Raw genomic sequence first — 70,165 nt, forward strand, 5'->3', positions numbered from 1 at the left:
TACATTTGATTGTGCTGGGTTTTACTGTTGGTGACCTGGTGCAGAGACAAGGGAGGGAAGGGATGGAGTTGGAGACATCCATCTTTCACACACTTTCCACAGAATAACCATGCTTGGCATTGCCCTGCCCATGCTGGCTCTGAGCCTGTGGGAGCAGATGTGAAACAGAAATATGTCTATCCTCATGAATATTAGTAGATCTTCCTGGTCAAGGAATAAGAGTAGAAAAAGGGCAGGAGATGTCTGGTTTTGATTATAAGCTCTACAATGGTTCAGTGACAGAAAAGAACTGGTCCTGGACAAAGCAACTGCAATGATACTACAGTCTCAGAATCACAGAATGGTTTGGGTTGGAAAGGACCTTAAGATCATCTAGTTCCGATCACCTGCCTTGAGAAGGGACACCTCACACTAGACCATGTTGCCCAAGGCTCTGTCCAACCTGGCCTTGAACACTGCCAGGGATGGAGCATTCACCACTTCTTTGGGCGACCTGTTCCAGTACCTCACCACCCTCACAGTAAAGAACTTCTTCCTTAGATCTAACCTGAACTTCCCCTGTTTCAGTTTGAACCCATTACCCTTTGGGTTTATCAATCTCTTGCTTGCTTGGAGCTGTTAGAGAAGCACTTGCAATGAGAAATCCCCATATTCCTAGCAAAGACACATATTATTAAAGGAAAAGTCTGAACCAAAAGTGCTAAATCCTGGATAAAGCAAGAAATGGTTATGGCCACTCTAGTCCATTCTGTCCTAAGGACAAGAGGCTGCTTCAGCCTCTTGTTAATAAGAAAAGGTCCTGTCTTTTAGCTTTCAGATGAATGAGGTTGTGTTCAAACGAAAGGCTCAGTTAGCCATCAGCAGCTTGCTATTTCCTGGGTGGCTTGTGCACACCTGCAGGAACTTGCAGCTGCAGGTTACTTTCAATGCAGGATCATAAATGACTCTGTTTCTCATAAAATAAAATCTAAGTACCTCTTTGTCACCAGTGCTAAAATCATGTGGGCATCAGTTTATTCTCTTCTGTTCAAAGCAATCCTCAACAAACCAATTTAAGTCCATGTTTGGGCACTGAATCAGAGAAGAACCATAAAATACATTTGAAAGGTTTTGAACATACACTTTAAAATCTATAGGAGAGACAAGCATTTTATTTTAGGTTTTATTCTCCATTTCCCACATATTTCACTGGTACCACTTCTGGTACTATCCATGTACTCTGCTAGTGTATTATTGTGTCTTGTCATAAAGAAATGCCAGACCAAAATGTGGGGGAAAACACTTGATTTCATTGTTCAGGATGTTGGGGAGGGGAATACTTCCTTGTTCTTTTTTCTGCTACAGCAGTAAATCAAATTCCCCTAGGGAAAACAAAAAGTGCAATGTCTGTTAATAAAAGGGATAAGTCTCTAAAGCTCAGTTGTCATTTGAAGATGGAAGGCAGAGACTCCCAAAGGGCTTTACTGCTCTGCCAGAACTGGAAGGAAAACCTCTGCATTTTTCCTTTGCTGTTCAGGCATTGTTTTCATTGAGCTTCATTTCTGTTCAGAAGATTTGGAGAAGATGATGGAAGAAATCAGGCATACAGAAAGGCCAAAGAATGTCTCATAAGCTGAACATTGGATTTTTGCTGTCTGTAGCTGAAGGAAGAAAGGCTGCTGAGTCTCACTAAGATTTGTTCCTTCACTATTCCTAGCTTAATTCTTTAATGAGCTTGTTGAATTCCTTTAGCCATGACAAGCAGGTGCAAACAGTATTTCCGGCAGTAGGGATCTCACTGCAAAGGAAGTTTACAGGACACTCCTGTAACATCCTCTTCTTACTAGTGTCTACTTGTATAATCCTTCATCTCAGGACCCTCCTATACCATCCCCTTCTTAGTGGTGTCTGCTTGCATAATGCTTCATCTCAGGCTTTTTGAAGTGAAATATTCCCATGGACTCTAATGGTCACTAAAATGCTCAGGTGCTTATTATGTTCACCCATTTCACACTTTCTGAAACGGAACCACTAAACCTCTGAAGTCAAAAGCCTGGTGAGCTATGCACATGTGAAAAGAATTTGATGTCATAGGAATGGCAGAGGTGGTGGGACTCATGTCTTTGAGGCCTAGACACTTGGAGCTTGCACTGCACCACATATCAGAAGAAAATCTTGGTACTGCTTTTCACCTGAGCCATTTTGTGAAGGCATGTGAGATGGTGGGGGGGAAAATACCAGTTTACACAGGTGGAAATTGTGATAGGGAAGTCACCTCAGTGACTTCAGTGGGGTGAATAAGACCTGTGCAACCCCAACAATGTACTGGGTCAAGTAATGCAAAAAGAAATACATCATGCAAATCCTGCAGGAGAAGTGTGACCTGTGTCAGGTTCTGGCAGGAAGTTCAGCTTTCAGGTAGTGTCTGGAACTGCAATTGCTATGGAAACTGAACCGGTTGCACTGAAAAGCACTGTGTAACCTGCAGCTGAACTTCCTGCTGCTGAGGTGGGGAGCAAAACCATAATCCAACTCAAAAGCTTTTTTTCTGTTAGTTTATTTGTTCATGAAATGGATGAGGGTGTGCTGCTTGAATCCTTTCCAAAGGATTAGAAGGTGGATTTATTTTAGAAAGGAAGCAACAAAGCCTCTGTTCTTCTGAATTTAAAAGGTTAAAGTACCTAAGGCGTTAAAGATAAGCTTGTACACACAATTTGCATCTTTCAGGCAAAATGCACAAAAGAAAGGTGATATTTCTTTCAAAGGTCTTGTAGATCCATACTTTAAAGTATACTTGTAACTCACAAATGCTACCTTTGCAAAAAAGCAAGTCCAGTTTCACTTACAGTTTGAGGTCTGCACTTGTTCTAAGACCTGTGCCAACACTTAATTTAATCATGTAACGCAGGGCAAGCCTCTGCTTCTGTTTTTTAAAGTGTACGTATTCCTTAATAAAATCAAAATATTACTCAGTTCTCAAGGCCTTGAAAGTGTCTTTCCTCCATGCTGTATACTTCTGAGTGTTTCTTTTTCTGAACCTCTAGAAAAGAGTGACAGTAACTCAAGCATACCTCCTGGGAGACAGGCAGCTTCAATCTGTGCAGCTATGGAATTTTATAGAGAAAAGTCAGGCACAAAAACCAAGCAGTAGTTAATTTGCACTGCAATGACCATTGAGGATGACAACCCCTTTGGTGAGATCTTTGCAGTTCCTAGCCTAATTGACTATCCCAGAGTCACAAAACTCTGCGCCGATGCCAGGAGCTGGGCTGAGATCTCTTGGGCTCCAGGTTAACGCTTTAGGGGTGCGATTGTCTTTTCTCTGAGTTCATCCAACCTTCCACATCATGCACATGCAATCTGTCTAATCTACTTGCTGATTTTGTCCTGGGTTGTCCTTGTATTTTCCTTTCACAAGGGACTGGCCTCAAACTGAAAATTCCTAATGGGTCCATGCCTTTACTGGGAACTTCTGAAGTAAGATACTGAAATGGTCTCAATTATTGCTCTCACAGAGACCCAGCAACTTCAGCCCCTGTTACAGATGTGAAAATCAGGCCACTTATTTAAGTATCCACATGCAGATTCAAGGGTATGATGACTTTAAATACCAAAGGCCATGCTGTTAACTTGTCTGCAGAATGTTCCCATCACATTCCATACCAGGTAAACACTAGCTAGAACACATGCACATCTGTTTTCTACTCACAAAGCGATTTCATATCTTTGCAGTGAACCTTGGACAACATTTCTGTATTCAAATACCGCATCTGAACAGGAGCTTCAGATCCAGATTCTGATCTGAGCTGTGTCTCTTCTTCACTGCCTGGGACAAGAGCAAGTAGCTGCTTGATTGTGCAAGAGGGTTGAAGGGTGAGGAAAGGCCCTGTTGGATGCTGGTTGTGCAGAACTGTGACCCACTAATGGGCAGTGTGCAGGGAGAGCACCATGGCCTGAGACACCCCTGAGATTGCTCCTTTTTGCTGAGGTACTCTGCAGAAGCTCAGCTTCAGATAAGCAGCTCATTATTTTAGATACTCTTCACAAAGAGGAAAATGGGATGCTTGCTGGTGCTAGACTCGTACAAGTCACTGGAAGCCCTGCACCAAAGGCTCTAAGATGTCAACTGGTATGATTGCAAGCGCTGCTAGAAACCCTGCATGTGTACTCTCTGCCATTCCTGCCTCATAAGTGCATGCTGTCTGCTGGGTTTACACTGGAAGAGAGGATCTAATGCATCCACTTACTGGTGCTTCTACAGAGAGGGATGATGCTGGATGCCAGGGAGGCACTCTTCATCAGGGACTGTAGCAACAGGACAAGGGGTGATGGGTTTAAACTGAAACAGGGGAAGTTCAGGTTAGATATAGGGAAGAAATTCTTTACTCTGAGGGTGGTGAGGCACTGGCACAGGCTGCCCAAAGAAGTGGTGAATGCTCCATCCCTGGCAGTGTTCAAGGCCAGGTTGGACAGAGCCTTGGGCAACATGGTCTAGTGTGAGGTGTCCCTGCCCATGGCAGGGGGTTGGAACTGTATGATCTTAAGGTCCTTTCCAACCCAAACCATTCTATGATTCTATGAATCCATGATTATTCTGAACCCACTCACGAGCTACACCAGGAATTTAGGCTGAATGGTGGTGAGGTGCTGCCTGCTTGGAGCAGAAATGTTGAACCGCAGATTGTAGCTCCCAGGCAAGAAGCTGCCTGCTGTGCCGAAAGAGGGACCACTACTGCTCTTTCAAAATGACAGTGCCCTTGCTTGCGTGCTGTTTCTGCAGAAGTGACCTCTCACACAGGCCTCCCAGAAGGACACTGTGCAACACAATGAGATTGCAACATGAGGCACATATGATTTTATTGTCTTGCTGGAACTCATTACCAAGTTTCTGCCTCCAAGTGAAAGAATTACATGAGAAAAGGGCCTTTGGATGGCCCCACAACAAATGATTCATTTTGAAATGACCAATGGCTTAAGGGTGGGACCCTGACGAACAGCAAAGAAGCGACATACTGGCATTGCCTTTTGCAGATAAACAGTACAGGGAGACATATTAGAATCATAGAATCACAGAGTGTTTTGGGTTGGAAGAGACATTAAAGCTCATCCAGTTCCAACCCTCTTCCATGTGCAGGGACACCTTCCACTAGACCAGGTTGCTCCAAGTCCCGTCCAACCTGGCCTTGACACTGCCAGGGATGGGGCAGCCACAGCTTCTCTGGGCAACCAGTGCCAGGGCCTCACCACCCTCACAGGGAAGAGCTTCTTCCTTACGTCTCATCTCAACCTCTCCTCTGTCAAGTTAAAGCCATTCCCCCTTGTCCAGTCCCTACAGGCCCTTCTCCAAAGCCCCTCTCCAGGTTTCTTGTAGCCTCTGTAGGCACTGGAGCTGCTCTAAGGTCTCCCTAGAGCCTTCTCTTCTCCAGGCTGAACAAGCCCAGCTCTCTCAGCCTGTTTCCAGAGCAGAGGTGCTCCAGCTCTTGGAACACCTCTGTGGCCCTCCTCCTTTCAGATACATTCACAGTCTGAATGACACAAGACCACTCACTTTAGGCAACAGCTGCTTTTTGGCCTCCAGCCCTCTTGTCTTCCCTTTACACCATAGCAGTCACGTGCAACACAAGGATCTAGCTGTAATGCTATAGTTGATAGCAGACATAAAATAGAAATGGTAACAGCATAGTCTGACACCTCCTGAGAAACACTGTGAAACTCGTAGCCTCGCTGCCTGCTGTGGAGTTTGAGGGATTCAGCAGATGATTGAAGATATCCAACACTTCCTTAATTCACACCCGTAGCTGCTTGCAGGAAGAGCCAACATGACTGAACTTGCCATGAGATGAAGTGACCCATGTGTTAATACGGCTTAACAGAGACAGCTTTTGTTCAGTGGTAAAAATGTCATGATGTCTTGTAATTCCATTGTGCCGTGTATCTTAATTTGATGGCACCTTAGTTCTGTAAGGCTTCAGAGCGCTCACTGATGGTCCTTCAGATATCATCAGCTAGCCAATACAGCAATGACTGATGCTTCATACAATGACTTCATTTGTTGCTGAACTTGTGCCACCTGGCTTATCCTTCTTACTGTCAACAAACTACAGAAGTACTCAAACAATGTGTATTAAAAACAAACTTCTTTGCTCTTACGCCTTCTGCTTTTCATCTGCTTTTCATCTGAAATTTCTTTTGGGTAAGTGATTACTATAAGATTTGGCATTTCCTTTCAGATCAGGTTGTGAAAAGAGTAGGACATGCACTGGCTTATATGGAATGACAAGCATTCCTTTCAGAGTGCACTATGGTGAGTTTAAGACATGACACACAATTTTTCATTAGTAACTTCATACAGAAGCATCACAAAACACCAATGAAAAAGTACATGAGGGAAGTACTACTGTGATAGAAAGCTTGAGATGGGAACTTACTGTCTACCATGGCAGGTGGGGTTTTGGCGGAGCAACAAAGAAAATACCAGCTTTTTCATTCTGAATATGTTGTTCAGTAGACAATGCTTCAAAGGTCAATCATAAATAGAGCTTTATCTTGAAACTGAGCATAAAAGAGTAAAAATTTAATTGATGCTGCACAAATATACTCCAGAACTCTTCCTTTTTTTCCCTACCTCTCCAATTATATACCTTGAAACTCAAGCTTTATTACTCAAAGATTATAATAACAAAGGCTATGAGTCCCAGTGTAATCTGTTGCTATTTTCCATACTTCTGTAGCATCCTTTAAAAAGTGGTGTGAAAGGTGAACAGTGACGTTCAAATCAACAAGTGCACATCCTGCTCATTTTGCAACATTAGCTAGAAGGAAATTGTTTTCAAACTCTGGTTTAGTAATCATTCCTCATCAAAACCACTGTTGCACGAAAGCACAGAACAAATCCTCAGGAACTGATAACGGTACAGTGATTGACAGCTGACCACTGCTTGAGACAACGAATGAGACAAAGCTCTTGAGCCCCTGTCACTGCTCCTGATACACACAACTAGACAGGTTTATTATCTCAATACTTTCCAAAGTCATAGAATCATAAAATCATAAAATGTTTTGGATTGGAAAGGACCTTAAGATCATACAGATCCAACCCCCTGCCATGGGCAGGGACACCTCACACTAGACCATGTCACCCAAGGCTCTGTCCAACCGGGCCTTGAACACTGCCACAGATGGAGCACTTACTGCTTCTTTGGGCAGCCTGTGCCAGTGCCTCACCACCCTCACAGTAAAGCACTTCTTCCTTATATCTAACCTGAACTTTCCCTGTTTCAGTTTGAACCCATCACCCCTTGTCCTGTTGCTACAGTCCCTGGTGAAGACTCCCTCTCCAGCTTCTGTGGGTGACTTTCATCTCACAGAGAAAAGCATCTAAAATTTCCAGAAACAGCCAAAAGGTGCAGTGTTGTCACAGGATCTCTGCAGTTTCACATGTGTAACCTAAATCTTTCACCAAAGATGGCTCCAAGTTAACACAATTGTGCCTAAGTACATATTTACTCAGGCTGGACAGTCAAATGCCTTGAATATGGCACTTAGTAATTACCACTAATTACCATTGGAGCTCGCCATGCTCTACTAGCGATCAGCCAACACAGAGCTCCTGACAAAACTCTAACACAAAAAGAAAACATAAAGAGATTGTGAAGTCTCCATCCTTAGAGGTATTCATTGGCACGGTCCCGAGCAACCTGCTGTAGTTGACCCTGCTTTGAATAGGCAGGATGTATGTGTGTGCATGTGTTTGTATGAGCGTGGACAGGGTGTTCTCCAAAGGGTTCTTCCAACCTTATTCTCTCATGTCTTTCTGTGAAACGGATTCTCCATCTGGCTCAGGAAAGGGTAATGATGTCTGGTTAGATGATACCTGCCATGCCATTGGACATCAGTATTTTCAACACAGAGTTTCTTTTGGACCATCTCAAAGATTTCTAGGAAGGACACATTAAGCATGAAGAACTAAAAATATGTCTCATAGTATTGTAAATATCTCCACTGGCAAATCCTCAGCGGATATGGTGGAACAGAACTTGGCCAAATGCTTCAAGTAGAACACTAAAACTAGAATATGAGGACCATCTTTTCAGGAGAGAACCTTTTAAACCTCATCAAAGCCAAAAAGTAGATGCAAATGTAAAGTCAAACCAAGAAGAAGGGGTCCTTGGTCTCATTTACTCTCTGACAGTCTTTGAAAATAATTTCTGGAGGACATCTTACTATCCAAGGAGTTTTTGTCCTCCAAAACTGCAGAAAGCGTTGAGACTTTGCAGAAGCAATATAAATCTTTGCTGAAGAATATGAATGATTGACAGGATTGAACCATAAGAAAGACTGTCAGCCAATGTGCAGTCATGCAGGCTGCTTCAGAAATAAAAATCATAACAGATGTGCTGGAATCAGAGCTTATAATGGCTCTTACCAGTTCCCAAGCTCCTTGGTGGTTATTACACTGAAGAAGAATGGGGAAGGGATACTATTTTGTGCAGGTGATTGAACATTTGGCTCGGTGACTACTCCCAGTGCATTCCTTATGCTGATAATGGATGGTTTCCTGGTTAACTCTTCTGGGATTGGACTTACCAAACAGGTATCAGAAAACCTTCAGGAAAAAAGGCCTGGGGAAAATCCTTGCTGTAGATTTGCATCCTTGATCTACATTAAAGATTCAGACATTTGGGTTTGGCATTGACCACTCATAGTGTATTTCAACACAGCTGTTTATGCTAATTTGAAGTGGGTAAATTTCTGTATTACATTCCTTTTTATACAAGTAAATTAGCTCTGGAAGTAAGAGAAACAGTGATACCTAAGGGTAGTTTTAACATCTTTCATTGAATCCCAATGAGAAATACTTTTCCTACAATAAATAGGAGAAGATGCCTTTTATTCAAGGAAAATCTAAGCCCAAAAGGAGAAGCACTGAAGCATGATACTGAAGATAGGGTAAGGTGAGAATGCCAAAGGGAGATTAGGACTCTTGGAAGTTCAGGGCACATCTTAGGAATTGCTAAAGGTATAAAACCACTTGCAGTTCTAACTGTGACAATTCAAGCAAGCTCAGCTCTGGGTTGATGGTGGATTGGTAAACATCAGACCCACAGTCCCGGTGTGTACACAGCTCAGTTGTACCAAGATAGGATCTACCTTGGATCAAGAAGATGGGTCTGGTAGGAAGTGTTTAGGTCAGATTACAAATGATTACTTTCAACTGTCAAGTAATTTCCTTTTGAAGAGTTAAAGAATTAGCTTCATTGCTTTCCCCATGGCACCAGGGTGAGCTGCAAATGCCCTAGGAACTCAGCATGTGAGGAGAGGTGATTCAGTGTGTAACTACCAAGATGGTCAGACACAGAGTTGCATTGTCCATTTCAAGTTCAGAAAATCTGAGCAACTTCACACACAAATAGGATTGCTTTCCAAAAACGATGTAATATTGCAGACAATCTATGGAGGCTTGAAGAATATGAACTGTGTCTTTGTACTACTGGGCCTTTAAAAATCTAGAGCTACTTGTGAGTGCTTGGAGCAAAACAAAGCCCCAGTTCCCAAACTCTCCCTGCCAGACAAGTGTTCTGGTTTGCTGTTACATATCTATGAGGAGTGGAAGGAGGCAGAACAGATCATACTTAAAGCCTTTGTCTGACCTGCAGGTGAGTTTTGATCTTTTGAGTTAAAGGAAGTTCTCTATAGCAGGAGATGCCAAGAAGGCAGAATAATGTAAGTTATTCCCTGGGGTTTTCAGTTTGATATAGGAACAACATGAAAAGAAGGAAAGAAGTGGGAAAGCCAGTCCCCTGAAAACCATTACCTTTCAGCACAGTGTTACCAGTCAGAGAAGCATACACCAGAGGTGCTGCCTCTGCTCCTTTTCCTTGAGGAGCAAGACTGAGAGGGAAAAGACAGGACCCAGGGTCTGTTCCCATCCCAGCCATCCTTCCTGACATCTGTCCAGTGTCTGTGCCAATGGTAGAAGTAAGCAGCTACAGTACAAATACCTGGGTGCAGCTGCAGTGCAAATCCTCATTTGTACCTATTAGTGGGGAAAAACCAATCTCTTCCATTGCAAATATTCAAAACCAACATGCCACAGAGCAGGACAAACACAATTAAACTGCAAAAATTGATGCCATGTACTCAGCAGGGCAGATATTTAACCAGTGGAAATGAATGCTCAGGTAGGAGTTACCTGTTTGGAATCTGGACTGATTTTCCCTCCATATAGCTGAAACTTTGGCAGTAAATGTCTTGATGATTTGCACATGGGAATTTGAGGCCAGTGCACTCTCTTCTATCTCCTAGTAGCTGTTGAGCTTCACATCATCTCAGTGCCTCTGAACTCAGGATCTTGTTCTCTGCAGACGTAGACCCAATGCCGGTGTGTGACTCCATTGTTTTTCTTTGCACTGCCCATGTATCACAGGGTTGTTAATTCTGCTTGGCAAAATACAATAGCTTTGGAAAATAGGGCATTATTTTATCCCCCTCCCTCAGGTAGATAAAGGCTACCTAGCAAGCAGACTTCTAGTTCAGGCACAGCTGACGGGATAGAAACCACAAGAGAGAGGACAGGGAGTGTGAGCAAGTGCTACTCCTAGAGTAGTTTCTCTAGTCCTGTCCGTATTTTCAGCTACTATTTCTGCTTGGTCCTGGAAGTCCTGGCCTTGATACTTTAAAGAAAGTATTTTGGATCCCTTTGGTTCCTCAATTGTAAATGGTTTTCAGTTCCTTCAGATGATTAATGAATAAAGGTATGTATTTGATATGAAAGACAACATATGGTGATACCAGCTGAAATACTGGAAAGCCCCTGAGTAATCCTACTGCTGCAATTATCTTTCTGCCTTAAAAATGTAGCTAATGCAATTAAACCACAGTGGTCACTTTATATTTGGAAAACTTGTTGCCTGTTAGTAGCGTGAACATCTGGTCATGGTTCAGGCAGCATCCTGTCAATTTTCTTTCTTCTTTTGCTTTTTTTCCCAATACTACTTCCCTTTCTGGAAATGACTTCATTTCCTATGCAGTTACCACATACATGGGGAAATCCCAGGAATATACAAAGGCAGATATTTTCCATCAAACCTGATCAGTAGATGGCTTTTGATTGTATTGTGAATGGGCCAAAGGACTTGGAAAGGAAGGACTGCAATTTTGGATTCCTTCAAACTGCTGAGAACTGCGAATAAAGTTCTGAGTCAACCTTAGATGTTCTGCTTTGTTCCTATGACTGTCTCCATTACCTGGCAGAACAACAGTAATGGGATTCCTTAATGCTTAACCCCCCAAAAAGCTCCAGTGCTTTGCTGAAGCAATGCTCAGTGCCACCATTAATGACTTTTGGAGGTCCAGCTGAAGGGGGGAGTGTTAAATACATAGCACTAGGACCCAGAACAGCTGAGGTAAAGAAGGGAAACTAAGCTGGCTAACAGAAAACTCAGCAGAGGGAGAAAGAAGTGAGAGTGATGGTTTAAATGTTCTATAGATCTGCATATTGCTGGACGCTCAATTGTGCTGCAGGCCTCTTTGTGACACAACTTGAAGGTGCTCGTCCTGCCTCTAAACCAGAGATTTCATCAGCAGCGGAAGTGGAAAAAAGTATTCACCAGCACAGGTGTTGCAACTACAGCAAGAACCACGGGCCACATGGAAAATACAGGAATAGGGATCATCATCTCCTGCGCTGTGAGGAAGTAGTGCTGTGGTACAGCAGATCTCAGGCTCTCATCCTTGTTCTCAGAAGACTTTGTGCAATGGCATGACTAATTAACACTCCTTTGCTAAAGCACTCGCACAGTGACCTTTGTAACACCCGCTCACTGCAGGAGTGGTCCAGAAAACACGCTTCACTCCATGCTCAGCACCCAATCTAGAAATGAATGGATGCAATTTCCATTTCTGTTAGTGGTAGTAAATATCCAGCATGTCCTTCAGGAGGAGAGGCAGAGACAACCACAGAAATTTAGTGAGCCTTTCCCAAGAGGAAGTGCTCATCCAAATGAGTTAAGCTTTCAGAACAGCAGACTATTTCTGTAGAGGGCTGACCTGGGCACTGCTGAAGCTCTGAAGGGTAGTCAACATGCACTTCATGACTGCATTTCTATTTACAGCCATTTAGTCCACCTCTTTCACACAGAATTCACTCAGTGTGATACGCAAACTTCAAATCTTGGTAGGGTTGTGGCTATCTCATTAAGAAATGGGGGGAAAAGACATCTATCTGTGCTATTTATAACTGCAAGTTCTCTGTTCAGCCCTCTCAAATCGGTCAGGTTGTCTCAGGGAAGGTTCAGAGTAGAGACAGTCTCAACACCAAAATACAGATGACACTGAAGACCTAGACTGCCCAAAAAAGACACAAAGAAGTTGAGACATTTCCCCTTTGCAGATCAAGACTACGCACAGATTTTGCATACAGTGTCACAGAAGTATAAGAAAATAAGAGGAAGAATTTGCCTGAGGAAAATCTAAAGCTCAAGCAGGACTACCCTTTCCCACTGAACCTAATAATCTTTCAAAAAAACCCCAACAGGAGTTGTCACATTCACTGACTCAGCTGCTCAGCTATCTCTAAGTAATCTTTTACATGTTTGGATCTAAAATTCTAGGCATGAGGCAGCATTTCTAAAGATACCAGCAAGCAATCTTTGAGGGACATGAGGACAGAGCAGTGCAAGGGATTCTTCAGGAGAAAGAAATTCCCCACTGCTCGTGGGACCATGTGGATATATAAAGTTCCAGGTCGTTCACAGGTCAGGAAAACCTGGGAAGAAGCATACAGATGAGATCTGTGAAACTCTTGCTGAGTGCCTTAGGAAGAAAACTGCAGCTTCTTGATACCTGTATTTATGATCCATGTGACAAAAAAGGTGTTTATTCTGCTGGAGGCTTCCAGTCATTGTTACAATGCTCCTATTTAAGGCCTAGGAATTCTTCAGTCAGAGATTGAATGCATTAGAAATTCAGCAGCTTTTCATTCACCTGCCTCACATCTCCAAAACTAGCTCCTTGCAAATAAATCAAAACGGCAGCTCCTCTCTTTCACCCAAATCACAAGGTTTTACTATAAAATGTGAATTTCTCATTTATAGCTCATCTTTTCTGATTTCTCTCTGTAACTACAGAAGGACTGTTATCTTTGTTGACTGTGGGTTTTTTGCAGGCCAAATCTTCCACTCACTACCTCTCAAATTGCACATCAAAACATGGGCTCCACAGCTCTGCTCAGTTGTTCCCACTGCTCCATATCAAGATTTGTTATAGTGTAATCATTGTGTCATCTATGATAGATGTAAGACACCTAACCAATAATTTTAGTTTCAATGATTTCATCATTAATGAAATCAAAGACAAATACCAGGTCTTGTGTTTATTTGGAAACTCTCCTCAGGCATAGCAATTCATACTTCTCTAGTCTCCTTGTTCACAGGCCAGAAGACATTTCCACTGATACTCTAGTTTGCATTTCTGTAAACAGTTGGATGTACATGGAAATAGTGTGCTAAGGGGAAAGAAAAAGTCCAGAGATAGGAATGAACAGCCTTGCTACTATCAGGCAGCATGACATTTTGTATAAAGATATGAACCTGGAGATATGATAAAGGTCTACAGAATTCTGAAGGAGGTGGAAATCAGGAATAATGATCACTCTCTGCTTCTTGATTTCATGTAAAAGAATCAGGAGGCATCAAATGAAACCAGGCTTAAAGTGGGACACTATGGGTAAGTCTCAAAGACACCTGATCTTTTCCCAGACATCTGCCGGTGGCCATGATTGAAGAGTAGATACTCACTAGGCAGACTTCTGCCTTGACACAGAAGGGCTGTAATTAAAGGCTTATCTGCTAACATTAGCAACTCCAGCTATGTTCACTGCAAGTCCTCTAAGACTATTTATAAACCTAATTGTGTAAAACTCCAGACAGTGATATATACGGTAACGTTATGTGGAATTCAGCCTGGCACACAGAAACCCCTGTGTCCTTCATGGTGAGTCAGAGAATAATAAACCTACATTCATTCCTACCTCGTCCTATGCTTTCTTTGTTCCTTTGACTGTCTCCATTACCTGGTGGAACAACAGTAATGGGATTCCTTGTGCTTTAGTGTTATTTTCTATTGTTAATAAAAATGGTTGTACATCTCTGACTTGATCTGAATAATCCTTCTTCTTGATCCCATCTTCACTTTTCCTTTGATTTGATCAAAATCAGAAGAAATCTCTTTACAGAGTCAAATTTCAATGTGCAGAAGTGCCTCATTTATTTCAGAAGCAGAATCCTCCAGCAGCTTTTACAAGTTCCTTCTGCCCAAATGCAAAGCAGCAAACAGTCAAGAAGCTTTAGCTTCAGAAGAAGCAGTCATCCTCAGAAACCCTCCATCTGATTAGGCAGAGCAATTCATCATACCATAATAGTTCTCAATATGTGTCAGTCAGTCTGGATTCTGTTGCTTGTTTCAGTGATGCTAGGTTTTAATGTATCCAAAAATACTGTTTCTGCAGAAGTTATCTTAGCATGTAAAGAAAGATTTTTATTTTTTTTTTATGTAATTGCATATAAGGACAAGGGAAGGTCATTAAAATCCAGTTCTAGTACCTGTCATTTCCACAAAGTACTAGCCCCTACTTCTATTGTGTCTTAAAATGAAAAGAAATCAAAGCCCAAACACACAGATGGAAAGTCACAGAATGAATACCTTCTACCAGAAGTGGAAGGTCACAAGGAGTAAGATAATAACAACATCAAAAGGACAAAGATACAGAAGAAAATAATGACAAGAAATAAGAGTATTACAACCCCCCCTGTAGATATCACACAGCTAAGTCCAGGGCAATTGTGTAGTCAGTCTATGTTTTTCTATTTCATTCATTAATGAAGTGTTTTCTGTTAATGAAAAGCAGTTTCATGGTGATCTAGGGCAAGGGGTTTGCCCACTCAGCCATGACTCATGGCACAGCAGCATGTTACAGGTTTGGACTTTCCATTGACATGATCCATGTGTGCCAGGGCGAGGCAGTATAAAACCCAGCAAGTCCCAAAGCACCAGCACTGGCCACCTTTGGGTCTCACCTCACCACAGCACCTGGCCTGTGGAACACAAGGGAGAAGCACTCTCGCATCATGGCAGACAAGGCTGTGGCTGTGGTCCTGATCCTTCTCTTCATCTCAGCGGTTGGAACAAAAGGTACAGAAATCCTTTCTAAAGCTCTCCTAATTGCTAGTGCAAATGCTGGCAGCAGAGGTACTGTACTGTGCAGCAAATAACTCTTCTAATACTGCAAGAAAAAGAACATGCCCTGGCAGAGGTTGCCCAAAGAAGTGGTAAATGCTCCATCCCTGGCAGTGTTCAAGGCCAGGTTGGACAGAGCCTTGGGTGACATGGTCTAATGTGAGGCGCCCCTGCCTATGGCAGGGGGTGGACCTGTATGATCTTAAGGTCTTTTCCAACCCAAACCATTCTGTGATTCCATGCTTCTATGCTTTGGAAAGATTAAAAGAGTCCACCTTATTTTTCCTTCTTGTTTTGCAGGTAAGGCCCTGCCACGCTCAGCGATGGAGCTCCGGTGCCAGTGCATAGGCACTCATTCGAAGTTCATCCATCCCAAGTTCATTCACAATGTGAACCTCATCCCCAGCGGACCTCACTGCAAGAATGTTGAAGTCATGTAAGTGCTTGTGCAAGATCCTCCCGATTAATTAAAAAGAAGGAAGCAGATTTTGCACTCGGGATGATGTAAGCTGTTAAGTCTGGAGAAGAGAAAACTGCATGGAGACGTCATAGCAGCCTTCCAGTATCTGAAGGAGGCCTATAAGGATGTTGGGGAGGGACTCTTCATAAGGGACTGTAGTGGTAGGGCAAGGGGTGATGGCTTCAAACTTAAACAGAGGAAGTTTAGACTAGATCTAAGGAAGAAGTTCTTCACAGTGAGGGTGGTGAGGCACTGGAATGGGTTGCCCAAGGAAGCTGTGAATGCTCCAAACCTGGTGGTGTTCAAGGCCAGGTTGGACAGAGCCTTGGGTGACATGGTTTAGTGCAAGGTGTCCCTGCTCATGGCAGGGGGGTTGGAACTAGATGATCTAAAGGTCTTTTCCAACCCAAACTATTCTATGATTCTATGATTCTAAATGTTCACTGACAGATGGAGTGAGCCTGCGGGCAGCTGCTCAGAATGCAGACCAGCAACGCTGTTGCTCTGACAGACAGCACACTACATGTTAGAAAGCCCATCTTGTCTTTGACAATCTCCACTTTTCAAACACCTCATGCAACTATTGCAACCTAAACTCATATCAGACAGCAAATAGCTTTCTAAAACTCTGAATTCCACCAGCAGATGAGAAATTCATTTCATGCATGGAGCCATGCTGAGTGATCAAAACATGAATTGTGATGGCTAGGTCAAATCAAATGATCACACTTCTACTCAAGTCAGTGATAAAACTCCCTTTTCACACAGATCCAGTCACAATTCCAGAACTTCTATTGTAGCAAAATTCCTGTGGACTGGGAAGTACAGTTTGTGAATTAAGATGGAAAGATAGCCCTTGAGTTAAGTACCATCACAAGCTGGGGAAGGGAGTGGGGGGAAAGAATCAGTTTTGGAAAGCATGAGAGTCCTGCAAATGATTTAATTCATTTAAACAGGTATGAGAAGATATGAAACCATTAAAAAAAACCCAAACCCTTTTACGTTAGGCTACAGACTCAGCTGATACAGCTTGGAGTAAAGAAGATGTCAGTGTCACCTAGAATGATGTTAGGAGGGAAAAAGGAAATTATCTTGAACTTCCCTAAACAGACCTGACCTTTTCACTTCCTCCCTTCTCTGCTGCAGAGCTACCCTGACGGATGGCCGGGAAGTGTGCCTGGACCCCACCGCTCCCTGGGTGAAGCTCATCATCAAGGCAATCCTAGACAAGTGAGTTGCCTGTTCTCAGCATGGCTTATCCAAAAGTGGTGTTTTAAATGAGCCAGCTAACATGTGCAGTGTAAATTTCTCACAAACTCTGTCTCCTCAGGCTGCTACTAATGTTTGTGTTCACTAATGGGATAAACAGTCAGATTTCTTTGAGCTTTAATTATCAGCATGAGGTTGGATCCCTTATACCACACCCCATGTGAATGGTAGCTACACCTCTTGTAAGGCACAAGCACATTGAAAACCAGCAGCTTGAGTGCTCAGGAAAACTAGGCATTAACTGAGGGATTTTCTTTTGCTTGGTATGGTGGAAAGCAAGAGTCAGTTTTCTAAAAGGAACAGCATTTAGATGAGTGGGGGAAATCAGGCCCACAATGCCCCAAGAGAAGCATCAAGCTGTGGAAGCCCCCAGTCACTGAGGACTTGTAGAAAGGTCATAATATACCAACAGCCCTTACGTTCAGTTAAAGCTTTTAAGAGGCTTGGACACAGAAGCACAAACCCTTAGCGGTGGATCTTATCTTGTTCCATGGAGTGATACCTGTTCCACAGGCAAGTTCTAACTGTCTCCTCTTCCATTTTCTTTCTTTCTAGGGCAAACACCAAACCTGAGACAGTGTCCTAAGGCAAAGAAGAGGAACGTCCTAACTCTTGCAGCGAGGCAAAAAAGAGATGGAGATGCTCATCCAGCTTCTAGCAGCTCACCTCCTCCTTCTGCCTGTATTTACACTTCTAACAGCTCCTAGAGCGTATGGATTCCCTGGGTTTAGAATCACAGAATCATAGAATGGTTTGGGTTGGAAGGGACCTTCAAAGGTCATCTAGTTCCAATCCCTCTGCAACAATCAGGGACATTTTGAACTAGATCAGGTTTTGTCGTTAGTTGACAACAGTACTTTAAGTATTTTACAGAGGTCTCATTATGTAGGAGAGGAATCACTGATACCAGAAAAAGCAGGCAGAAGAAATGGCTTGTGAAAAGATATGGAGACGATCCTGGAATAAGTTTTGCTGAACACAGCTGGATCAGTGCAGAGCTTCCACTAAACGACACCTTCCCTTTCTGCTGTTTAGGAAAAGAACAGCAGCTAACTCCTCCTCTCCAGGAAAGCATTGATAGGGGAGCATCAAATTTAGATCACTCCTGCTCAGAGCAGGCTGCTGACCAAAAGAGGGAGCCTGCAAAGTTAGGACATCAAAATTCTGACACGCTGGGGTTTGTGCCATCATTTTCAAGATACTATTTATTGTGAACTACTGTTGTAATGGTCTAGACATATATTTTAATGCCATCTTTTGGTTAGAAAGAGGCACATTATTTATTTATTTATATATTTATTTTTACTTACTTTTGCATAAGGATGTCATTGGTCTTCAATACTTATTAATTTATTTATGGGGAACTTTTTTCATATGTACCTAATAAATGTTTGTTGGGATTTTTTCACTTCAATATTGTGTGTTATTAATGTCTGTATTGAAATACAGAACTGAAAAAAGGATGTATTTCCTTTCATCCACTATGGGATGGGTTCACCAAAGGGCAAGGGGTGGTTAATTACAACAGTGAATTCCTGCCTCTGGTAAGTGCAGATGGTTTCCAGTAGGAGGAATCATAAAAATTTACTTTCTTCCTCTTTTCTTGCCAGACTTGGTGTTTGCAGAGCTCTGGGTGGTAAAATTCACAGAGAGAAAGTAATGAATGAATAACGGTTAGTCACAGAAGCTCCAAGGCCATAGTGGTGGTGGTGTTCAGACAGCTCGTCAGCTGAGAACCTGACACTAACCAACGTTTTTCCATCACCTGAATAAGCAGAGAAATCTAATAAACATGATGGAAGTCACTGAGTGTCCTCCTGAATTGCAGTGAGGAGGGAGGACTGCATTAGGAGGAAGCCTAAGAAACAGAGCTCCTATTGTATGGACCCACATCTGCCTGTGACACGGCAATTTCCAGAGGAAAGACTGTGTCCTGGGTTCAGCTACAGCAGCCATTTTTTCTCCTTCTTAGTAGCTGGTGCAGTGCTGTGGTTTTGACTTTCAGCACGGGAACAATACTGATAACACCGATGTTTTTAGTTGTTGCTCAGTGATGTTTACTCTGACCAAGGACTTTCTCAGTCTCATTCATGCTGTGCCAGGGAGGAGGGGAAGCCGGGAGGAAGCAGAGGCAGGACACCTGACCCAAACTGGCCAAAGGGCTATTCCATACACAGCACATCATGCCCAGTGTATAAACTGGGGGGGGTCACCCAGAAGGCCAGATTGCTGCTGGGGTTGGGCTGGGAATCGGTCAGTGGGTGGTGATCAATTGTATCCTCTCCCTTTATTATTTCCCTTATCATTATTATTATTGGTGGTAGCAGCAGTGGTTTGTATTATACCTTAGTTACTGAACTGCTGTTATCTCAACCTGTGGGAGTTACATTCCTCCGATTCTCCTCCCCATCCCTCTGGGAGCAGGGGGAGGAAGAAGTGGGGGAGTGAGCAAGCAGCTGCGTGGTTCTAAGCTACCGACTGGGCTTAAACCACGACACACTGGAACAGAAGCATCAAACACTTGAGAAAAAAGGAAAGCTGAGCAAACATTTTGATAATTGTTTTGCTTCAGCCTTTTCCACTAAGGATCCACTCCATGTTCTGCACAAACAGCTCATGTTTGCTCATGGTGCAAGGTCAAAAAAGGGAGTTTCTGGTTTTTGTTTGAGCAAGACCTTGTGCAGGAAGGTAACTGATAACTATTTGAACCCCACTTTGCCCCCTATTGCCGTTGCTTTTACAGCTTGTTAGACCTCATCCTCGGCGTGGAAAGGAGACAAAGGTTCTCAGGAGGACAGGGTTTGTCCAGACTTGTCTTACCTTTCTAAGCCTTCCTGTTTTCCAAGTGATTTTTACAAGCTGGCTTCTTTCAGAGTTCTAATTTGGAGGCAAGCACGTCAGAAATATCAGCCAGGAATGGGGAGAGGTGGGCAGAACCCCTTTAGATGCATGCCCATAAAATATATGTGTATCCTAAGGGTCTGGTACCTGCTTTACTGCTGTACAGACACTTACGGTAAGCATATTACCTTTGTCAAAATCCCAGTGAAGTTACTGGGAGCTGAATCATATCTAGAGGAGGGCTCTTCTCCCATAGGTGAGACATGATTCAAAGGCTGGCCAGAAATGAGGAAGTACAGCATTTTGGTCCTGTGTGCCCTCACAGCGTGTTTTGGTGCTCTCAGAGACTGCTGAGAGAAGCACTGGAGCTCTTCTGACAATGACTACCTGATCTTCCATGCTGTTTCTGCTTTGCTGATACTCTCTTCAAAGCTGAAGTCAGACTCCATGAAATTCCTAATTCTCCTGGCAAACTATTTTTACACTGAATAATGAAAGCAGTTCTGAACTAGTTAATTAATACTCTGAGCCAACATATCCAAAACATTGTCCTGCTCCCTGCCGAGCAAAAGCCAGACACTGTTTATGGCTCTCCTTTGGCAGGCTCCTTCCTTCCAAAACCAAATTGCTCTCTTAATTTTAGTGAACTACTGAAATTCATATGGACAACATGCTTTATCAGCTCACAATTTGGTCCAGTTTCTTTCCTCAAGATCACCTTTTTCCACCTCACAAAAATCAGAATATCGAGTATCCCAATGAGTGGACAATACACATGATTTCACTTCGGAGGACATGTGTTCATCTTCTGTCACAAACACCTGTGACTACTGTAGATGCACATGGTTAGAAATCGGTAACTTCCCAAGTGCTTGTTTTAACCAGGTGCTATTGCAACTCCTGTTGTCAGACACTTTCTCTTTTTGCATTCTGAATAAACGGCATTTTCTGAAGAGCTTAAGTGACTTAGGTGGCCATGCCTCAGTCATTTGAAGCTCCTTGTTTCCTGTTCAATGACTAGAGAAGCTTCTCAGTACAGAATTAGGCATCTAAATCCCTTTAGCCAAACTGAAAATGACAAAATCCTTTCAGAGAACAACAGAAACTAGTTATGTCCTTCTTTCATAGGTCTAAATAACTTCATTAGCATCAGATCAAGATACAGTCCATAAGATTGGGATGAAAAGTTCCTGTAGTTGTGTTGGATGAAAGTTTTTGCACAAGGCATTTAACTCACTGCAAAGAAGCTGAACAGAAACGCTACATTCAGAGAGGGGGAAAAGATCTCTTAATTTTGTCTGGGGGGCATGCATGGTAATACTGTCTTGATTCCCAACTCAGGCTCAGGTTTTTTTTGGTTAAAACTAGCATCTGATGAAGATGTGCATGCAGAAAGGGATGGATAATAATCATCATTTAAAGAAATTATTTGAAATACACGCCAGCTGAAGTAAATTAGGGAAATCTGAAGAGCCTCTGAGTGGACTGCACAGAGATTTGGATTTCTTATGCAACACTCACTTGTTAGGAGAGCCAAGTGTACAGAGAGAGCCCTTGGGTTGTGCTGGAGTGGCTGCTGGGCCAGCCCCTTCCCAGGTAAAACCTGATGAGAAAGCAAGCAGATCAGGACACTGGTCAAGAAGACTTCTGCACAGCAATGGATGGCAGATCTGCTGCAGCTGCTTTGGTTCTCTACTTGGTCTTCATGGTGGGGTCAGAAGGTAAGAAAATGATTTCTTAACACTCACATAACCAACAGGTACATATACCCAAGAGGGTTTGTGCTGTGTTAATGGTGACTTTTTACCAGTGATGTACATCTTCAATATCCTGTCATTCAGAAGTTACAAGTATCATTCGTATTTGCATCTGTTAGGATGCTGTGGCTGCTTCCAAGGATAAAATATGCTTCCATCAGAAAATTACGTTATTCCTATGCCATAATTTATGTCTCAGCCTAGATTTGAAGGAATGTTTGAATTCAATAAAGACCTTTTCTCTCAACATTTTCATACGTCTTTTCCAAATGACAACTTCCTCTTAATTGTACTTCTATTCCTGATAAGCCAGTTGATGACAGCACTTCCTCAAAGGAAGAATCATGGAATTTGCAGAAAAGAATAAAGGCTATGGGCAGACGATCACGGCAGAAACTTGTCAACAATATGTGAACATGTGATGTTAGGCTGTTTTGGTCAAGGGATGCAGTTTAAGTGTAGAATCTGGCCAGGCACAAACACACTGTGAAAACACCTGAGCATTTTCACATAGAAATAAAAGTTTAATTTCAAATGCTTTTGCACACCAGCAGCAAAAACGTAACAATTTTATCCCAAAGCCCTCGGCACGTCATAGGGGCTGAGTAACAAGAACAAGGCTGACAGAAGTGAATAAATATCCTTTACTTCATAGGAGCAAGTGATGAAATTGTTCATTTACCTCCCCATAACTTCTTTTTGTTCTACAGGTAAGGCCCTGGAGAAGACAGAGGGGAAAAGCTTCCACTGCCTGTGTGACAACACTCATGCCAAGTTCATCCCCCCCAAGGCTATCCAGAATGTGAGGTTAAACCAAAGAGGACCTCGCTGCCAAAACTTGGAAATCATGTGAGCACTCTTGCAAAATACAGTCTTGCTCTCAAGTGGAGGAAGCCACTTGGTGTTTCCCAACCTGGGTACTTATTTACTTTGGGTGGAATAATGTACCCCTTGCAAAGGCCTCACAGGACATCAAGTATAAGGTATTAGACCTAGCAAAGGAATGAGATAATCCCTGCAAAAAAGCCGCTTCCAGACAGTACTTTAGAAATCTTTCTGGGCTTATATCTTAATTACAATGATCATCAGAGGAAAGAATTAGATCCCATAACACATGCAGGGCACGATTACTAATTTAGACAATGAAGAATCAATTGAAGATACAATCTTGATCCCATTGACATGAATTCAAGCAATTTCCACTAATTTGGTCTACATGTGGTAAAATTTGAAATGCCAGAAGCTATTCCCTATGTCAGAATTGTATACTGAGCATTTTCCTGTGCGAGAAGTGGGAACTTAGATTGGAAAATCCAAGTGAGTACAAAGTAAAAGACATGGTCAGCTAAATTCAAAACTGCATCAGGAGCTATTCACATGAATTGAATCAATGCATTCCTGTAAGAAGAGGGGAGCTTTCAGGTTCTTGTGCTTTCACTATGGTTTCATAAGCAAATAATTCCAGTACAATCACACTCTCTGTGCAGCATTGCACGTCATCCAGTTTCACCTCACCAGTAAATGGGAGTTTCAGACAGGTTTGAATTTAAAAAAAGGAAACAATTTTCCAAGATAATTAAGTTCCTGAAATATCTGCTAAACTATGACCAGATAGAGAACAGAAAACCTAATAAAAATCACCAGGCTCATTAAAAAGATTGCATCACAAGTGCCTATAGTAACATCATTCATTAAAAAAACCAAATGCCCACGTATGGAAACAGCATAGGAAAATAATTCTCCCTAGTTCTCTTAGAAGTGCTACCAGTTTCCTTGATCACTAGATCAATTTCAAACCTTGAGGGAGCCACCTAGCCTGAACTTCTCTGTTCCTCTTCGGCAGAGCTACGCTGAGGTCCGGCAGGCTGGTGTGCCTGGAACCCTCTGCTTCCTGGGTCCGGCTCACTGTGAAGGCTATTTTGGCCAGGTAAGAAGTTTTCTTTACTGGAACAGTTTCAGTTGAAACCTGGTTTTACAAGTCATATTTTAATTTCTTGGCATGAAACTGTTCTTCCTCTTCAGGCACTAGGAATTCTTATCAATGGTTCTCTTTAAATCTGTATTCCTAAATGACTGAGGATCAAAATGGTTTCCTCACTTTAGCACTTGCCCTGTGTGTTAAGCCACCCAAAAGGCCAGAGGTGTATAATGCCCCTAAATACCTTGTGAGAGATGACACAATCTGGGTGCGTGTTTGACCTTTCCAAAAATCAAGCTCTAAAAGACTCACCTCCTCTTTCTAGATATAATTCAGGTGTAGAGCTGGCATTTTTATGCTTATCAATCAGCCTTCTCTGCTGTAAATGGGGACAATCATGTCCCTGCAGAGCACACTTTGGACACAGGCGTATGGAATTCCTTTCTGTTGGAGCAGCACTTGTGTAAACACAGGATTTTGTTGTCTTTGCACGTATGTAGTGGGTTGATACAGTAAAAATAGGTCATTAACAACTTATGAGCTCTCCCTGTAACATGTTTTAATGAGCATTGTTTCATTATTAGATTTCTGAATTCCCTTTGTACTTTGTTTGCTTACAGGGCCAGAGGTAATACTGAATCACCCCTCAAAGAAAAGTCAAGGAAAAATAGATCTCGGAGTTTTTCAAGGATATGAATTAAAAGGAAACACTTGCTGATGAGAATGTCAAGGAACAGACTCCCCTTCTGCTGCTTTACTACACTTGATTAGTTGTTCAGTGTTTTTTTTTTCCCTGATTATACTTAATTCCTTTGTTGTGTCTATCTCTAAAACTCTATCTGAAATGGATCAAGGAATTCAAGTGTAATGAATGTGTTTTAGTGCTGTAAGGACAAGAATAAATTAGTTACCCTTCAACAGCCTTGAAATTAAAGGCCACAAAAGTAGAAATAGAAAGAATACAGTTAGTAAACACTTGAACAAACACATAGTAAGGAAAAGTCTGTGTAGCTTGGAAGGAAGGCTTCCAAGTACTTTTTATGGTTCTTTGAAGGTGACAACAAGCCTATGAGTGCTGCAGGTCCCACATAGTCAAATTATCATGCTGAAATCCCTTCATAACCCTCACCAAACAGTAGAAATAAGGAAGCTAAGGAAGAACATTTGGAAATGGATAGGTAAGAGGTGAATCCACAGAAATGAGGGGGAGAATGAAAAAGCTTTTTCTGATAAAGGGACATCACCCATGGATTCCTACACCACCTTGGTGGGGTCCTGTTTGGCTTGGGAAGGTTGTTCACTATAAACTGAAGTATTCTGATGATACTAAATGAAGAGCAGGCAAGACTAGGCTCAACTATGAAGACTGCAGAAGGACTATAGGAGACTCATCGGTTAGGCAAGAAACTCTAGGTGAAATTCACTGCAGGAAGCATCCAAAGTGATTGACATGGGAGCAAATTACATAGCTCATATAAAAACAAGGCATTATAGGCTGACCATTAGCACATGGGATAGAGCGTTTGGGATTATGCCTATTCACACGATAGGAACATCATATCAGTGCTCAGCAGTGAAAAAGCTTCAGATCCAACCAAAAACCACCCAGAAACCCAACCCACACAAACATGATGTTAGGAGTTACTAGGGCTTGAGTAAGAACTACTACATTTTGTTATGCCACTGAGTAACTGTGAGATTGACCCACTGTGCAGCCCCTGGCTCCCATCTTCAAGAAGACACAGTAGAGTTGGGCAAGGTTGAAGGTAGTGCCACAAAGATGAGCAGATGCTCCATACAAGAGGTGATGAAGCAAACCAGATCTCTTTCTTTCGAAAGTGAGATGCCTCTAGGTGGCCAGAAGAGAAGTGAATTTACATCCACTTATCCATGAAAGAACCAGCATTGAGGAAGTGGCACAGGTCCTACACCAGCTGCTCCTGACAGCTGCAGCAATTAGTTCTACAGAGACCAGCATTTCATTTTCTATACCCAGAAAATACCCGGAAAAGAACTTTTGTGGCAACATATTTGTAAAATGATCTATGAGACGTGCCACTTACTGGCATGGGGAATGCTGATTAAAATGTGACTGACTGAAGGAAATGAAGTGTCTTTATTAGTTACTTTAGCCAAGCAGTCTTTGACTGGATGTACCTGCAGCACAGCTGCAAGCAAGCATGGCCTGACACCTAAATTACCATCTATGAGTTGCTTCACTATGTCTCATCAATAGTTCTAAGAAGGGAGCATCTAAAATTAGAGACACTAAATTACATGAGTTGTTTCTGAAGTGGTATCTGTTGTGCTGTAGTTTCATTTATAGATAGGAAGATGCAGGCAGAGATACACATGTACATATATACGGAAAGAAGTTTAGAAGTTATGGTTCTAAAGAGAAGACATTATTTTAATATAATAGGAAATATTTGGCAATATTATTTCTTCCATGTCAGTTCAACCTGGTACTTTAATAGGCCACATTCTTCTGCTTTGCAAAAGGATTTTGCAGCTTATATATTTATTATGGTGAATCAGAGAATCATAGAATGGCTAGGGTTGGAAAGGACTTTAAGATCATACAGTTCCAGCCCCCTGCCATGGGCAGTGACACCTCACACTGGCCCATGTCGCCCAAGGCTTTGTCCAGCCTGGTCTTGAACACTGCCAGGAATGGAGCATTCACCACTAAACATCATTTTAATGCAGTAATTCCCATTGCATTCATTATTAGTTTCTTTCTATAGTCAAAAAGGATGTTAAAGATGTTTTCCCATCATGGTTTGCTTACATATGGTTTATGCCTGGCAATATAAATCTTATTTCTGAGGATAGGAAGTTCTAGATGGAGATTCTAGCAGCAATTACCAACCCAGAGGTGAGTGGTCAGGGTAATGGGGGACTGCAAGGGAAAAGACCATGATGGCCCCATAGAGTTTAAGTAGGCAGTAAGGTTACAGCAAGTGACACTTTAAGAGGCAGAGATGAATGCATGATGTGCATGATGTCTGCTAACCACTTCAAATTTAATCAGAAGTTCCTGGTATGAACTTCTCAAAACTTCCCATGAGTTTTCTCCAAGCACTTCCATATCTTACTGCCACAGCCAGAAAATGCTTCCTGCCAAGCTCAGGACAGGGAAACGTAACTAAAGCAATGAGCAAGAACTCCAGCTGCCTATTCCTAACAGCTCCTTGGTTGGACTTAGTACCTTCTCTGTTAATACCAAGTCAATCCAGTTTATTTTTAATATGAATATTTGATAACATTTGCTATTTTTTATATTAATATTATAGTGAATATTAATATATAATTTTCTGCTATTGCTCAATACCTTATATTAATATCATCGTCGAATTTTGATATTGAATTTGATCAAATGCAACATTTCATTTAACCCACAACAATTTTTTAACTGAAAGCTACAATACAGAATTGACAGTTTTCATGCAGAGAACATGTGAATATGAAATGAAACACACATCATAAATAAATATGAAGTCACACGAATATATACTTATACTGTTGTATTTATAAACACGTCAGTTAAAAGGCAAATCAACTACAAAGCTGTACTGCTGTTCTGTGACTCCAGAGGGGATCAGGGAAGCCCAGAACTTGCCATGAGCTGACTGAGAGCACGTCGCCATCTGTATTTAGACACTTCATTTGGCAGAAAATCAAAAGCTGACCTAAGCTTTTTCTCCTTTGACCTAAACTTTTTTTCCTTTCTATGTTATCACTTCCTCATAGAGCAAGTCAAAGGCAGATGTTTAGGAGCCCTTCTGCTCCCCTTGCTTTGCCTCACAAGTGTTTGCACAGCACTGTGCCCAGTTCCTGAGCAGTGCAGGGGATTATTTCCCAGCGCCGATACTTACCCTTTGGCTCTTGGCAGATTGAGAGGAATGGCAGGCAAATGCCAAGCCTTCTGTGGGAGGTGGTTTCAGAAGACAGAGCGTGTTTTTTTTTCCCTGGGGGACAAGAGTGGCTGGCAGAGAGAATGCCCAGGAGACAGGAGTTGGCAGAGTTCACCTTGCACAGGCTGAACCCTCGTTCCAGCAAAAGCTTTGTGTCCCAGACTGATGGGGTCTTGTGTGCACAGCTGCTCAGATGAAAGGTTTGAATTTGTCTAAACCAAGACAGAGTCTTACTTTTCTTACAGAGAGAAACTTAAATAGCCCACAGGCTGGAGTGTTCCTCTAGAACTAGGTGGCTGAAACCAGAAAAGAGCCAAAGCCCAGCTCTTCCCCCATCTCTCTGATGATGCTGGTCACTAGAGCACACATGAATGCCCCTCACTTTGTTCCCTGTGTTTGGGTGTCCTTTGCTACATACAAAGACTCTAAACAATCCTTTACAAGATCCCAAATGATTGACTTGTGTTCTTTAGATAGGGCCATGAATCAGGAAAAAGAAAAACCTCTAGTTTCCCTCCTGCCACATGAGAACACATCCTATACCCTGCCTTCAAATACAGTCAAGGGAAGTATTTACTTCCCTTTTCATCTGTCTTTCAGTTATTGGACTGTTGCCTAACTGTTGTTTTGTTTGTTACCAGCGTGCTTTTAACAGGGTTAGCCATGGAAGGTATCTGCTTGAGGTGGTATCTGCTCACTCAGTGACTTATCCTGCAAAAGGAGCAGCAATTCCTTTTGCACAAGTCATCTCTGCTGGTTGGTGGGAAAACTCACACTGCCAAAATCAGGTAATGGAGTTGGAGTTCCCATAGGGAGGGGCTGGGGTGGGACCCTGGGCAAAGAGTTGAAGGGATGGAGGGAGAACTTGGGCACTCCCACGAATCCAAGTTAGGAGTGCCTGGCCTTTGGGCTTGATCTCATGTCTCACCTTTTAATGTCTATCGTCTCTATTACACCCCCTTCACATAGTCCCAATGGAGCTGTGTCACAGCTTAGAAAAAGCGGAGGTAGAGGAGATGCTTTAGCTCTCAGCCAACATGGTGGATTTTTATTTCATTAGAAACATTCTTAGAGACAGATACTCTTAGCTTAGGGGCAGGGTTAATCATAGAGGTGGAGTAGGCTCTTGGCTTCCCTTATGATGTGGGGATTTCTGAAGATCTGTTACTGCCACACTCAGGAAATAGCTAAGCCTAGTGGTTAGGACAAGCAATCATTAGTTTTCCTTGGGGATTTGAGGGGGAATTTTCTTTTTTTTTTGCCTCGGACATTAATGACATTTTGTCACACACTAAAATTAGATAACAAAGCTGCAAATAGTAACAAAGAAAAGTGGGATCCCTGATACAATTATTATTGCCCTATGTGTGTGCGTACATCTGTGGAGACACAGAGAGAAACAGAGAGCCCAGGGGAGAATAATAATCAAAACCTCATTCCAAGTGAACTGGTTAAAGCTCCAACATTTATGGCCCGACTCCAGTGAAACCATCCTGTGAATTTAACATGACAGACACAACATGAGCAATAAGACATAACCTTGTAAAATCCTCTCCTCGGCACGCCTTCACAGAATGCACATACTTCTTAATAAAGCTCTCTGAGACACTCAGCTAAGGAGGAGCAACATCATTACACAGAATTAGAATCAGTAAGAAGTGGGAGAGACAAACTTGGTCTTTGGTATCTTCCCTTGGGCCAGGTGACACAGTGCTGGCAAACAGGTGAATTTTCATCACAAAGTTTCTTTTATCAAGTATCCTTTTATCAAGTTTATGACAAATGGTACACAGTAAACCATAATAAATCATGGGCAAATTATTAAAGTATTACTATAAATAACTTATAATGCTGTACATGCTAAAGATAACTGAGCTTTTATGAGCTCTCTAGAGTTAGGGAGAAATACCTCTATAAATCCACAGATCACAGAAACAAGAAGCTTTGAGGTTCGAGATAACAAGCAGCAAAAGTCATCATGGTCAAAAGGACAACGTTTTCACAGCACTGAAACAGAATGGCTTCTACTAATATGGGTTAAACCCCCGAATCTTTGTTTGAACAACAGATCAGCATTTCTTCCCTGTGAAGGTGTTGAGGTCTTGGCACAGGTTGTCCAGAGAAGCTGTGGCTGCCCCATCCCTGGCAGTGTTCAAGGCCACGTAGGACAGGGCTTGGAGCAATCTGGGATAGTGGAAGGTGTCCCTGCCTGTTGGAAGTGGATGAGCTTTAAGATCCCTTCCAACTGAAACCACTCTGTGATCCTATGATTTAATCCCAAGAATTCCCCTGAAATCGTCTCCCTCACAAGGTAGTACCAGTACCCGTCCCAGCAAGTAAACAGCTGGTGTTCATGCAGCAAGGCTCTTGAACAGGAATATCTCCAGCAGTGCCGTAATGCTTCATGTTATTTCCCTTTCCTAAGACCTATAGTTATGGTCACTGAAAACGATGACAGAAAAGACCCATTAACAGTGTCTAGACTTACAAAGGAAACAAAAGCAATTGCAGTTCTGAAGGCCGTGCTATTTAGTCTGCATGCAAAGCCTCCTCTGTTCATCATTCGTTAGTATGTGTGACGTGACAAATGCAGGCAGGATTCTCAGAACTGCTCAGAATTTACTATCTGCTTCCGCCAGGAAGCTTTGAAGACTGCAGCCTCGGTTCCTTGCCTGAACAGGTAGTAGCACAGAAGAATTGACTTTGTAAAATGCCCCTTGAACATCAAAAAAAGAGCAAGGAGTTAAAATCATTGATATCAAAATAATGCCAAGGTAAAATCCTAAGCCCAGTGAAAAATCTTTTCAGTGATTTCAGCACTGCCCCATTTCCACTCCAGTGGCTTAAGATCAGATAAGTGGAAGCTATCACCAGAAATGGAGATTAGAAATTCAGTATTTCAAGTATAGAGCTGGCACCCCTACAAGGAAGAGTTATTACCCTGTAATAAAAAGTTATAAATGTAACTGAAGCCATCACAAAGCTGTATTACTCAATCAGGGTATGCATTAGAAAAAGCACGGTATTTCCAAAAGCCAACACCAGACATAGGAATGTATGGCTATTATTTACATATTTTGATAAATTAATACATAATATCATTCTCAGCAGAAAAATTTGTCGTCATCTAGGAAGCAGTTTCACAACAGTCATGTGACTCATTTGTACTGCATCTGGGAAATTCCTCTAACGCAATCCCCATGCTAGCCCAGCAGAAGCGCGGGGCACAAAGCCTTATATAAGCCACATGGATCACCCCGAGAGGTACCAGCAATCCCTCAGGATAGAAGAGCTCACTGATCCACAGAACCATCCAGCAGCAGCTCCTGTCCAACCATGAACGGCAAACTCATGGCTGTCCTGACTCTGTGCCTGATCTCCATGGCTGTGTCTCAGGGTGAGTGAATCCCTCCCGAGGACTCTAGTACTGTGTAGGCATCTCCGAGATGCTTTTCCTTGCACTGAGGTAGCTTTGCATTGGTTTTGGGAAGTTTCTTTTGGGAGATTTGCAGCAATTCCTCTTCAGTCCAAAAGTTTGCTTCAAATAGCTCTTGTGCTGATGAGTTACTGACATCTTGTGGGAAAAACCTTAAGGATGCAACTTGAATTTGCCTTGCTTCTATGTTTCACTCCAAGTGTTCACAGTGAGACACAAGATCTCCTTAAGTGTCTGCATGTTTCTCTTCCTTCCCACATAAAGAACAGCTTATGATCTCATATTTGTTACTTAATGATCATACTGCCTCAAGCAAGTAATATACAGATGGGAACAGAGAATAAATATGAACACAGAAGCATGGACAAGCCATTAATAATGAAAACTCAGGGGCTCTGTCTTCTGTGTAGTTGCCAGTTTGTCAGTCCAGATGTTGAAATGATGCAACTAACCGTACTGTGTGGCCAGTACAAGTAAACACAAACCATGTGGTTTACTTCAAAAAGATGTGTTGATTTAGTTTTCAATGTACTTGGGCATCAGCTCATCTGAAACAAGCAACTCATCTTTATTCCATAAGGATTGATTTAGGCAGCTTGAACAAATACAGTAATTTAACTGAGAATGTGGATAAACAGAGAAGTCGAGCTTTATGTCTGACCCAGCAACAGGTAGGACCACCTCTCCAACCATGTTCTTCCTTTCTTGCTCACAGGTAGGACCCTGGCCAGGATGGGAACTGAGCTCCGGTGCCAGTGCATAGCCACTCATTCCAAGTTCATCCCTCCTAAGTCCATTCAAGATGTGAAGCTGACACAGAGCGGCCCCCACTGCAAGAATGTTGAAGTCATGTAAGTAGCTCTGCAAGATCCTCGCTCTTCTTCACCTTCCCCCTGCTGCTGGAGCTTTCACACTTCATGACCATGACATGATGGGGTCAGATTTGGTTATTCTTTTGAGAGAGGCAGTTTTAAGTAATACACCATGTTCCTCATCTTGTCTATGACCTTAGGTATTCCCAAACTGATCATTATTTATCTGTCATTGGACATATTAAATACTTCTGGGGGTAAAACATTAATTTCAAGGACTGGGCAGATCTTAATACATGAGATAATAATGCCCTTTAAATGCTACTATTTATTTATTAAGCAGACAAAACTCCTAGGAAAACAGTTTGGGTCAGTATCAGAGGGAAAAATTAAGTTCCCACAAGCAGACATAGGGAAAGAAATGAAATTAGTATGGCCTTGAATAGCATGGAGGAGAGACTGAAAGGTTGAAATCCTTGTGCTGCTGAAGCATCTTCTCAGAGCTGGAGGTTTCAGACATTTACTAATGTCAATCAGTTCAAACCAAGTACCCATATATATTGAGGAAGATACGGGGAATGTGTGGCTGCTTTGAAAGCAGGTACAGACTCATACAGCTCCTGGGTGGTTTTAGTTTCTTCTTTTGTGGAACACATAAACCAAAATGTCCAAGTCTAACCTAGAGCAGCTGGGATGAATTCATACTCATCTACAAATGCAGCATTATACTCTGTAAGTAAAACTGATCCATGCAGTAGTTTCCTGACTTCTCTTTAATCTTTCTTTTGCAGAGCTACTCTGAAGGATGGCAGAGAGGTGTGCTTGGAGCCCACTGCTCCCTGGGTACAGATAATCGTAAAGGCAATTTTGGCCAAGTAAGTCCCATTCCCTTTTCATTTGGGCAGCTGTATGCTAAACCTCCCCAAAAAGCCAATCTGTAGGACTCTTAGTGATACTTTCCATTTTCTCTTCATCAGATATAAAAACCCAAGGAAACTTGCTGATTAATTACAGAATTAGTCTCAGAACTAGTCTAGACTCTGACTGCTGCAAGGTCCTTGTTCAAGCTAGTATGTCACTACTAAACCTTTGAGTACCAGCAATTTGCTTTGGAAGGAAAGAAACTCAGAAATTTTGGCTCCCTTTGAAAAATGAGGCTTTAAAAAAATGCATCTTTTCCTTACTTGCAGTAGCATATGTTAATACATCCTATTTCTGAGTTAGTAAGTTTCTTGATGCAAGAAAATGCAGAAACTCACACAGAAGTTCCCTAGGTGGGCACCAGATATGCACACACTAGGACTTCAGTAATTGCTTTTGAGACATCACCTTTCTTGTTTCCATGCCTCAGACAGCCCATCGAGTGGAAAAAAGACCACTCATCCTTAAATGTTAGTTCAATGCTAAGCAGTGATAAGTAACCTGGAACCCCCTTTTAAATGACTCTCTTCCCTTACCTCTTACTAGGGCTCAACTCAACTCTGACTCGCCAGTCTAAGAAACATCAGGACAAACAAGTCTGGGAACTGCTCCCACTCCTCCCTTGAGAGAAGCATTTGGGAAAAGCGTCTTTTGAGCAGTGTACCATCTGCCACCTCCTCCATCAGTGTTACTCTGTTTCCTGCGGGTTTATTTATTTATTGATTGATTGATTTCACTGCGTCTATTTAAGAAAGCCTTTTGGAATGGGCAGTGTTGCCTGTTCATCAACACTGAAGATGCTTGAATAGGAAAAGTGGTTTGATGAAGGAAATGAAGGACCCTTGGCAACCACTTCAGCCAAACACACCTGGGGAAGTGCATTGCACTTACAGAACAGCTTATTTATGCTCTTTTGCTAGAACACCAGCAAACTGATACTTCCTCCTGCTCCCTTGGAGCGCGCTAGTATGTTGTGTCAACAACAGATTCCTGAACCACAGCCAGCCGTGTACTGGGAGCTAGGATTTCTCACTTGAAAAATCTAGCCTATGAAATCTGTAAGACAGTTGGTTTGGTATTTATTTATTGTGATTTCCACGGTATTTATAAATGTATTTATTGTGTAATTTCTATACAAGAGAGAAAATTATGGTAATTTATTTAATTTCTGCTAGATTCTTCATTCCTACTATTAATTTATTAAGAACTATTCACAGACTCATTGCTCTGTACAAGGACTTGGTTGAATGTCAAATTAGCCCTTCACTCAGCTAACGGGAAAAACCTCCATCTTGCATACACAGAATTTGTTTGTGAGAGTGTCATTATTCCTAACAACGTATTATTAAATGTTTTCTATTTAAAAAATCTATTTGTTCTCTATTTGTTATTTCACATTTTCATTAGCTTTATTTGGAAACAGTCTGCTTTGGTTTTTTTTAATCACCTCAGCCTGATCCCTGGAACTGAACTGGAAATTTTTCGTACCTAGTACAGTAACTCACCCTGTTAGGGTACCCTGACATTACTGAAGGCAGTAACAAACTCTTAGGGGAGGGTAAATCACTCCCTCTCTGCTGGCTACTCCCAGTGCTTGGGGACTGGTGGGCTGCAGGGCAAGGCTCCTTATTGAAGTACCTTGCAGCCAAGCACGTCGTTCCCTCAGCTGCCAGCATCCAGATCAGCCCCAGAGCTGTAATTCTTAACTGCATCAAAAAGCCACAAACTGACTATTAAAATGGGAATTTGTGACCTTTCTTTTGATACTCAAATATCCATCATTTGCCCTTGCGTAGCACCTGCTTCCTATTCTGATACCTGGTGTGGAGTCTCAGCGCAGTTAGTAAGACAGTAGTAGTATAAAACATCCATGGTCAACAGTTCTCTGGAATCATCAGCTCAAAGTGCAATGGTGGCCAAAGAGAAGCCAGTGACATGGAGGAGAATTGAAAGAATTTAAACCCGACAGGTTGAGATAACAGCAGTCCAGTAACTAAAGTATAATACAAAACTACTACTACTACTACTACTGATGAGGGAAATAACAACGGGAGAGGATACAATTGCTCACCACCCGCCGACTGATACCCAGCCTGACCTGAGCAGCAATCGGGTCGCTTCCAGGTAGCTACCCCCAGTTTATATACTGGGCATGATGTGCTGTGGTGTGGAATACCCCTTTGGCCAGTTTGGGTCAAGTGTCCTGTCGCTTCTCGCTCCCAGCTTCTTGTGCCCCTCCTCACTGGCAGAGCATAAGAGACTGAAAAGTTGCTGCATTACTTAGCAGCAACTAAAACATTGGTATGTTATCAGCATTGTTCTCAGACTAAAGCCAAAATCACAGCACTGCACAACTAATAAGGAGAAAAATAACCATCTGAACCCAGGACATGGAGTAACGGTTGGACTTGATGATCTTCAAAGTAATTTCCCCCCTGGTTGATTCTATGATTCTATGATTGATTTCATAGGCAGAGCCTATACAAAAAGGACAAGCAATATAACTTCTAGGAAAAAGCAGATGCTAAGTTCACAGGGCATTATACATCCTGAACAAAATGCAACCACATTTTCAGGGGCATTTGCTAGCTACAGATGAACCCTAAGGTTTTAAGGGTTTTTCCATTCAACTTTGGAGTAGAGGCCAGGGAATATTTTTTGCTATAAAGCCACAGTATCGGTCATTATGGATTTTAACACCCCATCTTTCACCAAGATGAGGGATGTGTTTCAAGTGAAATGGTAACAGTTGGCATGTTTTAATGGGCCACAAGGCTCCACACTCGGGTGTAAACGGGTCTTCTTGCAAGATGGTGCCAAACAGAACTGTAACAGTGCAGAAAACAATTTCTTCTTTCATTTTTCTCTGCAGGAAGAGTTATCGAGGGTTGACAACTACACCACTAGTAAGTAGGAGAGCCAGCAAGCAAGCCCTCTTGCCACCAGAGTTCTGTTGATGGACACCACCTAAAGGAAGGTGACAGGACACAGAAAGTAGAAAGGTCAACAAACCACTATCAAGAAACATCAGGAAGTTCCTAAACAACAATAAAAAGCCTGTATAATCATAAACTCTAAGAGTGATGAAAAAATACATATGTCAACCCATGCACCTCCTCACCCATCGAGTTTCACAGCTCAATCAATGGCAGACCTGTTGCACTGTCATAATTTGTGACCTGGAAACAGAGAAACATGTGTGGGCAGCAGTTCTGGTGTGAGCCATGGAGGGTGCAAGGCCAGCATCATTCACTGCCTATCAGATACTCTGTCCTATAGCAGGCTGGAGTAAATGTAGCTCCTGCCACCAGGAAGAAGCCCCTGGGATGCTGCTAGAAGCCTCACTTCTCCCTCTGCCTGCCAGAGGCCAGTGACTGTCTGACAGTCACAGGCAGACTGTAGCTCAGACAGAGTGTGACTGGCTGTCAGTGTTGCAAAAACAGTTGAGACTGGCAGAGTATTACAGACCCAGGGGGGTTGGAACAGGATATTCTTGAAGGTCCCTTCCAACCCAAACCACTCTAGGATTCTATGAATACTCAGTCTGCAGGACAACAGGCCAGTTGTGCTCTGTACACTCGCTCCTGTGCCCTTCCTCTCTGCACACATCAGGAACAAGAGGGAATACTCATCCCTTCCCAGCCACACCATCCTGAGCAGTGACTGATGCTCCACAAGGAAGTTCTCAGCACCACAATTTTTCAACAAGACCCTGCCCAGCAGCCAGACTTACAGGCTCTGGTTTGTTGTCTGTTTCATGCACACAGGATTGAGAAGGGGGCAGAGAGGGTCACAGCAGCAGCACCTTGTCTTGGGAAAGAAAAGAGCAGAGAAAACAAATGAGAGAGTCACAGGCTTTCAAGGCCAGAAGAGACTGTTCAGCTCATCTTGTCTGATCTCCTACATCCATTAGGCCATAGAATCCTCACCTACTGTTGCTGTAGACATTTGCTAACCTAGAAGGAGAAACAGAAAACATGTTACAATAGTCACAGGGAAAGGAAAAGGAAGACTAAACTTTCATAAAGGCCTTGAGGTACCTGTAGTAGCATCAACAGGCTTATTTTCCAGCTGCTCTTTAAATTTACATCTCTGCTCTACCAGCAGACCACAGAACAAGATCCTTATCTCAGACCAGGGATCTCTGGACATCTCTCACCATTATAGTCATCGCTTTCACCTTACCTCCCCTTTACACTGAAAACCATTTCACCTTTCCCCTTTGCAGGTCAGTCCGATACACAGGGACAGCTTTCAGGACTGCAGCTTCTCCAGCAGCAGGCTGGATTCACAACACAGCTGGACCACAGCATCCTAAGACACAGCCTTGATGCACTGCAGGTCTCCCCAGTTCTCTGCTTGAAAGGCAGCATCCCATTCCTGAGGGCTCCATAGGTTGACAACACGTGCTTCTCTAGAACATAACTCCTCACTGAAGGGGAAGCGCTTTGCAAATGTTCTCACGTACAGTGTTGCAAGAGGCTGGTGTGTGGGAACAAAACACAAGTCTGCAGCTCAGTAGGACCCCAACAGCAACATACAGCTCCTTCGTTTACTTTTATGTGAACAGTGGAGGAATTCCTCAACAAAGAGCAACTACAGCCTGAGGAAGCAAGCATCTGCCAATAACTACGTGTCCCTCTAAAAGATTTCACAGTAGCAAAGATGGGAAATACGCGTTAACATCTATGTTAGTACCTATCTAGCAAAAGCAGCCTGGATAGACAAACCCCTACTTAGGAACCCAGCTCCCAAGTTTGTTCTACATTGAACTTACTACATGGACAGCTGAGCTGTCTCTTTTACTCTAGAAAGTGTGTGAACCCTGCCCCAGCTGGACAGCACTAGGACTCATGTCCCAGTCACACTCCTCCATCTACAAGCCTCACCTGGTTGATATGAGGCAGGACTGACAGGCATGTCCCAAGACACTACAAGCCTGTACATTCCCAAGAGAAAAGATCCGCATTTGTGCTCTCCAGTGAGTGTTCGTCTGAGTCCACTGACGGCATCAACAGCTGATGACTTTCAGGATCGGCTTCTCCAAGCATCTTGAGAGATCTGGAAGAAGGAAGAAGTGGAGAGTGTCTGAGATTCGCAAATCATAGACTCATGGAATAGTTTGTGTTGGAAGGGACCTTAAAGCTCACAGGGAAGAATTTCTAAAATCTCACATCAATCTCCCCTCTATGAGTTTAAAGACCCTCCTCCTTGTCCTGTCCTCACTGGCTCTAGTCAAAAGCCTTTGGGGTCGCCCCCCACCTTGTGGTATTTCCACTCCACTGCAACCTAAATCATCCTGGACTTAAAGGACAGGTCTTAGTCAGGGTTCCTAGCTGTGTTCCTAGATTAGTGTTGCTGACTTCAATTATCAGCAACTAATTATTAGTCTTTATATTGGACTAGTGATTTTTGTCTGTTCTTGAGAGACCAGGAAGAGGGCTGGAAAATGCATCACCAGAAGCGTTTGAAGTCAAAACAGACACAAAAGGTGAAGTACTAAGAAACAAACCCAATGTAAGGTTAAGAGATGAGCATATGAAATTACTTTTATTAGGATACATCTTTACAGCAAAGTTCTGAAGGCAACAGCATTTACTCGGTCTGTGTACCAGGGAAGGCTTGCAGGAACATGTTTCTCTGGAAACAGAGGTGGTGAAAAACAGAGCTGAAGAAAACCAGAGATGAAGCCAGACAAGCTAAGTGAGAGATGGCAGACAAGACTTGTACATTCACAGCAACTTCTGACAATATCCAAGAGCCACTTTGGTTTTATTTCAGCAGGGAAATCAAGTCTAAAATGATACATTTTGCAAGACAAATTTACAGTTATGAAATTTGAGTTGTAAATATCAGTGTTTGAACAGATACTGCATTAATTAGACAAATTCTGAAAATATTTGAAGACCATACAGTTAAAAGTATTTTCACTCTGCAGATGCCCTAGCAGCTTGTTAAATTCGTGTTGCAGTGACATGCACAAGTGGGTGATTGAGCTAAGTTCCTGGAGAGAAAAAACATGAGGCATGAGGATTGGAGTGTCTTAGCTCCTTAATTATACAGACAATTGAGTTTGCTCTTAGTAATAAACTAAGAAAAGCAGACAAAGTGAGTTTAAAAAAAGTTTTTTTCATAGATATGTCTTAATCTATTAAGTAGCAACCCCAGACACCCTGGGAACTAAGTAGGCTAGGGTCAGCCGTGACTCACATTAGTTCTCTGGGGCACATCCTGCTGCAGCAGCCAGCAGGGGCCAGTGCAAGGCCACCACATTGGGCTATGGACTCCTTGCAGCCCAAGCCCAGTTAGCACTAGCAGGCACCCAAGCCCAGTACCTCCTTGGCAGCAGTTTAGTCATTCATGATTGATTATTTGCATCAATCATGTAAAAATCATGGTTTTGACCTAACAGTCTTCCATTTCAGGGGATTTAGTATCATAGAATCCTAGAACCACAGAACAATTTGGGTTGGAAGGGACATTACAGCTCACACAGTTCCAACCCCCTGCCATGGGCAGGGACATCTTCCACTAGACCTGGTTGCTCAAAGTCCCATCCAACCTGACCTTGGTGGGGCTTTGAGCTATCTATTTTACCAAATACTCCTTAATTTTTTACACAGGTGTCTGAAATTCGTCACTGTAAATGAACCCTTCATCAAGGACTATAACGATAGGACAAGGTGTGATAGGTTTAAACTGAAACAGGGGAAGTTCAGGTTAGATCTAAGGAAGAAGCACTTTACTGTGAGGGTGCTGAGGCACTGGCACAGGCTGCCCAAAGAAGTGGTGAATGCTCCATCCCTGGCAGTGTTCAAGGCCAGGCTGGACAGAGCCTTGGGCAACGTGGTCTAGTGTGAGGGGTGACTGTCCATGGCAGGGGTTTGGAACTGGATGATTTTAAGATCCTTTCCAACCCAAATCATTCTGTGATTCATGATTCTATGCAATTCAGTGTGCCTTGCTCTGAATTTGCTGTAGCAAGTAGCTGTTGCAGCACTTGTAAGCTGACTACTGCAGAGCACACAGGGTCCAGTGAGTACCTATGCAGATAGTAATTGCTCCAGGAGATGATCATCCAGCTCCCTGTCCATATGCTTCCAGGAACAGCTGGACTTCTACTGCTCAGATGTGGTTCCTGTCTCTGCAATGACTTTTGCATAACATTTCATGCCTGGAATTACTCTCATTCTTGCACCAGTTAGAACCTGTGCTCTCCAGAGACCCGGGCCAGCACATTGTCCAACTCACAGGCCAAAAGACAGTCCTTTTCCTCTACAGCTCCTTAGCTGTTTGACCATCCTGGTTAACTGGCTTCCTGCAGTGGGGATTGCCTCCCGCCAGCGTGGTACATTCCCAGTGGTGTAGAAGCTGGGACAATAATGTTCCAGAGGCTGAATCTGCATTTCCAGTGGGCAGCTTGTTCAGATTCTTCGCTTGTAAGGACACGTGTACTGGCTAGAAGCAAGGTATCACCCACAGGGCTGAGAATGACAGTTTCAGATGGATCAAATTCCAAACTGGAAGACACACCCTCCCAGCACAGGGAAGAAGCTTTCCAGAATTTCAGCATTTCCTAAACAGCTATTGACTTTTCACGTTCCCTTAACAGGAACAGGCAGAGCTCAGAGTTGAAATCAGATAGTGATTTTATATACCACAGTGTTCCATATACCTCCATCCTCATCTGGCTTTGTTCCTCCAAAGACAATCAGATGTCCTCAGCACTGGGATCAACTTTTATCCTTGTTCATTCCCATGAACCCCAGCATAGGTTATAAATGTGTTAGCCAAGCACTGAGAGAAGATTGAGCCTTTCAGTGCTAGAGAGGCTATTGTTTTATCCGGCACCACTGGAATGCCACCGCCTCTGCCATCGAACTGACACGTAACTGCCATCTGCAGCACGCAGCACTCACTGTGCTCTGGGACCGTACTCTCAAGAGTCTGGATCTTGGATATCTGGCTGAGAATAAAAACGTGATCCTTGCAATCAGACACTCATGAACAGAATCTAAATATGAAGCGGTAAGTACATCGATGTATCTACTCTCAGTAAAATCAGCTTGACAGCTGAATGCCTAGAGGGGTTATTTGATATTGTAATATGAAAGCAGCATTATGGAAGGATAGGGGCCACCCATAGCAGTGATTTGCAGCAAGAATATTAAGCAGAGTTGAGGAGGGTCTCTATCACAGGGTGAACTTTCTTAGGGAGACCTGAGGAGCCACAGAGATCTCTTCAGAGGATCTCAGGATCTGGAACTGTGTCAGTTTGCAGAAGATGAAATTCTGGGGCAAAAAAGGTAGTACCTTTGAAGGTCTGACTGGTAGGGTAGTAACCACTGACAGCATGACAGTGAACAGCCTCTTATACCCTCTTGAACTCCATCACACATGGGCATGCTCATGGCAGGAGGGTTGGAACTACATGATCTTAAGGTCCTTTCCAACCCTAACTATTCTATGATTCTATGATTCTATGTTCAACAGGGCTTAGGACAGTGCTGCAAGGCTATATGCTAGAGATAATTCATAAGTTCATGACACAGTGCCATGTACTGCAGCAAAATCAAGGAAAGAATGTATGATATGCATTGTGTTCATCTGAAATGCAACTCAGATTGATTACTGGTAGACTCTTGGATAAGGTTTGGGTAATTCTAATGTGAGTCTGAGACTGATGTTCAGTGGAGAAAAGACATTTCCTGTTTCTTCCCTTTGCTTGTGGAGAAAAAACAAACTTGCATATGTATGTCTGTGATCCAAAATGTATTAGAATTAGGTTATTGCTGAAGTTTGCATTATGATTTGGGACATCCTAGGATGAGGAGAATCATAGACTCACAGAATTGTTTGGGTAGGAAAGGACCTTAAGATCATCCAGTTCCAATCCTCCTCACACTAGACCATGTCACCCAAGGCTCTGTCCAACCTGGCCTTGAACACTGCCAGGGGTGGAGCATTCACCACTTCTTTGGGCAACCTGTGCCAGTGCCTCACCACCCTCACAGGAAAGAACTTCTTCCTTAGATCTGACCTGAACTTCCCCTGTTTCGGCTTGAACCCATCACCTCTTGTCCTACTGCTACAGTCCCTGACGAAGAGTCCCTTTCCAGCATCCTTGTAGGTCCCCTTCAGATATAATCTGGGGATAATAGTTCCCCCCCCCCCAGACACCTCAATCATACAATGCTTTGCATCTCAAATCTTCCTATTTGTACACGATGTAAAGGCAAGTGTAGAAGTAGCAGAAAAACTAACTGATTGTTTTACCAAAACAGTAGGTTAGAACTTGTATGACCTTTTGATTGTAGAGAAGACTGGAGGGGTGGTTTTAAAAGGACAGAACAAAGAAGACAGTCCACGTGATGACTCAGCTGCCTTCAGAAAGAAGTAAATAAAGAAAAAATCATTAGCATGCTGGAAACAGGGCTCAGGTGCTACAGTCACATGAGCCTCAATTGACCACTACAGAGCAGTGGGGTGTGGTGCTGGGGTGTGGACTTGTTGAGGGTTCTTTTTTGTGGTGGTATAGAAGCAAGGTGGACTAGGGGTTTTGACTCCTGAAGACAGAAGTGTATAGATGTAGAGCGGTATATAGAAAGAAATCTGAGAAAGTGGTGGTTTATGGAATACGTTGGGGTTTGAGTGAAATCTGGGCCTGAAAATCTTAACTGTGGAAGACTTACAGCTGGTAAGTGCTGTGTAAATTGGCTGGGTGCGATGAGGTGATTTTATTCTCTAATGGTAATGAGGAGCTGTATGACTCTTTTGGACAGAGAAGCTTCCTTTGGTTCTGCCCTTCATAATATTTTCTAGCTCCAGGTAATGAAAATTCTTGTGTGGCTTTATCATTTTCTGTAATATTAAATGTATGACTAAATGGGTGTGTATAATCAATGCAAAGCCATGGTACGTGACTAATGGTGCTCCAGACCTGCTCCTCTAACCCTGGTTCATGATGGCAAAGAGAGTGAGATGTGCAAGCAAAGTGCAGGTGAAAATCAGTACCTGGGAAGTTCCAACTATTTAAGTGATGTCAAAACCCTATACCCCTTAGTACATGTGCTGCTACAAACATCAGCTCTGCTTCTTTACTATACCTTAAAAACTTGTGGCCCCCAAAGTTCAGAAGATGGTGTGTGAGGCATAGTGGCACATGATACATCGTAAGACACAGCAGTGGATGTGTGCACTGTATATTTAATAATCTGAGATAATCTTCTGTTTCCTACTTTGTTTTCTGTCCTTATCAGTTTTGTCTGCAAACCATGTCCTGGCACACAAGTGTATCTGTTGGCATTTTGGTGTGATGACAGAAAATCATCTTGCTAAGGAATGGGAGTTCCTTTGTGCAACTCTAAATTCCTTGATTTGTGGCTATTATCAATGCAATTCCTTGGTAATGTTTGTAATATAAAGGAAAGGACTGATCGCTTGGTTAAGTTAATTTCAGATCTTGTCTGATGAGGCTCTAACTTTGTATTACAGTAGCTGGCTCAGAAAGTCCATGAAGGAATTTTTCTGTTTGGGGTTAATGAAGTTGGCCAGAAACAGCTGTTTTCAAATAGTGTTATGGACTTTCCTTCTCACCATAAAGCAATCTGTTGTGAGCTTGTATATCCTGTTGTGTTTATCAAAACACTTCCACTGGAGTCCAGCAAGCACGTAGGATCTTGCAATGGCCAGACTGCTTCTTGTGATTGTGTACTACAAAAATAGACCAGGAATCTTAGTTTTACCCATTTGAGATTTTTTTTAGTTCTAGCAGTCTGTCAATGATTTGAGGCCAAGTTATTAAACCACTGACCTCTAACTTCCACTTTTTTATTAACTTAAAATGATTTAAATGTTCATCATGCAAGAAGCCAGAAATGTAACACAGCCTTTAAAGAGTTGGAGCAGCATGTTCCCTGCCTGTGCTGACGAAACCATGGTTGCCCTTTCATTTAAAGGGTGAAACAGTAGAGCCAGGTTTTGGCTTGTTCTTTGACTTCCAGGAAATATAAAAGATGTTTATTATGCTAGATTAAAAAAAGAAAACAACCAAAAAAACCCCTCTGTGTGCATTGATTATTTATTTCCTGTGAAAGGAACAGAAGTATTCTCTTTCTTGGAGCTTACAGTGAACTAATTTCTGTATGTGTCCCTAAAGCCTTTTTTCCCCTGCTCCATGTGATACCTGTTCCTAGTCTGCACTGACCACTCTCCACAAAGTAGTTAGTGAGTAATTTTGTAAGACTCAAATGAGAGCACAACTAGGCCATTGGTAGGAGTAGTTAAGTGGGAGAGAAACAAACCTGAGCCATGTTCACCAAACCTGGCTTAACTGGAAATGTGACCTCTAGTCCTTTATCCAAATTAGTTTTTCACTGCTTTATTGTATTAATTTCTTACGGAGATATCTTTGCATGTGTCAAAGTAGTTTAAGCACTGGGTTTTCAAAACTTGCTTCTAAACTTGAGAAAGTTATTCAGAAAAACTTAATGTATCTTGTAAAGTTTTGTTTGGGTTTTTTTTAAGTTGGGAGTTGGGATGAAGGTTGAGTTACACTGAAGGGTTAAGCGTCATTGCCCTGTTGTAAGCTAATGCTAGTGTCTTCAGATCTAAAAATACCTGGATACCTCCTGGTACCCAACAGTGGAAGTGTCCAGCAGAGCGGCATACGTGTCTGTCAGAGATCCAATGTAACCTTGCTTTGGAGACTTGCAGGTGCCAGGCTGTGCTTGCTCTCTGATCCCAAGAGCATCAGGCAGAGTCTGAAGCTGTGCCAGAAAAAAATCAAACCTCTGTTTTTAAACGATTAGGGGTTTTGTATGGATTTGTATTAAACAACTGCACAAGAGATGCAGCAGCTCCAGGGGCTGACATTGGTGTGAAGTTCCAAGTCTACTACAGCACAGAGCTTCTGTGCTGTTGAGAACTGAGCAAAAATCTGGTGTGTTGACTCCCTTCTGTGGTGTGAGAGACTTTTCAATGTTATATATATACACCAGTGAAACCCTTGTTTGAATATTTCTCAGATGCCAAGCTAGAAACTGCAGCATAAACTGTAATCCCAGATACCAAGTATGTTGTGTTGTGTGCACAACCTCTGGAAAGGAGTGCCCCAGAGGGTACAGATGTGAGCAGGAATCAAACTTTCATGAGTCTGTTCTGCTTCTCTACCATACAGTCATTGAATCAACCAGGTTGGAAAAGACCTCTAAGACCATCAAATCCAACCATTCCCCCAGGACTGCCAAGTCTACCACTATATAAAGGCAGAAGTAACTTGATCTAAATCCCAGAGCCATAAGATGGGTATGACAGCTAATCGAGGCTCAGTATTTTTCATGCTCTCTGTGGTCCAGTAACTTCCAGTTTTAGGCTTGATCTTACGAATAAATCTCTTGCTATAAATGGATAGGCAAACAGAAGTTCAGAAGGTGTGTGTTGGTTTTAATTATTATATTTATTTTTTTTTTTACAGCTTAAATGTCTACTTATACAATTAGCTGCTGAGCAACTGAGCTGAGTAGCAATGTGTTCTCTTACAGACACAGCTCTTGCCCATTGAGTAATATTCATAAGGCTACAGTTAAGCAAAGGATTGATTATGCAGCTGGATGTGATCAAGTGATGAAGCTGCGTTGCCACCATTTCTGTTATGTTAAAATCCATAGATCTCTACTTGAGCATGATGTGATTGTATGGTTTGGTTATTCCACCAAACACTAAAGATTAGCATTTATCTGGAGAAGGAAAAATTACTTTATCCAATGGATTACTAAACAGACAAGGTTAAAGCCTAACAGTGCTTCCAGCACAGGATGTTTCAGGGTACACCTTGTCAGCAAACAATCACCAGGAGTCAGCAGGTTGCCTCTCATTATAAAGTTAGTGATTAAAGTGTTAACCAGAGCCTCCCCATAGGTGTAACCATGACTAAGAGAGCTCCTGTCAGCAGCGTGGAGGGAGGCAAGTGGGTAGGTAAATATTCCCGACATGCTCTGAGGTGTGGGGAGTGTCCTGGGTTTCCAGCACTCGCAGTTTGTGAAGCAAAACAGTAATTAAGGGCTCTGTGGGTTCCCTGAAGTGGCAGAGAGAGCTGTCAGCAGCGCGCTGCTGTCATGCCTCTCCAGAGCTCAGTGCAAGGTATGTGAAACTCCTCCTCTGCTTCTGCTCTGATCCTGTGTGCAGGTAAGTGCTGTGTAACGCTGGAGCTATTCTGCTTGCTGTGCAGCCTGTGGTGTCAGTAGGAAGCAAGGTCCTTTGCAGTCACCCAGAACTCCAGCTGAATTCATTCTGGGCGGTTGGGGTGCTGGAGGGATGAAGGGAGAAGTATTTGGTCAGAAGCTGCTGAAGTTCCTAATTCTCAAGGTGGTTTGTGGGACTAAGCTGTGATTAAAATAGGCAGATAATAGAAGTGCTGCTGCTGTTGATCAGCGTGTGCATGGGCACAAGCCTCTGCTGCTCTTCATTCAATGTGATTGCGAAGGTTACACCAGTGACCTTGTCTGCCCTTTTTGGCAAGTAAAAGCTACTGTTCCTAAGGGACCTGGGAAAAAAAGTAACTTCTCTTCATAAGAATGGATTACTTAGTGTTAGGAATAGATTTGATACAAGCCCTGCTTTCTTGTTGTGTGAAGGAAGGGAGCTCGTGTGTGTCGCCCCTTGACTCAAAGTTAGGGGCCATGTTCACTGATTAACACTAACTTACTTCTGGTTTCAGCCACCAAAGCCCTTTCTGAACCTGCCTGAGCAGAGGGGCTGAGCTGTGTTTTGTACTCAAGTAGTGCTGTTACTGCTCTGTACTGCAGTAACTAGTTCTTAAACAGTAAAGGAGTCTGCAAGACAAAAAACCCAAAGAAACACTTGTTTTCAGTAGGGAAAAATGCAAGTGTTTGGCCTAAGTGCTTTCTTTTGGTTAGACCTTTGTTTCACCGGTGAGGACATGGAACTTAAAGAAACAAACAACATGAAGGCTAACATAATGTGTGACTAGGTAGAGGTGAGGAAAAGTATTCTGCTGATGCTTCATTTCTCATGTATGTGAATGAATCCTTGACTTGTTTTTATCTGGTCCAAAATTTAGCTGAATATCAGACACTTCTGAGTCCAGAACACAACTTGGGTATAGGTGTGCCTACAGCGCCAAGCTCATTGTGCTGTACGTGTGTGTGTTAACAGCTGAGTTAAGAAAACTGAGCCTTGGGGTTTCTACACACAAAAGGGAGAAGGTTCACCCCATCCTGACTTCCTGTGGTTTTATGATAGCTTGCGGAAGCACTGGGTCAATATGCCTAGGAATCTTTGGGGAGGCTTGTGCATTTAGTTAAGACTGGTGTGCTGCTTGCTTGACAGTCCCCACCTTAATATAGAGATGTGCAAAAAAGCACATCCAGGCTGTTATGTATGAATTAGAATGTTGCTTTCCTGCTCCTGCTGGCCTCAGCTCTGGATGTGGGGTGTTCCTCTTCTTCCAGCCCTCCTCTACAGTTGCTTCCTTTATCATTGTGTAAAAATCAGTGTGGCCGTTTGCTCTCACCTTTGCTTTGTCATTCCTTGGTTGTCCTGTCCCTCTGCTGTCCCTTTAAGCAAATAACTTCAGGATCACTGTGCTTGCTGAAATTAAACAAGTCCTCTTATCTGCCTCTCCATTAACAGTCTTCCTTTGGAGTTGCTCATTTTCTACCTGCCCCACTTTTCATTTACTCCTGGTTTTCCCTTCTGCTGCTTTTTTAATTCTTTCAAAAGTATTTTAGGCTTCAGTCTCCCCCTGAGCTTTAAGTTTCTTCTTACTGAAGTCTCAGATCAGGAGGTTAGTCTTAGCTTCTTTAAGTTCTTACCTGTATGAGGGGATTCTGTGGTTCTAGTCCAGCTTAATGTAATGATGAAGACACTTGTCTAACACTAAGCAAGGTAGGAGACTGCTTTGAATAGATGGCCTGAACCATATATCATTGGAAGAACTGGAAAATCAGCCTATTTTTGTTAGTTTAAATCATAGAGAAGAAGCGGGGTGGGGGGGGAAGGCAACCCACATTTCACTTCTGTTTGCTTCATCAAAAGAACTACAGGAGAGTAACCTGGAAAACAAGAAAATACCAGCTGGTGATAGAATATCTGCCAGGATTTACAGAGCACCAGTATAAATATAATGTCATTTGTAGTGTCCAGTAGTTGTGCTGGGGAAGTCACTGCATGTTCCCAACCTGTAAGTTTCAGGGTTAACTAAAAATGAGGGCTGTGAGATGTGTGAGCTTCTAGGAAGGGTACATGGAGTGTTTTATCTCTAGGGTGAGCTGGTGGTGTGGAAGTGTTTTGTACAAGTTTGATAAGCAGAACTGGTTACATCACTGTAATGAGCTTTTTGTGCTTCTGCACCAGCTATAGAAGAGGCCAGTCTTTGTCCAGGCACTGAGGAAGGGACAAGGGGGAGGCTTTGGTGGGGAATTGTTCCCATCACCAACTACTCTTTGTTTCATTGTCAGCATTTTAATGGCATACAGCTGATTTAAGATATGCCCAAGGTTTTTAAGGCAAATAATCCAGCAAAAGCCATTCACTGTAACAAAACAGTTCAGTGATTATCATCTCTTGTGTAAAGATCACTTCTCAGTCTGAGCTTTTCTTTTACATGAATCAGATGAAGGTCAGATTATATTGAAAAGAATGCCACTACCAGCAATGAAGCAGTGCAGAAGCTTGCTGGAGTTGCTACCAGTAGTACTGGTAACTTGGTTATTGATGTTCTTAACGTGTTGCTTCCTGATGGATGGGAGGAAGCTAAAGTGTACATCCAGCTGTCCAGGTGCCAATGTACATCAGTTCCTCTGCACCATTTAAAATTGGTCTGAAATACTCTGGCATAGGCAGTCAATTCAGTTGGAGGTATTTGTAAATCACCTAAAACCAGGTGGCAAATGGTTACTGAACTCAACTCATTTCAGAGACAAAGAAAGAACAAGATTATACTGATCATATACAGTGATCTCTTCTTTCTATACAAACTCATGGCTGTACAGAAGTCCCCGAGGTTATCAGATTCCACGTGTGTTTCTGCTGTGGTGGATGTCACCCACAGGACAATGAGACGTGGGATCTCTCCTGCTCCTGTTCGTGAGCTACTGATCCAGTGCTGCTAGAAACCCTAGCTGCTCATGTAAAGCTCATTTTGGTAGTGCACCCTGGGTTTAAAAGTTGTGAAACAATGTCCTAGACGTTGTGTAGGGTGAAGATACTGTGGTTTTACACAACTTCTTGTTTGTCCACGTTTATTTTAGAAGTTATTCTTGTATGACTATGGAAACTTCAGGTAACTTCTAAACCAGGAGCTCAGTAGTGTGGGATCACTTGAAGCTAGGCACTTACTCGCTAGCTAGCCATGAGATTTCCAAGCCTGGATTTCTTTCCTAAATTGATTTTCTGAAGGCTACTTGGTATTAGTACTGTAGACAACAAACTACTTTTCAGAGGTGTTACACCAGGCTCTGTCCACACAGTCTGAAATCAGGCTCAAGTCCATCTCCCAGCGTGAGGGAGAAAGGACATCAACTGCTGTTAAGTGAATGCCTCTGCCATCATGCCTATGTAAGAGAGAAATACAAGTATTTCTTGCAGTAAGAAATACAATTAATATTTAGAAATAAAAGATGCACTTCCAATGCAGCCTTTCAGATGTTACTGTTTTCTGTGGAGCTCATTTCCTTCTTATCTTTCCCACCTACCCCCTCCCACCCCCCAGCCTTTTTGTGTGTTGCCATGTCTTGGGCTGAGACTAAGTTTTTTTAGTGCAGTATCTGTTGTCAATCTTAAGTCTGAGCCTCTTCAGTTACTTTCCTCAGTCTGCCTTTTCTTCTAGTACCCGAGGGGGAATAAAGGCAGCCAAGACTTCGTAATTAAGCTTATTGAAGAATGCATTGTTGAAGTCTTAAGGGGCTGGCTTGCTGCCTACACAATGTGCTGGAATTGCAGCATGGAGATCTGTAAATTATATTGCTACATCACTTTAATTATAGCCTTGTGCTCTCTTTCATCTTTTTGCTGCTTTCTTTGTGCACTGCAGGACACTATTGATGACCAGCACTTCTTCTCTTGTCTAGCTCTACAAACCCAGTTAAGGGCTGGTTTGCTGAGTCACTTAGGGGTTTTTTTTGGTGACCCTGTCCAATGCTTTATCCATAACTAACCAGTGAATGCTTACCAGCAGTTGCAGTCTGTCTGCTAATGAGTGAAGTGTAATCATGGAGCTGTGGAGTGGTCCTAAAACTACTTGAGAAAGTCTTGGCATATGTAGTACTTGGATAAAGAAGTTCTTCCCTGTGAGGCACTGGCACAGGTTGCCCAGAGAAGCTGAGGCTGCTCCATTGCCGACAGTGTTCAAGGCCAGATTGGCTGCCACGTGGAGCAACCTGTTCTGGTGGAAGGTGTCCCTGCCTATGGCAGAGGCTTGGAACTGGGTGAGTTTTAAGGTCCTTTCCAACCCAAACCAATCTGGGATTCTATGATTTAAGGTACTGTGATACACTTGGTGGGAATGTCCTATGGCTTTTTTACTAGGAGTGGGAAATACATGGGTATTAGGGCTGAGTACAAAGAGGTCAAAATGCAGTGTAGCTAACCCTTAGCTTGAGTCTCATCCTGTTTCACTTGGCAAACTGAGGCTTTGTGGTTGTGTTTACTACTTGGTCTTTCTTAGTGGCATTAGTGGCTATAATTATTGTTTTAACCTTTTGTTTAGATTCTTCTCTTTGGAATAAATGAAGAAAGTGACTATGAAAGCACAGCATCTACCTTCTGTTTCCATCAATGAGGAGAAGTTCATAACCAGGTAAACTACTAAAAAAACTCCAAAACCACTTAATGACTTGGCTGCTTTCTTTCAAATCACTCTGTATTTCTTCATTAATAGGGAATCCTGTAGAGAGCTGAGCCTGTAGCAGCAGCAATTCCTAGAACTTGCATTCTGTCAAGTGTCTCCAGAACAAAGTTGCCCTTTATATGGATTTTAAAGAACCAAGTGTTAAACTTCTTGGTCTGTAGATTTTGTTTGTGTAGAACAGCACTTTTAGAGGATAAAATTCCAAGTTAGCAAAGATGACATTCCTATCTTTGGAATCTACTGGAATTTAACTCTGGAATGAGTTCCAGAGTTCCACTTGAGCTCTGCTTGTTCGAGGCACAGGATTTGGTCTGTGGCTACAGGTGGGGGTTTTCTTTGCAAAAGATCTGCTAGGCTCCCAGCTCTATTCTGTGTAAAGTGGTTGTTTAACCTCCTTGTAAAAAGCTTGGAATTGCACTCGAACAGTTTTTCATGGGATGCTTTCCCTTGATTAAATCTGGCTGGCAGGAAGTTTTCCTAATGCTTCCATGAACCCAGAGCTGCCTGCCATATAGCTCCATCCCCTTTCTAGGGAAATAGCTTTTCCCTTGTTGACCAGAGCATAGGAGCTGGAAGAGAGGGCTCTTCTTTCACTTCATTTCCACCTCTCTTAATATTCTTGTGGGAAGAAGGTAAGTACACATGCATCTAGGGATGGGGCCTGTAATAGATATTCTCACACTGCAATAGGTATTTGCATCTGAATCCTGATACTCTTCTATATGTGGCACGAGTAGTACTGTGAATTTCTCCCTTTTTAAGGGTGTCAGAGCTTTGCCCAAAGCATGCAGACAATAAATGCATCCTTCTCCTAAAGAGTTGTTCCTTTTATACTGCTACTAATTTGGGACATAGTGATTTTATGTTAAAGGTAATTAATCTGTGTGAACTTTTATATGCTTGGCATATAAAAGCATTTGGAAATGTACCAGATGAGCCAATGTGTTTGAGTTGTTATTGCCTGTTCAAGTAATGATATGTGGATCATGGTCAAGACCTTTCTCTTAGTCATGGTTTAAAGTATGGTTGAAGCCACTTTGCCTTGGGGAAAAAAAAAAACAAAAGACACCAAAAAACCAAGTGTTTCAAGAATCACTGACATACTGTGTATGCACTTGAGCTTCTTCCAATGCAATTTTCTAGCTACCATCCCCCATCTATACCTTCAGTTGGCTGTTACATTGAGGCTCTTCCAGTTGTATTGTGTGAATCTTGCTGATGTAGCAAGCCTGCTGTTTGGAAATTGTACAAGGGCTGGATCAAAAGGCTGGCCAGGGCATTTGGCTGGCTGAACTATTGTGTCTTTATGAATAACTGCCATAAATATCCATGGATAAGTGTCTAGGAATTGAGGGAGAAGGCACAGGTGAACTGTCCTGTTTTGGCATTTCAAGTGAAGACAATCTGGGCTGTATTGTGGTTTACCAGCAGGGCTCCTCACCTTACAGCTCCTTTGTATCCTGCCTTCATTACTGAACCAAGTGGTGATTCTGCAGTAAATATTACCTCTTTGGGTTTGTCTCTATGTAGTTCTACTAATTACTTAGCTCAGGCTTCCAGTAACGGCTGCATTTGGCTGCTGTCCCAAAGCTGTGCTATGAGGACAGTCTTGCAACACAGAGCCCCTGATTTTCTGGCAGCTTAGCTCTTCAGAGATGACCATGCACCCCCTGGTTAGGGCAGTCTTTGGGCCTTCGTAATTGAAGATGTGTTACAGAAAGACTTCTGGAACTAATAGGCTGGAGCATGTGTTACTCCTTTCTGGGGTTAAAAGAAGGAAAAATCTTTTCTTTCCTCCTGTCCCCACTATACAAGGTCAAACAAGTCAGCAGGCTGCTGTTAAATCTCTCCCTCAGGGCTTTCGTAATGGCTTGTGTGGTTCGTCACTGTTGGGTGCACTAATGCAGGAGTGAAACCTGAAAGATTTATCTGGGCAAAGTCCTGTGGAATTTAATGGGAAGTTATTATAGACAAACTAAGCAAAAATCTTGAGAGAAACATAAATCTGCTTCAGAGAGAACCCTTACTGCATCATTAAGTGCTTTTAGCCTGCAATTTTATTTGCTTTAGGAGCCAGCATGGCTTAAGAGTAATAAATGGGCCCCAGAGTATGATCTGGGCCTCCAGGAAACTGATCACCCCAACTTTCTACTTGGGTAAAGTTTGAAAAATGACAACTTGGTAATCAATAAAATGATTGCCAAACATATTAGACTGCAAAGTATAAGATGACCTATGTTTTAAACACTGTGCAAGCAGGATCAGCAGGTCTGTCACAACATCTGTCAAACAAAGCTCCCTATCTCCTACTTGCATGTTAATCTCACATTGCATCTGGATTTTGCCTGTGTATGACTCAGAGACATGCTTAATCTTGTTTACCTTTAGCCAGTATGATCCCAATATTGCTTCTGATTCATAGCTATGTCTATTAGAATTTTCCCTTTTGGTGGGATGACCTGAATACCATCCTCGCAGTTCATGAGACAACCTGTAATGAGCTATTCCAGCTCAAAGGAAAAAAGGCTTTCACCAGCTGTATTACTAGGATTTAACAGTTGAAGTAAACGTTGAAAATGCTGTTTTGGTGCCACTGGAAAACATCTTTTGAGAGTTGCAGTAAGTTCCAGTAAATAATTTACATCCAATCTGTTAGAAGGGAATGCAGTTAACCTTTTTGAGTTCATGGTGCAGCCTTTATTCTAATGTTACCTGCTGAGTAAAAGCCCTGAGTATCTTTTCCCTTCTCACCATGGGAAAAGGCTCACCAAGCAGAAGGACGCTGCCAAGTTCAGTCTAAGTGGAGCAAGGATAGGGAATGCCAAGGAAAACTTTTGACTGGCACACTCTGCATACCCCAAACACAGCCATGTCCATCTGTCCCACCTTGGCACTCTGCTTGACATAGAATCAGATGTCTGCCAACCTTGTCCTGAAGGAAGAATCAGGTGCTGCAGGTCTGTATCCTATGTAGAGACATGCAGTGGTGTACTTCTGCTTAGCATTATGCAGAGATACTGTGTTGTCCAGGTGCTGTGGGTGTATGTATTGATGGTAAGAGGTGGCTGAATAACACAGTCATAAGCCACAGAAGAGGGTGTACACTGCTGGAGTAAGACAGTGATAGTCCTGGGAGAATATACTTTCGTTGGAACACTTAACATTATACATACCAGTTTCCAACCAAAATTACTTGTATTTCTCTGTGTAATCCATCCTTCTAGTCTCTTGCACTGGTCTCATAGAATCAGAGTCTGGTTTGGGATGGAAGCATCCTTAAAGTTCAACCGGTTCCAACCCCCTGCCACAGGCAGGGACACCTTCCACTAGAGCAGGTTGCTCCAAGCCCCTGTGTCCAACCTGGCCTTGAACACTGCCAGGGATGGGGCAGCCACAGCTTCTCTGGGCAACCTGTGCCAGGGCCTCACCACCCTCACAGGGAAGAACTTCTTCCTAAGATCTCATCTCAATCTCCTTTCTCTCAGGTTAAAGCCATTTCTTGGTACTATAGTTGAGATCCTCTGACTCACTGACATTGTTCTCTTGGTTGGTTTTGTTTGTTTGTTTTTAACTTTACCCAGTCAACTGTGGAGCTATTTAAACAGTTTGACTACATTGAGTCACCATCTGGTCAGAGAGGTGTGCTGGGCAATAATATTCATCCTTGAAGTTATCTTTCTGAACTGCTTGCAGTGATGGACAAACTGATCCCGTTCCTAGGGGAGAGACCACTCTTAGCTTTCTCATTTGTAATAAGGGTGCTGCTTTCACCATCGATCCCATCCTCATGTTCTGGGTGTGTGGTGACTGTTACAGGGAAACAACTGTGAAAAATTCCTACACATCCCACATTATTTCTTTGTTTGTGGTGATCTCTGGCTGCTGAAATAGTAAAATGCTTTTTCTACTGAGCATCATTCTCGAGTGTGATTTGGTTTTCAGTGATGGTGCTAGAAGGTGCATGGGGTTTGGTTTGGTTTTGTATGGTTTGTTTGGGGTTCTTTGGGGGGGTTATGGTGGTTTGGTTTTGTTGTTTTGTTTTTTACTGAAAGTTGGTGTAGGAACAGTAATAGCACTTCTGATGGTACATGAGTCTCGAGTAGTTTCAGTAGGTCTCAGTGCAACTTGCTGTGAGAAGAGCTTGCAAATGCTGTCTGTTCTGTCTGTGGTTCAGCTCTTGTACGTCAGGCTAGACAAAAGCACAGAAAGAAGAGTCTCTATTTGCAAGCACACTCGGTGTTTTCACTCCCCACTGCAAAGCAGTGTGTTAAACCAGCTTTGTTTTTAGTCATATCAGTTGGTGCTTGAAGATTGTCTATGAGGAAGAATTTGGATGCTTCCATGCAATTGTTTCCCAAGCTTACTTATCTCTGCTGCTGGAAGTTGCTTTCTTGAATTTCAATCTAAATCATCTTTGCTGTTTAATTTATGTGACAGTGTTTCATTCTTGATGGTCTTGAAATATATATCACTTAATTCTGCCTTGGTCCTCCCTAGCCTGAGTTGCAGCTTGCTTTTTTATTTTGTAGTTGATGCTACTTATCACTTCCCTGCTTCTTGGATGCTGTCAGCTTGGTGTTTATCCTTCACCAAAAGTCATGTGAAGAAGGCAGAGTACTTTGACCAAATTGGGCCTTGAGCTGTAGTTCAAGCAGCCTTGCCCTGAAGAGGATATTCTCCTTGTATGTTGGTTCCATCTCAGCATGGCACAGCTGACTTGGGACCAGCAGCTGCTTAGTGGCAACCAGAAGGTGCTTTTCCCCAGCGTCAATGCCAAAGTAATCACCCCCCAGCCTGTATTTGCACAACATGGCATTTATCGCCCCTTGCCTTGTTCACAAGGGCTATATGTGAGTTTGTCAATGATGGAGACAGGCATAATTATCTCCGGTGGTTCTTAAACACTGAGTTTTAAACACTGCTAGCACCAGTGTGCCTCATGTTGCCTTTCTGACTCAATGTAGCACTTTCAAAGAATAATGTTATGCTGCTTTTTGTAATTGCATCCTGATCTCTGTTTGAAATCCAAGATGATGGGCATGATTATAACCCCTGCTTGTTGGCAGAGGCTCTCTTCAACTCCATCCTTTCTCCTCTGAGCAAAGACTTAGTGCCAAGCTGTTATGTCTCAAGCAGAAGGAAACCGAAATGCTTTCTCTAGACATACTGGAGGTATTTTGAAATAAGAAATGTATCTGAAAAAGATATAAAATCCCAATGAGAGCCCTCATGCAGGGAAAACAACTGGTAACCTGACTGCAATCATCTGCAGTGCTGGAGCATGGGAGTGTTGTTCCTGTTTGCTTCTCTCCATGACTGTAGCAGAAGTCCAAAGTACAAGTTATTCTGGGGCAGGGTTATTAACGTCACAGCAGACCATGAGTAACTTATTTCCTCTGCATATCAGGCCTGTAAAGAGGCAACTTAAAAGTAACCCAGTGTCCTGACAAAAGTTCACTTCTGGAAAATGAAGTGTTAATCATTAACAAAACGGCACTGGGTACGAGATACAGAGCTTTACAGTGATATGGATGTTAAAAACGTAACTCTTTTCATTGTGATCTTTTACTCTAGAGAGCAACTCAGTTTGCTTCTGAAGACTTATAACTCTTACTATTCTGATCAAGAAAATCTGCAACTGTCACATAGCCAGGTAAGTGTGAAAGTAATACAGAAAGCACAATGTAAGAGCAGGAAAAACTCTAACGGGCACCGATGTTGTAGGGAGTTGTACTGCAGATGTTTGTGGGGTGCAGTTCCCCTACTCTTCAGCTTGAACCCCCGGTGTGTAATGGTAGGATGACTGTCACTCCATCAAGGACAGAATAATGTTATCTCCTGGAGCGTGAACCTTTAGTGCAGGGAAGTGTTGGGAATCTGAGCCCCAGAAACGCATCCTCTATGGAGCTGAAGGAGGGATTGAAGCATGAATCATTTCTCATACCACAGAGTACCTGCTTTAGCGATCTGGACTTGTTTCTCCTTCACAAGCTGCAGTTCTGCTGGCTTAATGATTTCACCATCTTCCTGTTACTTTGAGGGGAAATCAATGATTGTCTCTTGATTATTATTACTCTTGTTCCTTTTTTCCGTTCCCCCAGCGAGAAGGAAGCAAACCATTTATTGAAGGAATCTTGTCAATATTTTGGGGCATTCGACATCCAATCCGATTGAAAATTCAGGATGAGAAGCAGATACCCTCATTTGTAACCCTGAAGTCTTCTGACAATGTGGGTTTGTTCCCTAACAAAAGGTAATGAATTAACCTCCGTAAGAAGAGGCATGGTAGTATTTAAAGACAGCTCATGTTCAATGGATGTGTCTGGCTGTGCATCCCAGATTCACCAAAGGCTGTGGTGGTCCTTCAACAACTTCTGCTGGGCAGAAAGGTTCATCATTGTTGCATCTTTGCCTGGCTTTCAGCTGAAAAGCAGCTGAGAAGGTGGAGGAGGTCACCTTCCCAGGTACCTCAGGTGTGAAAGCGTTGTCTCTCAGGGCAAAGCTCTAGCCAGGAAATGGATACTGGCTTTGTGTGAAATCATATATTAGACTTTCTCAGAAACACACACCACCAGCTGCTCCTTCAGGCTGCTACCTTTGGTATTGCCCATCAAATCCATTCTGCTGATGAGACTCGTGCTAGTTTTGCTGTAGCTTTAAAAACTGATATAGGTTCTCAGAGTACTTCTTTCTGTTTTGAGCACTATTTCTCAAGCCTTGGTTGGTGAACTTTGAAGTGTGTCTGAGCTGGAGCTGAAGCTGAACAATGTGTAATATGAAGGCTGAGCCAATGTTTACTCTGAGGAACTCCCTGATAAATTCTGTATTTCGGAGCTCATTTTCTTAATTATCTCTTGGTTTAGGTTGCATGTGGTACGTGTTAGAACTGTGGATTTAATTCTGCCTTCTCTGCACCTCTGGAGTTCCAGTAAAGTCAGGAACTGTCTTGCTCCTTGTCTCTTGCTGTAGAAGTTTAGGGATGTAACCTGGCAGAAGTAACCAGTGAAGAACTCAAGTCTGAGGCAATTCTGGTTCTCTTGGTTCCCCTTTACCAGGTCTACTGGGACAGGGTGCATCTGGCCTATATGATGGGGTCAGTCTGGCAGTTAAAGTTATGCTTTGCCTTTTATTTCTTAAAAATATTTCTGACTGGTGGAGATCTGAATCTTAAAGCAAATATTAATTCATGATCAGAACAACATGAACCTGCCCTGACATGCTTGAAGGTATGCAGAGCAGCTTGGCTGTTTAATCTTAAATGAGCTCTTTAAATGCAGAGAACACAACTCAAGTTGTTGTTTGGCATCTTCACTGGAGTTAGTTGAGTGTGTTTTGAATATATAGGAAACGGATTTTTAATATTTTCCTACAAACTGGTTAATGAACAGTAATCAACTATAAATGTATGTTTTGTATTTCAGGGGAATGACACGCTGGGGAGAATTTGATGACCTCCATCACATTAGCGGGGACACACTGAAATCTACTGAAGAAAAGGCAAACCTTGAGGAAAGTTAGTATTGGTGTTCTTACGTTCACTAAAAATTCTTTGTTCTGTGACTGCAAATATAATCTGACACATTAGGCCTTCCCTGCCAGTAAAGGGTTATCTCTGTCTCTGAACATCTACTCCATGCTGGTGAAACACTGATGTGCAGCTGGTTAGTGAAAAGGTTGCTGTGCAGGTATCTTTTCAAATGGCCACTTCTAATGGGCTGTGATAATAATAATAGTAATAATAATGATGATATTGAAACCCTTCCATCCAGAGGTTCCTTGCTGTGGGGTTCTGGCAGCTATCCAGGTTTGTTTCTGTCCAGGTTATTCCTGTTACGAAAGCCGCACGCTGATGCCCAGGAGCCAGCAGGACCAGGACTGCGCCACCCTGCCCCGGGCCAGCAGCACAGCAGCAGCTCTGCGGAGCAGGACCCAGCTCCCAGTGATCACCAGGACAGAAGTCGAAACTCACAGGTTTTCCATTAATGGCCACTTCTATAATTATGAGGTACAAATGCTTGGTGCCATCACCTGAGGTTTGGGTACTGGGACAGCTCGGAGTTCCAGCAAGTGGATGGGGGCCTCTGAGCTGATGGGCACCTCTCCAATGGCCCCATGTATGGCCAGGAGGGTGTTGGTGGGCCCTGAGCTCAACCCCGTATGATGGGGTCCACAGCAGTCCTGGTACCAGTGGTGTTCTCCTGAGGACACTGCATGACCTGTGCTTTGTCATAGAATCACAGGGTGGTTGGAAGGCACCTTAAGATTCATCCAGTTACAACCCCCTGCCATGGGCAAGGACACCTTCCACTAGTCCAGGTTGCTCCAAGCCCCTGTGTCCAACCTGGCCGTGAACACTGCCAGGGATGGGGCAGCCACAGCTTCTCTGGGCAACCTGTGCCAGGGCCTCACCACCCTCGCAGGGAAGAGCTCCTGCCTAAGAGCTCATCCCAATCTCCCCTCTGTCAGGTTAAAGCCATTCCCCCTTGTCCTGTTCCTCAGGCCCTTGTCAAAAGCCCCTCTCCAGGGTTCTTGTAGCCCCTTTAGGCACTGGAAGCTGCTCTAAGGGCTGCCTGAAGCCTTCTCCACGCTGAACAAGCCCAGCTCACTCAGCTGCACCTGACAGCCTGCTTTGTCCCAGAGCTGTGCCAGTTTACATCCTTTGTGGTCCTTGCTGCTATGTGGAGCAGCCCTCACGCTCACGCCCTTTTGCTGCTGGTTTTGTTCCTAGACATCGGTTTTTACTCCAGCTTTTGGATCAGAAACCAAAATAAGAATCAACAGCCAGATGAGAACAAGACAAGTAATAGAACAATTGCTTCAGAAGTTTAAGGTGAGAACCGCTTCTCTTTGAACTGAAGCCCAGGAGAGGAAAACGCAGCTGCACTTAGAGCCTTTCCTAGCACAGACACATCTGTGCAATGCCCATGGCCTTGCTTCCCTCTAGTGGCGGACCCTGGCAATTGTGTTGTGCCTAACACAGCTGGGAATTCTCTTCTAGCTCAATGGTCTGGGAGATGGGTTCTGTTAGATTCGGGCACATGGGAAGCTCCAGACAGTCAGAGTTAAAAGCAGTTCTCAAGATCAGTGCCAGGCTGTCTGAAACTACCTTGTTTTGTTATAACTTGCCTGGAGACTTTGCTGTGGCAGAGCGACTTCTGTTGACTTCTCTGAGTAATAACACGAGGAATGGAATTACAGAGCAGGTTGGAAGTTGTAGAGAATAAGTTGAAAAGTAATTGTTCAAAAGGGCTGCCGTTTACTGAAGGTGGTTGTGTGGGCAAGTGAATCCCAGGGTTCTGATTTAAATACCTGAATTGAGAAGCACAGAGTATCTGCTGGCAGCGAAATGCTGGGTCAGTCTGAACACTGCCAGGGATGGGGCAGCCACAGCTTATCTGGGCAACCTGTGCCAGCGCCTCAGCACCCTCACGGGGAAGAACTTCTTCCTAAGATCTCATCTCTTTGTGTTTAACAGATAGAAAACAGCCCTCATGAATTTGCACTTTATATTATCCATGCATCTGGAGGTAAGTTGGACACTGCTGTGTGATCCCTTTATCTCTAGTGACCCTCTGTGTGTGTGTGTGTGTGTGTGTGTGTAATGGCTGGACTCAGAGTGACAGGGTTCATCCCAGGCATCTATCCTTGTTTGGGCAGTGTGGAAGCTGTGTGGCTTCACGGCTCTTCCGGAGACCCCTTGGGCAGGTGTGGCCCTCTGGTGGAGGGGAGAACCTGGGTAACTGTGTGCTGGTATAGCTGGTCATGTATGAAGGCTGAACAGGGCCTTTGGTGTTCCCACATTCCAAGGCCGTGTTAAAAAGCTTTTCTGCCCTAACCATTGCTTTGCGCAGTGACAACCGTGGGATGTGGGATACTTCAGTGGATAATTTCGGATCCCTAGTTAAAAGGATCTTTTTTTGGTGGAAAATTTTTACTTCTGCAACACACTCTTGCTTTAGGAAATAGGAAATTTGATCCTTATTAAAAGGAATACCTGAAAGAATGGGAGAGAGAACTGATGGGCATATACCTTAAATGTCAGATTATGAAGCTGAAATGATGTTTGAAGTCTATGAAGTAAGTTTTGTAAGGGAGTCAGGGTCGAGCTGATGGGTGGGCCTGGATCAGGCTTATGTGGCTACCTAAATCACAGGTCCTTTCTGTTGTGTTTGCCCATTTCTTTGGCCATACATAGCATAAGTGAGGTGCCACATCCTCCTGCTAATATGCGTTGGAGCCTTGTTTGTTATCTAATAACTGTACATCAGTTGAATTCAGGGTCTTTGTCAAGAAAAAGGGTTACTGGTTGTGTGAGGCACCCCAAGGCACTGTTGTGTGTTCTCTGCATCACCATGTTTCTTTTAAATCCCAGAGAAGAAGCAACTGAGGAGTGGGGACATCCCCTTACTCCACAGACTGCTGCAGGGGCCCTCAGAGAAGATTGCCAAGTTCTTCCTCATGGACAGACATGTGGAGGAGATCAGCAGTGATGTACGTATTCCACCGCTTCTAGTAGTTCCCACCATTCTTCCTAGTTAGTGTGGTTGCTGACATGCATTTCTTGTCTTCTTGCTAGGTTGCTCAGTATATTCAGTTCCATCTTCCCTTTTTGGAATCGATTCTGCATAGAATAAATGAAGAAGAACAACAGGAGATTCGACAGACGGTTGCAAGGCAAATAGAAGGAAAAGGAGTGGGGTCACGTTGAAGCCGGGAGAATATTCATAATTAGGGGCTGGCTCAAGAAGGGAGTGGTTTCTATAGCAGAGTCACTGTGCTGCAATTGTTTAAGCGAGGCTTAATGGGATTTATACTCTTTTCTATATTCTGCATACCCAGATGAGCTGCTGCTGTTAAAGACTGCAGAATAAATACTGACCACAGACATATGGGCGGATCTTCCCAGGAGATTCTGACTTTCAGTGACACTTTCATTTTTATTTTGTTTGTTTTCTGAGCCTCACACTGGTTCCTCAGTTTCTGCTTGCTGCTGTGTATTTCGTTGGACTTGGGTAGCATGGCATTTAAGGGAGCTTCGTGCTAATTTCTTAATGTCCCTTTAAAACATCACTTGTGATAAATGCTGCAAGTTCTTGTGGTGGTAGCTCAAAATGCACAACCAGTACACATTAGAAACACAGTGGTGTTTCCGAACAGGTGTATGGGTCTTGAGGTCAAAAGCAATGACAGCCTGCACCAGCTGTGGAGCTGTTAGCAGCTGCCTGTGTGGTAATCTCTTTGAATCAAAATAGCCAGGAAATATAAAGAAAAAAATCAATAGAGAATAGCAATTGCTATGGGAAAAGCTTTCATGGCAATGTTTCTCAGCCATTCAACTTGCCTGTTAGAGTTTGGGTTGAAGTTTTGCAGGATTCTGTTGATGAAATGCCTTTTCTCTCTCTCCATCTCAGGTACCTGAGAGAGAAGAGATTGATATGTCAGCACATTCACAGTCGAACTGCTCGAAGAACGGAGACCACAGTTTGAGGTGAAGGGCCTGTCATGGACACCCCACACTCCTCTACCTGAGGAAGGTCAGCGCACTGGCATGAGCAGGATGGGACCTCAGAGCCCTGATGGCACAGGAGGGTTCCACATGCTGAAGCTTCTCTTCATAATTATGCAGCTGAAACTGATCCTGCTCCCCTACAGCTCTGGAACACAAGTTGGGAATCGCCCCAGAAGTTGCACTACACCCCCCCGAAAGACTGAATATAGCTTAAGAGAGGGGAAAAATTGTTATGAAAAGCACAAGGCTCTAAAACCTACTAATTTATAGACTGGTATGAGAAGTCTAGCATGTGAGAAAAATATTGCAATAGCCAGTGTGTTAATTGTACAGAAAATAGGAGAATTATATATATGGGTTTCCTTCTATTACAGAAATGTTGAATTACGTTAGAAGAAAGCTTTTCAGTAGAGGTAAGTGGCAAATGATATTTATGTATCTAAGGTTGCAGTTAAACTTTTCACTTAAATTAAAAACCCCCAGAATATCTGTGCAAGAGACTGAAATCCCCCTGGCTTCTGAACAGTAGATGTTCAACTTGGTTAAGCTTTGAGCTATAGTTAAAAAAATACAAATGGCAACCTTCCCACTTAACAGCTTGTCAGTTCCTCAACATAAGGGGGAGCTTATGTCTGTGATATCCCTTGAACTGCCATGTTAAGAGCTCAAACTAAACACTTGGATCTGCTTTTGGGGTCCTGGGAGGCACCACAGGGTTTTTTGTTGTTGAAACAAAAGATTCCAAATTAATTCCTGAGTTTTTTATCTAAGGGTGGAAATGAGAAGTGTTCTGTGAGGTGTAGACTTCATGGCCTCAGTGCAGTATTGGTGCAGCCTACCCTGGCACAGTGTGCTGGGTCTTCTCCAGATGGCTCCTGCTTAATACTAAAGCTCAAACTGTAAAGGTGTAAATAAAATCCAACTTGTGCCTGAGGAATTGCCCTCTTCTGTTAGTTTGTCTCTTACGTGGTATCTGTGTTTTGCATCAGTTACCTGAAGCAGGTAATGAGATAAACACTGTGAGAAGAAAGGAATCACTGTGTGGGAAATGGTGCCTAGAAATCATGTAGAATAAATCAAATATGGAAAACTTATCATTGTCCAAGATGATGGTGATTTAAAAATGACAAGTCATAATTGAAGATATTGTGGTTTGGGCCAAGGGGTTTATTTGAATGTGCAGTCTATTACAGTCTTGCCCAGAAAATAATTACAGGCGAGGTTGCAGAGAGGGAAGAAATGAAGATAACTCAGCAGTTAAGATGCATGGGTTTAAGTAATAGTTGCCTTACAGGTGCAAATCTAAGTTCCTTAAAGCACCAGAAGTGTGTATGCAGGCATTATGGACGTGTCCCCAGGCTCCACTGAAGTACCTGTTACCCAAGCTGTTGGAGGTGTGAAACTTGCCCTAAACCGTCACAGGTCATGGAATGTCAGATCTCTGCAGTCTGAAGAAGGCCATGGCCAAGTTCTCGGCCAAACCCAAGCAAAAGTGGCTGCTTCAGCCATGTCATGGGTGGAGGTTTTTGTTCCTCTAAGGCCAGGTGAGTTTTGAGCACCAGGTGCAATAGTGATGTACCATGGAAATGGTGCTAGAGCAGACATACAGCTTTGTGTGTATCTCTGTGCTTGGTTCTGCCTGAATTCTTGTAAAGACAAGTTGGAACCTCTTTGCAAAGCAATGTTCAGGTAGATCAAATTCAGGAGCAGGGACACAAGCTTGTCTGACTTCCTTGGGAAAGGGTAAGTGCTACAGAGATCTTGGCCTGTGCTATGGCATCTTTCTCATTTGAACCAGGAGAGGATATTGAAGTATTTTTATGCAGAAGAGACTGTTTCTATCACATGTTCATTTTCCTAAATGCTTGAGTAATTGTGCGAAGGTGCAGTTATGAGAACACTGGAATAGGAAATATTCATAATTCCTTGGTCTGCAATGAAAAGATAAATCAATGCTCAGACCATGTGGAAAAGAGAGAAAATGTTTTCAAGCAGGTTCTTCAGTCCTCTGTGCATGAACACAATTCCTAAACTGAGCCATTTGTGCCACCTTCTGGTGCTGAAATATTTTTATTTCACTTGTCCTGCTGGACAGGGACAGAAATATGCTGGGAAATGACTATGGGACAATGCATGCACCAACTGGAGCATGCTGGGTTTGAGGAACTACTGCAATAAAGCTTTGGTCTTGCTGTGCTGGATTAAAGGAATAATTTCTGACAAATACAAGTGAGAACAGGGGAGAGTTTATTCTGAAGATTTACTGGATAGTCCAGGTAACACAGCAGTGAAAAGCAGAAAAGACAGAGGCAAAAGGGCTTGCTTTTGAACTGGGAGCCTAAGCCATTAGTGACACAGACAGCAGTGAGAGTCTGTCTCTTACCTGAATTCATATGACTGAGCTTCCCCCAGAGGAAAATCTCAAGTCATCACTGATCAAAATCTTAAAAAAAAAAAAAAAAAAAAAAAAAAAAAGGCCAAAGCCCCCAAACAACCCCCAGACTCCAGAAGACTGATCTAGATCACCATCTTTAAGCTGCAGTACTTGAAGAAGCCCAAGGTGGCCATCTGATTATCGGTTGGGTATCAAAACCACCACTGATACTCTAGTAAAGCCTTGTTCTGTTTTAGCTGTTGCTCTGCTTATGCCCCCAGTATATGAGCAATAAATTAGACCTGAATTAGCAGCCAACTGTTGGTGGCTCTGGGCCTGTGGTTCCTTATAACTGCCTGGTAACCTCACAGCTCCCCAGTGAGTAGTTCTCCTGTAGTGAAATGGTACAGCTGCTTAACCGTTCCTGTGTCATGTGTGAAGTCTGTCCTGGTAGAACAGAGCTGGTTTCCTCTAGGTTGTCTCTCTAATTTGCCAAGGTGATTTTGACATTTGAGAATTGTAAAGGGGTTTGCAACGGTGTGGCTCCACGTTGCTGTCAGCCACAAACCTAATGAATGGGTTTTGGTCTCATGATTTATATCCTTAGTGACAATTTCCATTATTCTTTCAGTGGATTTCCTTAAGGTAATGTGCTTTCTCTCTTAAGGTTTGCATGCTTAAGGATCCTGAACAACTAAGAAATTTAACTGGCTTTAAGTTACTTGCTTTGGCTTAAATTTTACATCTCCTTAGTAATTCTGAATCACTGTGACAGGAACCATAAGTGAGGTTTGCGTGTGGATTCCTCCTCATCTGGCTGAAAAGCAGTTCCCCAGCCCAGCAGTTCCTATGGGAAATGTGGTTTATTGAGAAGCCTCTTGTCCCTCGTTTGCAGCAGCAGATGAACTGTAGGTGGTGTAAAACCACCCAGATTTCCTCAGATTTGTGAGTAAAGAGCCACAAGGTAGTGTTGTGCACTCTGGCAAATCACTTCCTGTTTATGCTTCATGAATATCAGAAAAGATATGCTTGCTGTCAGGCTGCAAAGTGTCTTCCAACGTGCTGCGGGAGCTCTTCATGCTGATAACATTTTTTCACTTCTCTTTATAAGTTCTGGACCCTGAAAAAAACCAAAGTATCTATGAGCAATAGCCAGAAAAGTGATGTGGTGGTGTGTTTGTGAACAAGCAAGCTGCCATTACCCAGTGTGGCAGCAGTAGGTAGTGTTTTGTTGTCTTTGCAAGTTGTGTAAATACAATGTTCTGCAGAGCAAAGATAGGTTTACCACTACATTTAATAAGCATTTTGCTTTTCCTGTTCAGATCAGGCTGCCTTTGGAGATTTGATGTTTGGGAGGAGGTAGCAGAATGTTTCTTTGCAGGTGTGTGGCTTGGTGTGTTCAGAGGTGGAAATTACTTGTTAATACAGGAGAGACTTTTTTTGTATTTTGTCATTTAAAGGAAGGCGAAGGCTGAGGAAAGCAGAGGGTCAGGGCCAAGGGTTGTGGAGGGTTTAAGCTCAGTGAAGGAATACATCAGAGAGAGAGACGTGAAGCAGGCAAAAGCAGATTTGCTGGAGGGTGAAGAGAAGCTGAAGTAGCTCTGCAGTGTGAAGGTCAACGGGCTACAACAAGGAATGGGCTCCAAGAGAGGAGGAAAACAGTGGCAGGGAATACAAACAGGGAAAATACTTTGACCTAAAATGTGACTGAATCCTTTCTCTCCCTGCTGCTGAGGAACTTCTCAAGTGAAATTCAGTTCAGAACTGAAAATTAACAAATTAAGAGTTAATTTCAGAACTGTTAGCCAGGGAAAGACCTTTGTCCATGTCCTTCACAGGTCTGGTCCCAGCAGCAACCCAGAAGCAACAGATGGAGCTGAGCTCTGTATCCATCAGTTGCTGCATGTAAACACAAGACTAATTAGGTAAGTCCTTTAGTGATGAAGCAACTATCAATTGATATCAATGTGTGCGCAGACAACCAGATTTGCCTTTGGAAACAGAACTGTAGGAATTCTGACTAGCCAGAATTGGTTTGGCTATTTAAAGAAGCAATTCCTCCTCCTGCATATACTCCCTGTTTCCATTGTGAATAAGATGAAGCAGAAAGGGCACCTCTCTGGCAAAGCAGGCCTGGGGGTTGCCTCCTCTGCAGCACTGCTCCCTCATGGTAGCGAAGGCAGCTGTGATGGCCGTCAGTTGCTCCTGCGTGATCTGCGGTTTGTATTTGATGAGGTTGATGAGCATCCTGCAAGGAAAGCAGAGCAAAGCAAGGGAAGCACACAGCTTATGGTGCATTTCTCCAACCCTAGTCCTGCAACGTCCCTCTGTTACTGTCCACTTCCTTTCTACAGCTTTTTCATTTTTATTGCCCATCCAGATAAGTATTTGCAGTGGGGACCAAAGACGTGCCCGGTTCCCCTGGGAAATAAAACATATGTGCTAGGTTTTAGCGTTGGTCCACCCCAGAGAAGCTGTGGCTGCCCTGTCCCTGGCGCAGTATTCAAGGTCAGGTTGGATGGAGCTTGGAGCAAAATGGTCTAGTGGAAGGTGTTGGGGTTAGAACTGGATGAGCTTTATAGTCCCTTCCACCCCAAACCAGTCTGTGATTCTACGATCATCCATGAGCTAAGTGTTCAGGTGGTGTCTGTTGTGCACCACGCCACAGGGCTCAGGACAGTTTGGGCTCACTCCAGCACAAGTTAATGGCCAGGGTAAGAATAAGAAACAGGAGGGTAACAGACTAGAAGAGACACGTCTTACTCCTGCTTCTTGTGCTGTAACTTCTCCTCCTCAGTTGTACACAAGTCTTCATGGAAAGTGAACAGCCCTGGAGTCAGTGATAAGGGCATATAATGCTCATCCATTTCCAGTTTCCCTATGCACGGTCTCCTGAGAGCATAGGAGCTGCTGCAGCAGTGGCACACGCCTGGGTTTATAGGAGCTGTCAGGTGTCTTCTGCATATTTCTCCAAGCACAAGATCCAGCTTTACCAAGAGAAGTGGAAAAAAAATTACATTATTTTTTTATGGTCAAAAATACACACTGCTCTTAAAGTTATAAAGAATAACAGAGAGCTTAAATTAAACTTTGTAAGGTAAGTGACAGTTTATTTTTTGAGTGAATGGTGGCTTTTGTCAGTGCAATAATTTTTCAGAAGTATGTCTGTGTGGTTCCAGGGACAGTCCTTTGCACACAGAAATGATGTGATTTTTGTCATGGTTTTAGCCCTGCCGGTAACTCAGAACCACACAGCTGCTCACTTACTTCCCTCCCTTTCTTCCCTCCAGCTCCCAGGGGGATGGGGATGAGAATCGAAAGAATGTAAATCCCATGGGTTGAGATAAGAACAGTCCAGTAACTAATGTATAATACAAAACTACTGCTACTACCACTGATAATAATAACAATAAGGGAAATAATAAAGGGAGAGAATATAAAACTAAAAGGGGAAAATGAAAAGAAAACCATAAACACAAGTGACGCACAATACAGTTGCTCACCACCTGCTGACCAATACCCAGCCCGACCCGAGCAGCGATCTGGGCCTTCTGGGTAACTCCCCCCAGTTTCTATACTGGGCATGATGTGCTGTGGTATGGAATACCCCTTTGGCCAGTTTGGGTCAGGTGTCCTGTCTCTGCTTCCTCCTGGCTTCCCCTCCTCCCTGGCAGAGCATGAGACTGAGAAAGTCCTTGATCAGGGTAAGCATTACTGAGCAACAACTAGAACACTGGTGTGCTATCAGCACTGATCTCAGACTAAAGTTGAAACCACAGCACTGCACTGGCTGCTAAGAAGGAGAAAAATAATTGTTACAGCTGAACCCAGGATAGCTTTCTTCATAAAGCACACTTGCATGGGCTTGCTCTCCTCTGCGGGGCATCTGTGGGTCTGTGTGGCTGCTCTTGTAAAGGGGATGGTGGAGAAATGGGCGGCTGGATGATGTGCTGAAGCTTTTTATGTAGTTCAATTCGAGCCTTAACTTCAATGAAATGGAGTTATGCTTAGTTCAGGCATGGAAGTACATCTTCAGGCCTACTCAACAGCTTAGTGAATATTCTTTTCACTTACCTTTACTTTTGGACCTTGCTGGCAGCAGAATTTGTGACAGAGTTTCCAGAAGAAATAGGACTGAGATCTGGAGGAACAATACTCACGTTTTCCTCGGCACAAGGCAGCAGCTTGTCCAGGCTTAAGTGGCAGCATTGGGACCCAATTGTAGTCATCTGCTTGGTGAATTTGATCAGCTCTGCAGATGTCAGTTGAGGCATCTTCTTGGTGAAGCTCATGAGGAGCCTGAAACGGTAATTTTTCTGAAGTCGGTGGTGGTGGTGCATGAGGCAGCAGTGAGCAAGACTCTGCCTTCACAAGTTCAAAGCTCCAGTCAAATCCCACGGAACGCTCAGTAGTGCAACCGCAGGACTAAGGCTGATGTGTAGAACTTCATGTAAGCCTGCTTTGTTTTATTGACCTCTCTCCTTTCTCTGACCAGTTTCTTACCAGGTTAAACAAATAGAATTAACAGCAGCGTTGCCAGTTTCGTGTTAGTGGGTCCTTTTATGAGATGGTACCTATGTCTTCCCCATGTTATTTGTTTCCCTGGGAGCATAGGGAGCTTGTTTAAGAGCAAAATTGGACTTGGGTGTCATCTTGGCAGACTAGATGGGGGCAGAAGACAAGCTCAAAGAAGTATACTTGTTTGGGTTTTTTTTTGTTGTTTTTTTTTTTTTTTTTTTTTTTTTAAGAACTGTGTTTATTAAGTTTATTAACTGTTTATAAACTTAAGGAAAACCTTAAGTGATGTAACAGGCAGAAGGAGCCTACCAGGCTTGTTGGAAGCCTCTAATTCCAGGGTCTTTTAGAGATCAAACATGCACAGGAGGGCAAAAAACCCAATATGTCTCCCCAGTGCAGGCCAGCTGAAGCCTAATTCTATGCAAGCAGCTAAAAGGTGTCGTTAAGATTATGTACATACTTTTGTTAGGCATGTGCTTATTAACATGCAAATCAGGCCCAAAGTTCCTGCAGGAGGCTTGTGTCTGCATGTTGTGTTTAAGCACAGTGTATGGTTCAGCTACTCTGGGTTTGCCCTCTCTACTGTAGTTAGAGTAATGTAAGCATGTAAAAAAGCCTTACTCGTTTTGGAAATAGTAATCTCCTTTCTCCTTGTAAATTTCACAGCTCGTCTTCATCACACTTTTAGCTTCATAAATATGTTTCTTCAGTTCCTCCTCCTGAAAAAAGTAAGTTAATTTGAGGAGTTGTTGTACCAGGGGGAATGCAGAATGCTCCACTCCCTCCAGATAAAGCTTGGATTATCTGTAGCTACTTCTTACCTGCTTAAATGCCACCCATTTTTAATTCCATACAAAGCCTTTGTCTATCTGAAACCTCTGTAGACCGCCTGAATGTGATACACATCCTCCTTCAACCACCTTGAAATATTTAGTTTTGTAGGACTGATGGAAGGCTGGGTCTGAGACACACGGCAACTCCTCGCTTGAGAGGTTTACAATGCCCATGTCTTGGTCTGTGACAATAACTGTAAGTGCTTTTTGTGTCTGGAAGAGGGCAACTGGCACTGCTGGAGCACTCAGCGGAGAGCAGGGCTCACAGAAACCTTAGCTCCATGCCTTTTCCCAGCATCTCTGCCTATCCACGTGTAATTACTTCGCAAGTGCTGATTGTGAAGGCTCTGTTGAAGCTTTTTCCATAGGGAGGCCTTGTAATATGTGCTGGTTTGTTACAGGAGCTGTGGTCATATGTTTGAATTCACCAGTATGTGCGGTGTGCAGCCTGACAGCACCCACCCCTCTGCTGCAGCAGTCCTCTGGAGCTCCAGCCTTGCAGCACTCGTGCAGTAGGT

General features: G+C 43.1%; 5 protein-coding genes across 5 annotated transcripts in view; 4 read left to right on the forward strand and 1 right to left on the reverse strand.

Moving 5' to 3' along the window:
• The first annotated feature begins 15,104 nt into the window (after window positions 1-15,104).
• Window positions 15,105-17,528, forward strand: LOC104407495 (interleukin-8-like). Its single transcript, XM_010016797.1, has 4 exons — window positions 15,105-15,168; window positions 15,514-15,649; window positions 16,820-16,903; window positions 17,498-17,528. The coding sequence occupies exons 1-4, from the start codon at window positions 15,105-15,107 to the stop codon at window positions 17,526-17,528; spliced, it is 315 nt and encodes a 104-aa protein (XP_010015099.1).
• Window positions 17,529-21,440: 3,912 nt separating this feature from the next.
• On the forward strand, window positions 21,441-24,154 carry LOC104407500 (interleukin-8-like). Its single transcript, XM_010016801.1, has 4 exons — window positions 21,441-21,504; window positions 22,251-22,389; window positions 23,384-23,467; window positions 24,079-24,154. Exons 1-4 carry the CDS (start codon window positions 21,441-21,443, stop codon window positions 24,152-24,154), a joined length of 363 nt encoding a protein of 120 aa, XP_010015103.1.
• A 6,557-nt stretch (window positions 24,155-30,711) lies between these two features.
• Window positions 30,712-33,121, forward strand: LOC104407496 (interleukin-8-like). The gene is made up of 4 exons (XM_010016798.1): window positions 30,712-30,772; window positions 31,527-31,662; window positions 32,415-32,498; window positions 33,091-33,121. The coding sequence occupies exons 1-4, from the start codon at window positions 30,712-30,714 to the stop codon at window positions 33,119-33,121; spliced, it is 312 nt and encodes a 103-aa protein (XP_010015100.1).
• Window positions 33,122-50,291: 17,170 nt separating this feature from the next.
• RASSF6 (Ras association (RalGDS/AF-6) domain family member 6) lies at window positions 50,292-61,900 on the forward strand. The gene is made up of 10 exons (XM_010016799.1): window positions 50,292-50,362; window positions 55,988-56,066; window positions 56,515-56,666; window positions 57,835-57,926; window positions 58,234-58,418; window positions 59,142-59,243; window positions 59,889-59,940; window positions 60,786-60,904; window positions 60,990-61,087; window positions 61,825-61,900. The coding sequence occupies exons 1-10, from the start codon at window positions 50,292-50,294 to the stop codon at window positions 61,898-61,900; spliced, it is 1,026 nt and encodes a 341-aa protein (XP_010015101.1).
• Window positions 61,901-66,339: 4,439 nt separating this feature from the next.
• The window catches only part of LOC104407501 (alpha-fetoprotein-like), a 15,331-nt gene continuing 11,505 nt past the window's right edge, over window positions 66,340-70,165 (reverse strand). The window contains exons 9-12 of the mRNA XM_010016803.1: window positions 70,110-70,165; window positions 69,436-69,533; window positions 68,377-68,595; window positions 66,340-66,544 (exon numbers count right to left, since the gene is read on the reverse strand). The exon at window positions 70,110-70,165 is cut by the window's right edge and continues 77 nt beyond it. Of these exons, the coding sequence (XP_010015105.1) occupies window positions 66,340-66,544; window positions 68,377-68,595; window positions 69,436-69,533; window positions 70,110-70,165 (578 nt within the window). The remainder of the gene's footprint in view (window positions 66,545-68,376; window positions 68,596-69,435; window positions 69,534-70,109) is intronic.

The sequence above is a fragment of the Nestor notabilis genome, unplaced genomic scaffold, assembly GCF_000696875.1.
Source record: "Nestor notabilis isolate BGI_N333 unplaced genomic scaffold, ASM69687v1 scaffold6396, whole genome shotgun sequence".
Lineage (NCBI taxonomy): Eukaryota > Metazoa > Chordata > Aves > Psittaciformes > Psittacidae > Nestor > Nestor notabilis.

Bases quoted from the DNA above. Each gene is read 5' to 3' on its own strand.
- LOC104407496 (XM_010016798.1), top strand. From the start codon at position 30,712: ATGAACGGCAAACTCATGGCTGTCCTGACTCTGTGCCTGATCTCCATG. The intron at 30,773-31,526 runs GTGAGTGAATCC...TCTTGCTCACAG, and splicing joins CTCCATGGCTGTGTCTCAGG to GTAGGACCCTGGCCAGGATG. The intron at 31,663-32,414 runs GTAAGTAGCTCT...TTTCTTTTGCAG, and splicing joins TGCAAGAATGTTGAAGTCAT to AGCTACTCTGAAGGATGGCA.
- RASSF6 (XM_010016799.1), top strand. From the start codon at position 50,292: ATGAAGAAAGTGACTATGAAAGCACAGCATCTACCTTCTGTTTCCATC. The intron at 50,363-55,987 runs GTAAACTACTAA...CTTTTACTCTAG, and splicing joins GAGGAGAAGTTCATAACCAG to AGAGCAACTCAGTTTGCTTC. The intron at 57,927-58,233 runs GTTAGTATTGGT...GTTTCTGTCCAG, and splicing joins AAAGGCAAACCTTGAGGAAA to GTTATTCCTGTTACGAAAGC.
- LOC104407495 (XM_010016797.1), top strand. From the start codon at position 15,105: ATGGCAGACAAGGCTGTGGCTGTGGTCCTGATCCTTCTCTTCATCTCA. The intron at 15,169-15,513 runs GTACAGAAATCC...CTTGTTTTGCAG, and splicing joins CTCAGCGGTTGGAACAAAAG to GTAAGGCCCTGCCACGCTCA. The intron at 16,904-17,497 runs GTGAGTTGCCTG...CTTTCTTTCTAG, and splicing joins ATCAAGGCAATCCTAGACAA to GGCAAACACCAAACCTGAGA.
- LOC104407500 (XM_010016801.1), top strand. From the start codon at position 21,441: ATGGATGGCAGATCTGCTGCAGCTGCTTTGGTTCTCTACTTGGTCTTC. The intron at 21,505-22,250 runs GTAAGAAAATGA...TTTGTTCTACAG, and splicing joins CTTCATGGTGGGGTCAGAAG to GTAAGGCCCTGGAGAAGACA. The intron at 23,468-24,078 runs GTAAGAAGTTTT...GTTTGCTTACAG, and splicing joins GTGAAGGCTATTTTGGCCAG to GGCCAGAGGTAATACTGAAT.